The following is a 72,089-nucleotide window of genomic DNA, read 5'->3' as shown; positions in this document are numbered from 1 at the left end:
CTATAATAATAATAACAATATACAGCAGCATGTCCAAACCTCAAAAAATGACTTCAGAAGTATGCTAACAAAAATCTACATTTACATAATACATTTAGCCGCTATGTGGTCATGAGAAATCATCCTCACCATTGTAGTAGTCTTCATTGTTATCACTTTCTTGCTCATATATTTCATACTTTCCATCACTAAAGTCGGAACCATAGCCCAAATCATTCTGCTGGGTGTCCTTGGCATCTTTGTTGAATGGAAAGCAGCGCAGAAGCTCCTGAAGGTAATCATTGGGAATGCTTTCTTGAAGATTGTCTAATAACATGTATAGGAAAACAATTATAATTTTCTATTAGAAGGGAATTAGAATTAATCCACAGGACGATACCTTGGCACATCATTCAAAGAGGAGGAGAAAAACTGCACTGAATATTGGAACAATATAACCTCATTAAAAGAGCATTAGTAAAAATATAACAATAATAAATTAGAGCGGTTTGATACAGCTTGATGTAGAAAAGATCAACAGTAAATTAGCACAAGCTTCATAAACAATCATAGCCAATCTGAAATTGCAACTTTCTTTCTAACTAGAAAACTATAAGGAAAACTACTTTGCAATCTAAACCACACTGAAGAACGCATTCTATACTGTTTGATGCTTGCAACAGCAAGAAAGTAGTCCATCAAGTTCACATATTACTGAAATTCTAAGAGCTGTTGCATGGAAAACTAATGAAATTATGGATGCAAGGCACTCTCCCAATCTATCTTCTGAAGACCTTGCTTTATTATATACATGATCACGAGTTGATAAAAGTCTATAGGTTGCCAGGGAAGTAATGATTGCTAGCCCACAAGTGATCTCAGATATGAAAACATTATTTTTGCACAATCCGACAAACTAATCACACCTTGATAGCACTAGCAAAATCAGATATCATCAATTCAATGTGCATCAATCATAATTAAATACAGAAATTTTCTATCAAAATTAGTAATAGGAAAAGAAAGGAAGATGCTGCAATCATGCTAGATCTCTAAGTTGTAAAATTCTTTATATTTATCGCTTATCCTACATTCTGTTATACGGGGATCTGCTGTCATTGAGAAAGAGGCATGCTGAAGCTTAAGATCTCGAGAAAAAATAACTACTTGGAAGCTCACTAAACACAGGCAACTCAGAGCCACTTTGTAGTGTCAGAATATACTTCTGGAGGATCTTGAACAGATTGTTGAATTTATTTCATTTGCACTATGCACAAATAGCTTTTCATCTACACGGTCATACAAATTTTCTGTCTACTATATGAATTGAGTGGAAATAATTGAAATAAAAAGAGATTGGACCAAACATTGTCGAAGGGATAAAACAGCCAGATTTTATATTGAACCAAGACAGATAAGTAGAGAAAAGTATAAAAAAATCTTGGTATGCACAACGAAATGAAATTTGGTGTAAGTGATGAAACAAAAGAAAAGAGATATCATATGACTTGTTCTACAAGTCTTAAGGATACAAGAGTTGCCATCGACAGGGAAATTACCACCTTCCTGTGCCTATGAAAAGGAAAAGTAGATTATTACTGGGAATGGTCTAAAGGATGTATATTTACTAGAGAAATGAAAGAAAGTCGTATTATAAATTACCATTGCATCAAATTCATATCCATCGACTTCCTCTTCCTCCTCTTCTTCCTCTTCAATTTCACAATCATTAGGACCATGTGGCTCTTCATGTTCATTAGATTCAGAGCATGGCAGCTCATTAGAACAATTACTATCTGCAGGTGAAAGAAAAGGGTACAGTGTGCAACTGAACGACCATTTAATTCACAGAAATGATTGGGAGAAAAGATTCGATGGTAGATATGAATAGATATGGACGGTGAACACTATAGCCATGGATTAAATCACTTTTGTCTAAAACTCAGAGTAAACCTCCGTTCACATGTTCGTTCTTCTTTTCTAGTCTCTGAAATTTGCTGCTGCAAGCCTCCTCTTTCTTGGACCTTTCGAGCAGTCCCCGTGCAGACCTCAAATAGTCTTCTGCAGCTTCATTAGAATATAGAGACAGGAATCTTATACTCACATGCAACCTCAAGGTTCTGAGCATCGGCCTAGAAAACCAACCTGTTGCATGCTACAAACTAATTAGTCAGGTTAACAGTACGTGGTATAAGAAAATCCTGTGCAACATGATCTATGCCTGAGATAATTCAGACATAAATCTCAATATAAAAAACAAAATAAAATATTGCCACACAGCATGAGGAACCTCTTTTTCGCATGTAAAGCAGAAAAGCAATTACACAAATTATCACACAATCCCACAAATTGCACTGTGGAAACAGGGAAAACAGAACAAATACTGTCATAGAAACTCCATGTGTTAAACTTGAGTATAAAATTAAATTGAATTCAGTCTATTATTTAAGGCTCTATTTTCTTTACTCATGTCAATTTGTAGAGATTAAATTACTAGCCTAAGATCACAACTTGATTACAAGACTAGAAATTACCATAGATCTATTATCCTTCTAAATCCATCTATGTCTAATGTCTGCAGCAACTCAACTCTGCAGCATGATGTTATCAATCCCTCTTTTCTACCATGAGTTAAGCCATCAATTATATAGCAATTATAATGTGCTCAAAATATTAAAGAAGGAAATTGAAAACAAAGCCTACAATACAGAAATGGTTATCATCAGCACAAACATGGAAAATCAGATGTTTTATGCCAATATTAGTTCCTTTCTTTTCTTTTTATTATTGATATGTCAGATTCATAAACCCTTATTACCAACTAACGTTGGCCACATTTATGGAGACTTTCTTTCAATCAAGTCTTGAATCGGAAAATATTCTCTGTCCAAGTCTCTTCTCATCAGTTCTAGCATATCAATTTTGGTCTTCTTTCCTATCCACAATTTCTTGAACTTGAGCAAATCACCCCTCGCCAGAGAGCATGTGATCTCTTTTGGAGATGTTAAAACCATCTCAAGCAAGGATTTCCTTTCCATTGGCACAGGAGTTATTGTTTTATTTCAGTTCTATGGTTGTTTTGCTTTGTCAAATGGAACAACAATCAAGGATTAACAAGTGGTCGCCAGTAGGTGTCTTGGCAGCAGATTTGCCAAGATGAACAGTTCGTTTCACCAACAGTTTTTCAAAAGCATCATATGAGGCTGCACAGAGGTCACATAGGTAATGGCGGTGGCGGTGGCGGTGGCGGTGGCGGTGGCAGTGGCAGTGGGTAAAACACCTCACATGTGCATATGAAGTCAGACTGCATATATGGCAGTATGGCACATGTGTCCCACAAATATAGCATATTGACCGCATATGCATTGTGCAAGCAATGGAAAGGCATACACCTATAAATGCATATGAGAACTAATAGGTTGTATTTTTGATATATCTATTATATTCTTTATTTCAAATATTTTATTGGTAGATGATTATGAACATATCATATTTGTTAGAAATACTCATTTCTTCATTATCTTTGGTAATCTCTCAAGGACTTATTTTAACTGAATACTAAATTATGGGCAAAAGTTACAGACCTTAAATCCGTACGAACTTGAGATAGTTCTCAAATTACTCAGATAGCTCTTAGCAAACTTTTGCGAGGTCTAAAAATGAGGCAATACATTACCTCCATGGTCTCCTGAGGAGTTGTTTAATGAAAAAGTACATACTAAATGATCGGCAAAATTACAAACCTCAAGTGGGTGTACAAACTTAAAACAATTCATGGCGAGCTTGGGTCGCTATGAGTGAATTTCTTGAGGTCAATAAAATAAGGTTATACATTGCCTCCATTCTCCCGGAGTTGTCTAAGTGAGTATTGAATTATGGTCAAAAATATAAAAACCTCAAGTGCGCACACTAACCTGAAGTAGTTCATTGCGATCTGCAAATCATGTTAATATTCATGGATAAGATTTTAATGAGGATGATTCTACATATATCATTTAGCTACTTTATTCATTTATTAGTTTATTAACAATAAAAGAATTGTCTTCTATTTATGTTTGTTTATTTTAATTATTTGATGCATATGAACCCGCTTATGCACCTACATAGCGCATATGCCTATATAGTGCATTGACAGCCTGCGGATGTTTTTCACAACATTGGTGCTTCCCAGCATAGTCATCATGATGATGACAATAGAACAGATAGAGAGAGCCCGGGGATGTGAAGGAAGGTGGAGGAGCGAGGTTCGTATTTGGGTCGAGTGGGCAAGAAGGAAACGGGAATGGTCTGGATCGAGTTGACCTGGCTCAATCTGCACCAAAACTTATTTAAATTAACTGGATTTCGATGTGTTGTGGTAGCATATTGTAGTATTGTAGCAGCACTTGAATTTAGGAACACTATGCATGTGTTTTCTCTTATCACCTATTATATGTGATAGTAGTGCATCACTTGGGAAACTGTGTAGAGACATGAACAGTGTATTGCAAGGCGGCTGTAAGTGGCAGGCAGTCATCCTACCGCCTAGTGCCTAGGCGGAAGGCGAGCACCAAAGCAGTCTAGTATTTTTAATATATAGAAAGTACTAAATAATTATATATGATATATATACTATATACTAAACTAGTTAGACAAAGAAGCTTGTTAAAAATGACAAGGATCACAACTGATTACATAATAAATATCTAAAAGAATGTATAAAGCACACTTACTGAGCAAGTTGTCTGTGATGAAGGTTTTCTGATTTCTTCTTGAATAAAATCATCAACCAGTTCAAATAATTGCAGGCAGACAAAAGTCTTAGAGGGTATAACTTGAAATCGGCATATATCTTTCAATCTTTGCTTTGACCTACAAAAGACAATATCAACTATGAAGCATGGAAATAGATACAAAATATGGGGATACGATGATACAGATACGAGGTTTTAGCAATTTCTTAAAAACATGATACAGATACGACAAGAATACGTTAATAAATTAATTAATAAAAAATCTATTATCAACATCAAAGCATTTGCAGACTAAAATATTCTTCTACAGGCCTATACTAATATATTTCTAAAATCAAAACATTTTATACAGACCTTATGACCTATTCTAACATATTTTCAACATCAAAACATTTTATACAAACCCTATGGCCTATTCTAACATATTTCTCTTACTGCAGCCAACTTTAAGGAGGAAAAAAAGAAGAAAACATAAAAGAAACAAAAACTTTTCTGTCTTGCCAAAATGAAAGCGGAAAAGAAAGAAACAAAAAAGAAAAAGAAAGGAAAACAGATGTCAACACATCCTCGGGAAGGAAATGAGGGTTGTTGTCGCCCATCGTCATCATTATTAGAGAGAGGAAAGAGTCATGTCGTCGACGTCGTCATTGATAGAGGAAGGCACCCGATGTTGAGAGAGGAAAAAACATGTTGCCGAGACAGGGATGAGGGGAATAGGCTTTGATAACACTTTCCTCCCACTTAAGCTTAACGAGTAATGGGTTAATAGCTTCTTTTCACCCGATATAATCGATAACCAAATACAAATTATATCCATTGCGTATCTAGACATATCCAAGCCGTATCTAGCAATTAAATGTTCTTTTAATCCAAATATGCCCGATATGTACCAGATATGTGTCTAGGCATATCCGACCCGTAACCATATCCGATAAGTATCAAATGCGGATACTCCACCTGTTTTGGAGTATCCATGCTTTATAGTAGATCAGAAATAAAATCCGAAGCAAGTGTTCCATTTTAATAAAGAATAATGACAGAATAATAACATATGCTTTACAATGTACACTTGATGTGAACTATCAAAAATAACAGGTCTTTATGGCTTTCATCTTCTGCAACTAGTCAATTCACAACTCTCATATCCACTAGGAATACTATTTCTGCGTACAGCATTAGTCTTTCGTTCTTTCTAATCTCAAGATATCAAATAAGCTTGAGAAATAAATGGCAAAATTTTCACCATCTCTTTTAAGTTTCAATCTTGAATCTCTTATGTTGAGAACAAGAGAATGGAATTCTAGGCCCCTGTAATCTCACTAATGGCCCATGCACCTTCAGCCCCCGTTCATTTCAACTAATGGCCCTGTAATCACATTTTTCTTATTCTATAATACAACTCTTTAGTCTAGAATAATAGCTAAACATCATAATAACCCTATTCTAGAATACAAACACTATTCATCAAAAATACATTTTATACTATATATCAACTAAATTACTAATTTACCCTTAATATCTATCCAATCAATCTACTTTATATCAAATCAAAAGATATTTAAATCCCTGTGGTTTGCAACTTATCTAAAATGACTCCCTGTGGTTTCACAGTTATAACAGATTCCTGCTTTGCGCCTTCTAATGAACATCCATGTGATTCTATTTCTATCATAAATATTACTCACAGTTAGCAATCTGCGAATTTAATTCCATCAATGCTTTAGTGAACAATAATCTATTAGATAAAATGAAACAAAAGGGAGTACTTCTAAAAGTTGGAAACTAGAAGGCCTGATTTAGTATGCTTTTCCCAACATCAAATAAACCTTCATAAAATTCAAACCCATAAGGCTAGTGCATTGCAAATGTTGATCCATATGAGCCAAAAAGGATAACCCATCAAGACATACATGAATTGGTAATTTGCCATAAAATGAAATAGCTTGACCATAACATTCAGAAAGAGTTTAGCAAAGAGGTACTTCCAACTAATGGGAAAAGGAAAATGATCTATAGTACTTGTAGTAACACAAAATCTTAGTGAAACATATTGACACTCACTGAGAATTGCCACTCATGTCACCAAGATTTCTCAACTCGGGTGGCACTCGAAAATCAACCTTTTGGAATCTGGAAAGAGCCAAAGTATGAAGAGTTAAAAGCTACTATTCAGACTTCCAACTAATTAAGTACATGCCATCAAGTATATATGTTTAAAAACCAAATAATGGATGTGACACATCACTATATATCAAATACTGGCAGTATTGAACTGTGAAGGTTAAAAGAAACAAAAGCTCATATTACTTGTGCGTGTGTCTTATTAATTATTAGTTGTTAATTACCGCATCTCTTGTATGAAACCCTCTTATATATCCATCTACGGTATATGTATAAATCTTGATAACTATGACACAAATTACATAATTGAAGATATTACACCATTTGCACGTATCATTAGGTAGTCAAGTCCTGACTGGGCAGTGTCTTCCACTCGCACAGCCTTGAGTTAAGGGTGAGGTGTATTATATAGTACTTATTATTAGCGATCTACGTTTGAAGCCGTTAGCCTGTGTGGCATTAAGACAATTACACTGCCTCATTAGAGACTAGATTATAATGATAGTTGTGACGTAGAGTTATAGCTCTAACATTACCTGATAATACAAAGTCCAGGCATCTATCGATGAGCTATATGCTCTTGATTATTCTGTTGTGTGACATGATGATTTTGAAGATGAGGATATAGGCTCACGACTTGGGTCCTTAGTCTGATAACAATAAACAACCAGTCATAAGAACCATCACCGAGCATGTACAAGTGACATTACTGCTAGATGACTGTCCCTCCTCGTTTTTACACTTGTATGTAAATTATAGATTTGTGTGAGCATGTTAGAATCTAATCGTTTAAGACTTTGTGTGAGCATGTTAGAATCTAATCATTTAAGACTTTGTGTGAGCATGTCATAATCTAATCATTTAAAACTTTGTGTGAGCATGTTAGAATCTAATTATTTAAAACTCTATGTGAGCATGTTAGAATCTAATCATTTAAGATTCTATGTGAACATGTTGAAATCTAATTATTTAAGATTCTATGTGAGCATGTTCGAATCTATTCGTCTAAGATTTTGTGTGTGCACATTTGAATTTAATCATCTAAGATTTTGTGTGAACATGTTGAACTCTAACCACTCAAAGACTCTATGTGAGCAAACTATCATATTCCATGATCTTATAATCTTGATAAAATAGGAAGTTGGCTTAGACAACGATATGATTATGCATTCCTTGTATTTTGTAATAATATGGGAATTTATTGCAAATTATTTCAAATATGCTTATTTTGTTCGTTGGTAATTATCAGTATGCATTGGAACATTTATTATGCATTTACATTGTTTATAGATTATTTAGATTATACTCGTTGGTCTGTGTGCTCACCACCTCTTAGTGAAAACATTACAGAGTTAGAGGAGACGAATACAATAGCGAGGAAATAACTGATTTTACTTCCTATTAGAGTTTATTTACTTTATCATCTAGTTGAACTTAGCCCCTACGAGAATTTAATTATTTAAGTTTTGTATTTTGAACATTTATCTTTGAGGCTTGTTGAGGCCTGTGGAAATTGTATCTGGATTTATTTTGCTTGGTATTATCTATGGTTTTGAAACCTTTCCTATATACTTGTGAAAGCATTTACCGACAAGTCATATGAAGTACCACGTGGAGATTTAACCACGTGATAAGCACGTGTAGTTGAAGATGGGTGTTTCACTTCCATGACTTATTCTCATGTTATAGGTTCTATAAGTAAGTATTCTGTGAATCCTTCAAGAAACAAATTTGCCAACTAGGTATTGTCCAGCTCTTATTTTATACGTCTTCTACAAGCACATCGAAGTTATGCCAAATTCCTGATCTGGCTTGCAAGCTAATCTCCTTGAACAATAACTTTTAGAAGCATGCTTCACCTCCACTAATTTATTATGCCTTCCAAAGGTTCTCTTTCTTGTTCTTCATGCATCTATTGCAATTTGGAATCAGCATAAACAATTTTGTTTTTCCAAAACAAGAAAAGGTATGAACATTAATTCAGACAAATTAGTTCATCAATATCACATATAAATAACTCTACAAGCTACCTAGATATGGCAACAAAAAATAGCAGACTACATTTTTTTCTTAAGTTGTTCTCCTCATAGGCTCATACAATAACTTTTAGGACATATGTTGCATCCTTCAGCTATTCTCCATCATGCATTTATAGAAAATTGAAATCAGCATAATTCAGAAATTACTACTCAATGTTTTGTGGAAATATAGCTAGTCAGATTCGCTGATAAGAATCACAAAATCATGGCACAACTTATATTTTCTACAATAAGCCGCAGATTGTGGATTATCCTCCATTAATATGTAATCTATATGACTATATGTATTGATTGTTCCGGATAAGAAAAAAATATTACTTTTTGTAATAGCAAATCAAACATTCAAATAACAGTAGGAAGGAGAAAAGAAAGCAGACTAGCTGACAGCGTCTGCATACTCAATGGAACAATAAAAAAATTTGTTTAATTAATGTCAAACAATATCCTTACATTCGTGACTCAGGATCAGTACGAGGATCATATCCTTTTCTAATCCAAAATCGACCAAATGGTCCAGTAGAGAAGTAATAGCCAGATCTAAAAAGAAGCCTGCGAAATCAGGAGAAAAAAAGTTATGAATAAGGTTGCTTCAAAGCCAGATGCTCATGATGGAAAAGAGAACATAACATGAACAAGTTAAAGCATTAGAATATAACATGGAAGACCCAACAGAAAGTGCAAGCAATAAATCATGGGAAAACATTTTCTGGCCTTTCCAGCAACTGATTATGAAAGATATAGAGAAAGGTGACAGAAAAACCTTTTCAGCTGGTTTTCGGAGACCTGCATCCCATCATCAAGCATGCGCTCATGAAGTGACCATCTAGGCCATATAGGACGTTCCTCAAATAGTTTGGATACAGCCACCTGCCACTCCCACTCAGTTGTTCCCTTTGAAATGTTATCTTCCCAGTTGATCTTCTTGGGAATGCTTATGAATCATAAGTTAAGCAAACTGTGAGATATTGCAGCTAGTACCAAGATAATTTATAATATATCATAGCTTAGATATATTATATAGCTTACAGTAACTGACATTTAAGATTCAAAACATGACAAGACAGTTCACAGTACATGCTCCACCTGAAGCGAGATTTAAATTATCTTTGACAGTACATGCTCCACCAAAAATTTGTTGAGCTAGACTTGGGAAAGATAAATTTGATAGAATTCAGCTGGAGATACAAAGGGCAAATAAACATCTGCAATTGAAACTCTTATTTTTTATTTTTTATTTTTTATTTTTACAAGAACTGCAATTGGGAAGATTTTTGAGCTCTTTTCTAATCTTAGAATACTCCAATCAAAGTGCAAAGTACCAACTTCTTTGGACAATATTTGCACAGAAATGGGACAGTAAACAAAGACCGCAATATATGGTTCGGAATCATGCCAACAGCTCATGGTCAGCACAAGCTTTCACACTTAAATCTGTAGCAAATCAGATAACTCATCTGGATCGTGTATAAACTATCCTGGATAGAAATACGAAAGAAGCTGATTTATAAAGGATATTTTTTATGTTGAAAGCGATCGCAAGGCATTGATCAATATCCATCTGAAAACATAAAATGATCCTAGGTCAGTCATCACAACCCACTAGTAGCTAGATAATTATAACCACTTAAAATAAAAGAAGTATCATTTGCATCAAAATTACAAGAGCTAAAAAGGCCACATAAAATGGAAAAGTTATAAAGAAATTGCTAAAGGAACAAAAATGAAAAGTTCACAGTGAACTACCTAGAGCATTCATAAGAAAGTCCACAAAGACAGTCATAACTGAAATCTTCAAATGGTTTTATATCATAGGTTCAAAACTATGAATGATAATTCAAGAAGAAATCATGTTCATCAGATCGCAAAAATATAAAATACTCCACATCATTTAACATATAATTATTCTCCAGAAAATTTTATTAAAAACACCCTACCTTTTGCTTTTATTATCAATCACGACCTACCATACAAATATTTACTATTGGACCCCCTACATTTTGCTTATTATGCCTCGAGCCTGTGAAGATACGAGCAAATACCAACCACAAGAAAGAGCAACAAGCTCCAGCTAGTATAAGATTTTTTATTTTAGCAAATAGGAACCATAAGAGCAACTAGCTGATGCTCTGATCCACTTGGGATAACACACAAGCCTGGGAACGTACGAGCAATTGTTTAGGATTAAAAGGCAACATAGCCAAATGAACTCCAATTCTCAGTCTTGATTCTTGAACTCCAATTCCTAAACCTTGCTTTAGGCAAGGTTTGAAGTTGCAATTGATGCAGATTGAGATTACCTCATTTAAGGGTGGAACTCTGTTACCATACATGATAACCCGGTACAAACCAGAAGGTTTTTAATGAATTTAATTTTAGTATAATCAAGTTCAAGTCATAAATGGGTTGACCTGCCTAACCAAATTATTAAACAAGTCATGTTTGTGTTTATTACCTCAACCTGCTTATCGCATTTAATTTCAAACCATTTATAACTTGATAATCTGTTTATAACCCAGTGACTCTATTCTGATACAAAAATCTATTTATCATCTGAATAACCCATTTATAATCCGAACAAACATGTTATAACAAGAATAGCACATCTAACTCATTTATGTGACATAGGTGACCCATATAACAAGTTTAATAAACGGGTCATGTTTGTTTTTAATATTCCAACTCATTCAATAACGGATCATGTTTGTGCCGCCTTGAACTTAACCCAACCTAACTCAATTGCTACCCCTACCTCATTCTGTGTTTGGCCAAGCAAACTAACATGTGAAATCATCAAAAACCAACCAAAAGTAACCAAACTTAGCAAAGACATTCTAAATTGTAAATGCATTGCATTCTTGTAGTATTTATTGTCCCAACACTTTTATCTCTTACAAAAACATTACTCATGTAATTTGTCAAACAATTTTCAAAAAGATCAACAAACTTAAATTTATACTGTTTCTAACAACTGGGAGAATTTCTTAATATTTGTAATTTAAAGTATGTGCTTGTGCAAGAAAATAGTAGTTCTAACTTCTAAGCTATTCAATAAAGAAAAATTGTAGGTCCTTCTTAACAAATATAAAATCTTCTTAAAGAATATAATGAAAATCTTGTTGAGTTTCTTTCCCTTTTAAAATTGTACAAAATGTACATATATTCTTTTCTGGGGGCACCTACTTCTCATTACAAGGTGCTTGTATAAGTACAAAATAAAATCAAATATTAATTTTAATCATGGTTCGCATGACCTGCTGATTCCAATCCAAGCCTGATCCGAACTCTCTATCTCTCTTTCTCTCTTTCACTCATTCCTCTCTCTCTCTCTCTTTCATTCTTTCTTTCTCATTTTCTCTTCTTACTATATAGCTATTATTTTTCTTACAGAGATATCTAACTCCGACGAACTTTGGCGACACAAATCTAACTCTGGCGAACTCTACTACGTAATTTTTAAAATTATTTCTTTATTTCTCTCTCAATATTTTCATTTCTTTCACTCTCTATCTCATTTTCTTCTCTTTTCTTCTTCTTCACTGCACCATAATTTTTCTTTCTTTTGTTTGGTTTTCTTTCACTCGTTCTCTCTAATATCTTATTCTTTTTAGTTCTAACTGCATCATAGTTTTTCTTCTTTATTTTTTTTATCATTTTTTTTAACTTATAAAAAATTTCTGCATTTTTAAAAAATATTTAGAATTTATATAATTAAAAAAAATCTGATCCAATCCAAGCGACCAATACAGCCAATACGTATCTTTTTTTCAAAAGACCGATCTGGATCCCTATTTTTCGAACCTTGATTTTAATATAGTCAAAACAATAATGCCTTTAAATTTGGAATACCTAATATCTAGGCCCCCGTTTGTTTTGGGTTTAGGGAAGGTCTAACCAAACACTAAAATAACTTTATTTTCCTTAATCAAGTTCAGTCCTCAATAAATAATTAAATAACATTATATAATTTTTATTATTCTTTTAATTTGATTTTAATTTTACCATTGACGTGACTTACATCTATCAGTATAATGTCTTGTCAATCTTATCTCTTCTCTCTTTTCTCTTCTCTCTTTTCTCCTCTCTCTTTTCTCCTCTCTTTCAAAATACACAAATATTTATATTGTAAATATTATGTCCTATTACATGAGAACCCTAGAAATAAAATAAAAATTACAGAAAAATAGTGTGAATAATTTGAGTAGATAAAATATAATTATTTTTAAAATATTTTTACTAAAAATATCGTTTAATGTAGGTTTAATAAAAAATTATATAAAATAAAAGTAACTCGTTGGTTATTAAAAAGGGTGTAAAAACATTGTTTTATAGGCTTAAAAATATATTTGCGGGCTTAAGGTTAACTAAATTGGCCAATTTACAAGCTTAGAAGGCAGCAAGACTAGTTAACTAGCTTACAAAAAAAGCCATTGCAGGCTTAAAAATAAAATTGTAGACGTACGAAAAAAATTGTTATTATAAATTAACTATACACATCCAACGATTGTTAATAAATATTACGTGATGTTTATTTAAAGAAATTAAAAAAATCATGATGAGTCACTACTCTGACATTTGCAGGCTTATATGTTATATATTTGCCGGCTTAGTCGGATTATTTGCTGACTTAGAATGTAAAGTATGCAAATAAGAAGAATAAGTCCATATACTGAGACTTATCAAATCATGTCTAATCTCATCATCACTGTCCTCTCTCTTCTCTCCTCTTTCTCAGCGAGGAAAATGGAGAGAGAATAATTCTGTTTGCGGGCTTAATCGCAAGACATGTTCAGTTTGCAGACTGGATTTGCGGGCTTAATCGCAAGACATGTTTAGTTTGCAGACTGAATTTGTGGGCTTAATTGCTCCTAGGGTGTTCAGTTTGAAGACGCAAGGCAGCAAATATATCTCTCATATTCATTTAAGCCAACAAATTGTTATCATAGACACCATATAATTCTGCAAATAATTTAAAAATTACACTTACGTCCGCAGATGACTATTATAGACAACACATATTCATTTTAAGCCTGCAAATATATCTCTCATATTTATTTAAGCTTGCAAATATATCTCCAATATTCATTTAAGCCTACAAATTACACTTTAGCCCGCAAATGACTATTATAGACACCACATATTATTCATAAATTATAATAATGACTATCATCATTACATGAGAAGTGTAATTTTGTCCATTAAATTTATATCTCATCCATTTCCCTCCAAAACCAACACTTTTTCACCTTTTCACATCACATCATAAATAATAAATACACTCTTAAACTAGTTCAGAACTAAATACCAAATTATCTTAAACTAGTTTACGGTACCCAAATCAACACTAAGAAATGAGACTAACTAATCGAGTTTGAGGCTTAGTCTCGAACCAAACGGGGCCTAGTTAACAACACATGTATTAGGTTGCATGAATTTATCAAATCATTGTAATGTCTATGGTTTAGGAGGCCAACTTAAGCTACCTAACCATCTTTCCTTATGATATTTCTAATGTCAACGATATTTCATTTTGTACATTAAACAATGGAGCATCATTTGTCATATAATAATGCAAGCAGAATTATCTTAACATTTTGTAAACTCGCATACGAATATAATAAATTGATACTTTGCTCAACTATGTAAGAACTAGGAACCAACATACTTGTTACCAACATGGAATATGAAAGACAAATTGAGATCCCATTACAATCCATTTTTGTTACTTGTGTTTAAAATAATAGTGCTCACCTATCTAGCTTCTAGTTTCCCTCAAAAGATTTATAACATATTTTTATTAATGAATGACAATAATTTCACCATGAAAATGGCAAAACTACAGAAATGTAGGGTGCACTCACAAGATTTCTCTAAATTGATAACACTTTAAGCTTCCAACAATGTTTAATATCCTTCTTGCATTTCTCAAAAATCCAATCTCTAAACTTGTATGTACTTCTTTTATTGGAACCTCATTAGTGTAGATGAAAACTCATAAACCCACCAAACAATCAGCTTCAAAAAAAAAAAAGCAGGGGAAGAGAGAGAAGTGGAAACCTTACATTAACACTATGACAAGAGCTTGAACTTCTCCTTATGGATATTAATTATTTCATAAGAGGACTTTAATCACTTGATATAATTTGCATGTAAATTTGAGCATTCATATGAAAAGTGTGTCATGCTAGTCAATTAGTTTCAGTAGGAACTAGGCAAATTTTTTCTTTTATAGTAGGCATGTCAATTAAAAGTTTAAATTTTAGTTACATAGGAAGTAAAAAGTCAAGTTTCTAGTACTGCCTAATCCTCATTATTCTCATATGACACTTTTCTATGCAACTTACTGGTATCAAACTAGTCAAGCCATAGTTGCATCAATATAAGCATCTTGTTAAGTTTCAGAAGCAAGGTAAACAAAAAATGCAAAAGAAATAAGTACATGCATATGAACATATGTATCAATGTATGAAGCATCCCAAGATACAAGATAGATCAATATACCTCCCACCGGTGCTCCACAACAGCCCTTTGAATGTTTTTTGAAAACAAGTTGACTGATGGTTTAAGCCTATAAAAATTTGAATAATAATTGGTAATAATTAGGACCATCATTGAGAAAATGGCATAAGCAAAGTAATCAAAACAAAAGTATTCAATAGAAGCAAAGAAATACTATCAATGTCCAGAAGTTGGAGGCCAACTATATACCATATGGCTGCATTATTCAAACTTATCAAAGCAAAAAGACAGGTTTATTTTACTTTCTTATGAAGTAAATAATTTAAATTATATGATATCTAATCTAATATCTTATAATATGTAAGTAGTATTTACATTATCTTACCATTTTATAATTTGTTTTGTATTCTAATCTATAGTTATAAATATATCTATTATCATAATCATTTGTTGGTATAACTCATATCAGGTGCAATCATGCATATCATAGCAATGCATGTGATCAACCAAACCCAAAAACAGGCCTGCATGCAGTCCTATTCCAACTAATTTCACTTAATGCATGCAAGAAACAGCCCTAATTGAAATTTAGAATTTCTGATTTATCTGAAAGATAAATTAGATACACCTTTTTGTACTATTGTACATATAATGACAATGAAATGGAAAATTTAAACCTATACAATTTAATGAAATCATCAAACTGAAAGACAAAGATGTATCCAATTTACTATCATAATCAATCGTGTTGTTGGAATAGCTAAAGAAAGATGTATCCAATTTACTATCATAATCAAGCATGTTGTTGGAATAACTTCTCAAAATCTAATGTTGCTGGAGTAACTTTTTTGGAACCTAATAACAAAAAGTAAACCATGCCCTGATCAACAGTAGATAGTTGTTCACTAAGAAAGAATTGAGGCATTTTTGCAACTTATATATCTTCTTGTCAATTATAACGGTCTATACTTGCTCTAGAGATTATTCTTGTTGTTAAGGGCAAGGACAGGAACAAAATAATGATCCTAGAGCAGGATGCTAATAAAGGTACTTAGTCATACTAAGACAAGAAGTTGAAAAGTGAATATAAATGTATCCTGACTTTCTAATCTGCTTTTATTGAGGTAAGAAGGTCAAGAGAGGAAGATTGAAGGAGAATTAAATCAACAACAGAAAGATCAATTAAAAAGGACATAATGCACAATAACATGGAATGATAATCCCATCACAGTGTACTAAAAGTAAAAGCCTGAGCAAGATACTGGCATCCATATCGGTTATTTGTTGATAAAAGATAGTTTTCCTACTGGTTATGCAACAACACTCCCACATGGAATGAAGACCAACTCAATACTCATTAACAATGTATAGAAAGACCTAAAAGGCTAAAACTACAGAAACTCACACTATTTTCTCTGGCTTGTCCTTGATCGAGAAGAGCGGTGGAACTAGCATCATCACATCTGAGTTATCCATGTCCAGGCTTTCGCCTTTTTCTGCAATTAAGTAGACAAAGACAACCACAAATACTGAGCAATCAAAACATAGCCGCCACCTCTGCTTGATAAGGTGCTTGATAAGTACCTAACTGCGATGAGTCATCTGAACCCCAAGGCCGCTTCTTTCTTCTCGCCTCGGCAGCTTGAACCCCAAGAACATGTTGATAGTCCACCATGCCTTGCATTAAACCAACTTCACAGATAAGCAGAAAGGACAAAAAAGGACCTAAATGACATTCTATTGTAACTTCCTCCTCACCCAGCCGCCCAATACTCTCAGTGCTCTTACTCCTATCTCATGTCTGTCTGAATGTATTACGTCTAACGTAGCAATTTTTCTTCATTAAGGCAGTTAGATCTTACGTTTCGAAAAGGTGAGGAGGGGATACGGTCTTCTTAAGAAGGATGTAATGTACTATTGTATCATAGTTCAGTAGGTCAAAATGTAATCGACCAGTAAAACTAGAAGAGAAGAAAATCGGAACCTTTTATCGAACGGGTAATGGGGAGGACAAAACAGTTCTCACCTTCAAAATGATACGCTTGATTCACGCGTGCCACAACCTCCGCCGAGAGCTGCTCCTTCCCAGACGATGCCTCCCCCTCCTTGCAACTTTCATCCTTGGTTTTCGTGATCTTGAGGAGGAGACTTGCGGCGGGGCGGAGCACTCCATAGGCCGGGTGGGAGTAGGGGTCTTCCGGGCGGAATCGGAGCTCCATGAAGCCGGATTCCGAGCTCCGCAACTAAAAATTACAGAAGAAGCTAGTTGAATAAATAAAAAAATAAACCAAGTTGGAGAAAGAGGTTAGGGCAAGAAAAGTGCATAAAGGCATTACCTTTGCGATCTCAGAGAGACCACCGAGAGTCTCCACGGCGCGGGAAGGGGAGGAGGGGTAGCCAGGGTAGTGGACTGCGAAGGCCTCAGCCGCCGGGAGGACGCCGGATACGGCGCCGTCTTTGATCAAAGAGGAGGTCGAGGCTTTTGCAGCGCCGTCGCTTTGGGATTCCATTGTCGCGGAGAGAGGAGGGAAGAGGGAGGATGAAGGAGAGACTCGTCTGCAGTAGACCTGATCATTGGGCCCGGCCCGACTTGGCCCGGTTTGGACCGGGCTAAGCCCGGCCCGGGCTCGAACTACCAATGGGCGGCACGGGCCAATCTTTGCCCGCCCGGCCCGGCCCGAAATCCCGCCCGTTCGGCCCGCCCGTTCGGCCCGCCCGTTAGGCCCGCCCGTTCGGCCCTCTCGTACAGTAAAATATAACGGGAAATATTGTACACTGTATCATTTTATAATTTTTTTAGCCCATTCTCCCATCACAATTCAGCCCAAGTACAAGTATTCTTTAAATTTTTTAGCCCATCTCCCATCACACATCAGCCCATGTAATATTTAATTTTTTTAATATACCTTTTTTTTAACAAAGAAGAACAAAATTATATTTAAAATATATATATAACGAACTAACGGTAAAAAATACTATAAAAATAGCTAAAAAATTCAGAAAATTAGCAAAATAGGACCTCTACCTTTTTTTACCATTTTACCCTTTTAACATAAATAAACAACTAGTTTATAGGGGTATTTTGGTAATTTTAACTTATCTCATGCTTATAAATAGATGATAAATTTTCTAAATTCATCACACATTCTCAAATCCTCTAATCTCTTAAGTTCTTTCCAAATTAAAGGTTTGAAGATTTTTAGTATTTAAATTAGCAAATTCTCTCCAATATGGATTCCTTTGATGATCATATAGAATCTCAATCTCAACCTCAACCTGATTTGGAAACTCTGGCTTCGGCTTCATCATCAGGCAGTTCTAAGAGATTAAAGTCCGAAGTTTGGAAGTATTTCAAATTGATTGAAACAAAAGATAGGTCAAGGTAATGTTATAGATTGTAGAGCTAAATATCTTCAATGTAATCATAATTTTTCTGCATTAACTAAGAATAGCACTACTCACATAATGAGGCATATTAAAGATAAGTATAAAAAAGGTCAACTTGATATTAGTCAAATGTTGCTTAATCAAGGTGCTTCCAAAAATATTTCTAATTTTCAATGGAATTATAAAAATGCTTGTAAAGAAATAGTTAAATATATTATTTGTAGAAATAAACCTTTTACTAAACTTAAAGGTTGTTTACAAAGGGGTTTTAATCTGGATTTTAAAAGAATTTCTCGTCATACAATTAGAAGAGATATTTTAAAATATTTTGCTGAAGAAAAAGAAAATTTAATTTTAGATTTTGAAAATTTAAAACCTAGAATTTTTTTTACTAGTGATATTTGGACTTCATGCCAACATTGGTCTTTTATGTATATAATCGGACATTTTATTGATGATAATTGGAAAATGCAAAAACGAATAATTTCTTTTCGAAAACTTGATGAGAGTCATACTTGTAAATATCTTTCTCGTATTAACAAGTTATAATATCCAAAATAAGATTTTTTTTCTCTCACTCTTGATAATCTAATAATGATTCCATAATTTCTAATCTTCGATGTTTTCTTCCTTTACTTTGTAACCGTGAATTATTACATAATAGATGCATGTGTCATATTATAAATTTAATTGTACAAAGTGGTCTAAAATAAATTGATGAGCTAATTCATAAAATTAGAGAAATTATACATCATATTATTTTTAATGATAAAAGAGCTAGAACATTTGCAAATATGTGTAAAAAGTGTGGATTAAAAGCTAAAAAATTTCAATTGGATGTACAATATAGATGGAACTCTACTTATGAAATGTTAGAATTAGTACTTGAATATCAAAAAGCTATAATTTCTTATGTTTTTTTAGATATTAATAACGAACTAGAATGTCATACTGATTTAGAAAGGGAAAATGCAGAAAAAATAAAAGATTTTTTTAAAAAAAATTTTGATGCTACTGATATGTTATCAAGCTCTTATTCTCCTACAATTACAATTGCTAGTATGCAATTTACTAATATTGTTCAACTTTTTATTGCTTTTAAAAATGATCGCACTTTACATAATATCTTACAAAAAATGGAAACTAAATATGATAAATATTTTGAACATTTTCCTTTACTTATTGGTTTTGGCATTTTATTATAACTTCAACTTAAAGAGACCGGCCTTTTCGATATTTTTAATGGTTTAGATGAAGATAAACAAGATGACTGTGTTTCTCGTGCGATAACTATTAAAAGTTATTTTAAAAGGCTTTTTAATGATTATTCTATTATATATGGTTCTTCTTCCTTTACGTCTTCATCTTCTGTTATTCCTCCTGAAAGTGATAGTACTAAGAAGTCATTGCTTGCCCAACTTAAAATGATGAGAATTTCATCAACGTCGGGGGATCACTGAGCTTCAAGCATATTACAATCATTTTATAAGTGATGATGAAATAGATACTTTAATATGATGGAAGGCAAATGAGATGAGATTTCCAATTGTTGCTGCCATGACCCGTGATATATTGACCATTCCTATGTCTACTGTAACTTCAGAATCTGCTTTCAGTATAAGTGGACGATTAATTGATCAACGTCGATCATGTTTGGAAAAAGAAACAATTGAAGCGCTGATGTGCCTACAAGATTGGTATGCTGCCGAATCTAGATCGCAAATGGACGACCATTTTGCAATAGAAAATATAGAATTTGAATTTTTAAATCTCAATGACTAATGTAATTTTATTTTACTTTTTACAATTAATGGATAGATTATGCAAATGATAGATAGGTGGGTAGGTGCCAACCTAGTTGGGATGTGCTCATTCTATAGTGATGCAAAAAAAATCCTCCTAATTTTGGTGTAATTATTTGTTTAATTATAAAAATATTTCTATTTACTCATTTGTTTAACTATTTATTTTTTATATCTGCTCATTTATTTTAATTTATTTTAATTCTAATTTTCATTTACTTTATTTACGTGTTCTTTGTATGTGCGAACGCCTATTTTTCGTGTTCGAACGCGGTGTGAACACGGTACTGTGTAAATTTAGGTGAATAATAATATGGAGTATTTTATATAAAACTCTAAAAAATCCTGCTAAGTGACAACCCGAGTAAAAAAAAAAATTGGTCAAATGGGTAGTGGCCAACTGGCAACAGCTGGCCACCACCCACAATGGCACAACTATCAACTATGGCATAATGACAAGACTCCACAAAACCAAACTCTCTCACTCTCTCTATCTCTCCAATCTGACAATCTTCATTTGCCATTTTGCCCATTTACCCAAGGTCCAATCGTCCAAGCTACGGAGGGGGCGAGTCCGGCTAGATCTCGTGGCTGAAAGCGGTAGCTTATACCTCAATACCTTGGACCCTTGTGTTTATCACACTTGGATCCATTCTTGTCGTTAGCGAACCGCCGCCGCTCGGCGCGCTCAGCCGCAGCGAAGAACTCCTCGATCTCGGCCTCAGGCGGCGCCATCCCGGCGTCGATTTCAAATCGGTCTATTTGTCCCTTAGAGCACTCGTCGGCGTCATCTCTTCCGGTTGATATACCATAATGGAGGCTATTCTGTGGCACCTCGCAGGGAGGCATTACTTGAGCAGCATGAGATCCACTCGAGATCTACGGTGGAGCGTCGTCGACTGTCGGAATTCTACTCCGTTCTCGGCGTCCGCGGCTTCATCAGGACATTACGGCTCCGGAGGTAGGAGATCTGGAGCTCTACTGTTGACCCCGCCTTTCAGCCACGAGATTTCGCCCCTTCCGCCGCGGCGCCGCTGCCAAAGCTAGCGTCTTGGCTCTTGTGATCTTGTCCAATATCTCACGAGCCGGGTTCGCTAAAAATCTTAATTGGTAGAGCCCGGCCCGGCCAACCCAATATCTCACGGGCCAACGGGTAGTAACGGGCTAGACTATTCTAGCCCGACCCGAACCCGGCCCAGCCCGAGTGATTGGTGGGTCGGGCCGTGGACAAATGTTTAAGCCCGGTTAGCCTGACCCCGCCCGATGATCACGTCTAGTCTGCAGAAATCCAAACTTGGCCAAACCGCTTCGGGTAAAGGCAGTATCCGGACGGACCGGACCCCCTTCGGGAACTCGCTCGAGACCCAACTATTAGTAGACTAACCACATTTTGGTGGCTATTTGCGAAGAGTTTTTGACCAAATTATGCATGTGTCTTAAGCTACAGTGGCATTTGTTTCATGCCTAAAGTTACTTATTCATAAATTAGATTTCTTTTAATTATATTTTACAATCAAACACTCACTTATCTATATCTTAATTAAGCATCTACATAAAGTAAGTCATGTTATAAATTATGCACAAAATTATATCATCTATAGAGCAGTCCAATAAAGTTATATATATTTTCTAAATAAGATTTTTATTATAGGTAATATACTTATTCATAATTTAATATATAAATATATTTTACAACTAAATAAAAAATATAAGTAAAATTATAAATATATCTAACTTATATTTAACATGTGCACATAAAGATATTCTTAAATAATCTTATGCACGAACCAAACGATGTTATATATATATTTAACATGTGCGCTAAATTTCTCTTTCTCATTCCTTGATCTCTACTTCCCTTCTATCGGCATCTCTCATCTTTTTGTTTCTCTTCATTTGAAGATGCTCACATTGTGCGCGCATCATTAGAGCCTCACCACAGTAAGCCAACCTCGCTCTCCGCTGGTAAATCATTGTTCTTTCATCTTTTCGCCGAACCCAATAGTACCTTTTATAGTAGTTTTCGTTGCTTATTTTCAAGAGTAGGATAACTTTATTGTCATTAACTATGGAATTTGATCTCTACTTTTCTTCCTCCATGGACGGAAAAGCAACACATTGGGTGTTGAGCCACTTTGATCTAACCCAAAACAATACTAATGTTAAGCCAAACTCGGTTGATTGCTTTCTCTATGGTTAAATGTAATTAGCATTAGAATATTTTCTCTTAGCATTCTATTTGGACCTAATCATATATCTTATGTCAAAATAATTCACAATAAGTATTTAATTTTATGTTGGGTGATCACTAGATTAACTTAAAGTATTATAATATTTATAAATATATATTTTGCAATATCTAAATGTTAACCCAGTCTTATTCTATTATACTACCAAATTATTGTATTCTTATTATAAATATTAAATACTTAGTTATATTCTATTCTCGCCGATCACTATGTTCACAAAATTATTTTATGTTAGTGTTATATATCTTAACCATATCAATTTATACAAAATTATTTTATGTTAGTGTTATATATCTTAACCTTATCAATTTATATGAGTAAATGTATTCAAATTGTGTTTATTTTATCTTAATCCTAAACTTATTATAATAGTAATAAGTAAGTGTCAACCATATTTTACTTAATTATCATATTTTTATAAAAAATATATATAATAATATAAATTAACTTAATTGAATGATTTCAACCAATCTTTTCTTTTTATTTAAATATAAAAAAATATTTTTATCTTACTGTCAGCTAATCACATGCATACATATATATCAATTTAATATATCTAACTAAAATCTAAATATGTATAGCAACAACTCTCTCTTTTTTTCAAATCATAACACCACCAAATATTGGGTATAGAACTCTTACTTTGTTATCATCAAATTTAAATAATATTTAGTTACACCTCGAATTCACTATATTCTTAAATATAATATTTTATTAATGATTTATGTAATTCTTTCCTTCTTTTTATTTTTTTTAAGCTTTCCTTTAGGATTATTAGACTATATTTTTCCTCTTACAGACTGTTATAGCAGCCCAACCTAGAAACCCGTAATAATAGCTAGTAGGTTCAATTAATTATTTGGGTTACCATTTCACTTCATATGCATAATTACTTCTATAAATCTCATAGATTTGATACCGTGTGAGTAGGATCTCAAGATATTATAGGAGCTATATTTGAGGAGAGTTTTATCATAATTCAGATACATTTTAAGCGAGTTAGATCTTATATTAATTTATGAGTACTATAAATATTTGATAATGTGATTTCCATGTCTTTATTAAAAATATTACTTGTATATGTATTTTACTGCTAATTCATTATTAATTACTACTTTTATTTTGCATGAGATACCCTTATCTATTCATTTGTGATATATGTGTAAATTTTGATGACTGACATAAATCATATGATAGAAGAGATTGCACAATTTGCATGTATCATCATTAGTCAAGTCATGACTAGACAGTGCCCTCAACTCACTCAACCTAAGTTTAAGGGTGGAGTGTATTATATAATATTATTATATCATCGATCTATATCTGAGGTTGTTAGCTTGTATAGCATTTAAGTGATCACACTGCTGTGTTTTGAGACTAGACTATGATGATAGTAGATAAATAATTGTAAGGTAGGGTAATAGCTCTAATTTTGTTATATGTTATGATTCTGCTATAAGTAATAATTATATTGTATGTGAAGATTTACTAGAACGGTGATGATGATGAAGATAAAATAGAAGCTTATGACTGTGGTTCTTAGTTTGATGATCACAGACAATTGGTCAAATACAATGTTGCTAGGCATGTATAAGCGACTAGATGATTATTTCTTCTCGTTTGTATGTTCGCTATATGAATTATGTGGATTATGACTTTACATGGGTATGTTGAGATATAATCATCTATGACTATATGTGAGCTTATCCTTGAGAAATGAAGAGTTGATTTAAGTTATGATACTAATATGTATTTTGTATCTTATGATTATGTGAATTTATTGCAAATTATACTGGACATGTTTATTCTAATATGTTGATAATTATGAGTATGCTTTTGAATATTCATCATATATTTATATTATTCATAGACTATTATTGGATTATATTTGCTATGCTATGTGCTCACCATATTTTAGTAAAAATATTTTAGAGTTAGAAGAGAAGGATGAGGATATCAAGGATTAACTAATTTATTTCTCTTCTAGAGTTTATATGTTCTATTTTTCCTAATTAGACTTAGCCACTTCAATGACTTCTATGTTTTGAGTTCTGTATATGGATATATATCTCTCGAGGCTTGTTGAGGTATATGGTACTATGTATTTTAGATTATATCTACTTGGAATATTATAGTATTTTAGACCTTTTTTGAATATTTTGTGAGAACATTATACTAACAAGTCATGTGAGAGTCACATGGGTTATTCCAAATGGAAGACACGTGATTTTAGAGATGAGTATTTTATTTATCCTACATATATGTATTATGAGTCATCAATTGAATTATTATATGATTTATTAATTTTATAATTATTCTTTGTTTTTCTTATATGATATTTATTGCGATCTAAAGTAGAAAATGTTAAAGCTTAATATAGGCAAACTCTTAATTATTTTGGACCTAATTTGATATTAAAGATAGACCTAGAAGCAACTCCTTATATTTTAGAGTAAATTATATTTTAGTAGTTTCTGGTCTTATTTGAAATTAGTAAGGTTTTATTTTTCTCTATCATCTATTTTTAAAAGTACTTAAGGACACATGGTGCGATGGCAACTAGACCAATGAAAGAAGAAATTTAGCTGGTATTGCTAACTGGTGTTGCTACTTTGTTTGTCATTGATGCTCTCCACACTAAAGCCAAAACTCTAGAGCTAGCTCTCTAGCAGATGTCATGCTCACAAGCTTACCAACCTTGAAGTGTAGTCCAATTGCGCTTATCCATACTAATGAGATATTCAAATTGTCCCCACTAATTTGAATATCATCAATATTTCTTATGTACTTTAGGAAGTAGTGTGTCCCTTGTGATAGTATAAATATCTTTTGTATTGATACCAACCATCGTAAACAGTACGGTGGTGTCCTACTTTTTTATAGTAATATAGTTTACCTTTTCTACTATAAAGATTATGTTAGTACCCTAATATTTTTTGTAGTTATAGTTTACATTTCCTACTACAAAAACTAAAAAATTCCTTAAAGCAATTTCATTGGCTATGAGATTTAACAAATAACTAAAATATGCTTTGAAATTCTTAATCGCAGGATCTTGATTCGATGTGATAATTTCATGTTCTGCCTAATAAATATGTAATTAAAAAATATACAATGGTCTATTGTTAATTAACATTTGAATATAGAAAGTTATCTATGTATCCTCAATAAAACCTTAGAGAATTTCATATTTCTCTCTTTTGCCTTACAAACTTTATTTATGTTGTATTGTCGAATGAGAAATAGATGGAAATTCCTTATTTATTTACAAGAAAAGATAGAAATTCAATATTATCTCTTTATCCCTACCGTTCATCATATTAGAGATAAATTAAGATTTTTGACCCAGTTAATTGATAATGATTATCTAAATGAATCTTTATCAAATTTATATTTTTATATGAATCACATCAAATAGGATAATAATTATTAATTCTAAACTTAATACCAATAATCTCCTATTTGGTCCATATAATAATTTTATATTATAATTTGATATAAGGAACATAAGACATGCAATTATATTAAAAGAGTCATCCTGATGGCTTACCTTGATTAAATAAACCACTAATGAGAGTCATGGTGGTTCCATATTAATCAAGAGCATGGTTCCTTCCATTTAATAAGGTTTGTAAAATGAGTTATCGCTAATGGTAAGATAATGTTTTATCGAAAAACTATTTCTATCACATTAATTAATTCACATACATGTAAATAAATATTGCAAGACAAAAATATATTAACCTAAATAAATATCAAAATATAGTGTCAAATAAGCTAGCATTAAGCAATCTACAACTAAATTAGTCTATTGGCTACATTGAGGCCAATTCTTTTAGTATGCTTCATAAATAACTTTCATGATAACTTTTTCATGAGTGAATATGCTATGTTAATTTATATTAATGTGTTCAATTGACACTTGTTCTTTCTAAACTTTTTCGTTAACTAATTGATATTTTTAATTTAATATATTTGGTTGCTTTAATATACTTGTCATTATTTGGAAACAAAACTGCTACAAGATTGTCATAGTAAGACCTTGTTTGGATACTCAAAATATTATAGTATTTAGGTGATTTTATAGTATTTTAAACTACATGGTAAAAATATACTATATGAATATTTCACATTACCTTTTGCAGTAAAATAATATTGCAGTATTAAGCTAAAACATAGTAACACTGGAGTAAAAAAAAATTCACTCATAGTTCTGTATTTTTCTAAACTGAGATCATCAGGCTCCCTTTTCTTTTATCTATTTTGTTCTCATATCTTTCTTTTATCTCTATATCTTCTTCCTTCTAATAGACCCGAAATTGGAGATGAAGAGGTCTTCGCTAAAGGGGGAAAACACCATCTTGCACTGGTGAAAAAGATTAGCCTTCCCTTATTCTCCTTCTTTCTCTAATGGAGAAAACACCATCTGCATCGGTGATAAAGGTTAGCCTTCCCTTATTCTAGAAAACCCTAGTTTTTTAAAAAAAATCCCCAAAAAAATCTAGACATCCATCAGTTTGCCAAAGCAACTATCTTAGTTTGCCAAAGATGACAACTAGGCCATTGCTCAGTTTTGCTTGTAGGCCAACACATCCACAAAGAAGGGGAGTAATAGATAAGAGGAGTAGAAGATGGAGTTGGGTGTCAACTTAAAAGTCATTGATACCATGCTAAACTCAAATAGCATTTATAAGTAATAGTGGATTTAATGGTGGATTTGATCCATTGAAATTAGTTAAATTTATGCCTATAAATGGTTCACTTTTTCCTTGCGTATGTAATAGTTATTAATCTCTTGCTAATGGTTAAAAATGTTAGAATAGATTTATAAATTCTTTTGCTCTATTACTATTGCTAATAGTTGGATGATTCAATTTTATAGTTTTTCTTTTTGTAATAGTACCTATACAAGGTCAAATCAAACGATATTAATCTATGTCATGTACTAAATCTTAAAAGTATTGGAAATAGAGATGCTTGCATAAATTCTCTTCATAATGCTATGTAATTGACATTGAATTCTATAATTAGATTTTTTCTCATCTCTTTCTGACTTTATTCAACATTATTTTTATTTAAAAGTTTATAATATTAAAATCATAGTGGCATGATCAAATGTATTGGATTGATGATGTAGGTGAAGGATCAAAGAAGAATAAAAAGAGAGCAAAATGGTACAATATCCAAAAGACGCATTTGTAAAATTACTAACATATTACAATATACCAAGATATTGAGCACAAAATGCATAGAGGGGTGAAGAATATTGAATGAGTTGAACGATAAGTTTTCTGAAGCAAATCTAACTATGAATAAAAGCAAAGATTATGAGTAGCAATTGAAGAAGAATTTCAAAATCCTAAAATAATTATCTGAACTTAGTGGATTTGGATGGGACTACAACAACCACATGGTAACTATCCCTGATGAAGTTTGGAGGTCGCTACTACACCCAATGTATTTTCTTTAGTAATAGACTTCATGCATATTATGTATGCATATTAACTTTTTAACATGCTATAAAATAAATATTTGTAGCGAGATATGCTGAAAGTAAATGATCTCAAGGACTTAAGGACTATGGAGTTAGAGCTAGTATGCATTCACAAGGATAAACAACATCTTATTCAGTTACTCCTACATGTCATTTATCATTTTGATTTTGATTGGGAAGAGCAATGCGGAGAAGCTAATGCTACAACTATGGACCCGCCATCCACTCAAATATCTTATACTAAAATTCCTTTATCTCAAATGAAATACCCAAATAATAGAAGATATGCAAGAGCTACTGTTGTTGGTTTTGGATCAGTAAAGAGATCTAAAACTAACAAAAGTTTTAAATCTTATTCTATTCAAGATTATATAGTTACGATAAAAGAATAGACAATTCGTTATATTGAAGCCCAGAATTTGTAGAGACTTGTTGAAGAAAATTCAACATTCTCTATCACTAAATGTATTTAAGTTTTTCAATGAAAAGGAAGAATTTGCATCTAATGAAGATATGTTGAAGCAACTATAATGTTTAAAGATAAGGATAATCATGAAACGTTCACAGCTCTCAAAGGTAACATAATGATGACTTGGCTTAGGGCTCAGTTGCGTTAGCTACCTTAGGAGTTATAGGATGCGTCATTTTTATTTCTAATTTTGATGACTATTTTGGACCTTTAATAGGTTGATGTTTATCTTTTTTTTCGATGATATCTTTTAAACTGACAACTACGAAGATAAATTTTCTTTAATTTCATTTTATGAAAAAAAAATCATGCAAATCTTACATATATGAGTAACCAAATTATGCATACAAAAAATTTTGTTGAAGTACAAAAAGCTAAGCACAAGCAAGTGTACATGTGATTATATTACTTATGTCATAATATGAGCTCTTCCTATGTTGCAGTAATCATCCCACATTTGATGAGCTATTTTAGCTTTTTTGATTGGACCTACAGTATGTTGATTGTTCATGCTATCAATATCTTCTCCATTAGTTTTCATCATCTTCTAGATCATCAATGATCTCGTGTTCATCAATTTGAGTAATAGAATTATTTAACTATTTCATATACTCATTATAAATTCTAATAAAATTATTTAGCACACAAGCTGTAGTAATAATATATCTTTGTGAATCAATTAGGTGAAAATTAACCACCTTTAGTATTAGGAAGCGCATCTTTAAGATGCCAATAATGCGTTCAATATGGTTACAGAGAGATGCATGTCGAAGGTTGAATAATTTTTTGTAGTCTCTAGGTCTTGCTTGAGTTCTTCCATATTCTTGCAAATGATAGCTCACTCTTCTGTATAGAGCAATAAAACTTAGTGTATTAGCATAACCTATATCAACTAGATAATATTTTTTTCATGGAACACTAAAATCTTGATCTAATAAAGATTGCAGAATTTTAGCATCAAATGCAGAATTCTCCCTTCCAGCGACTAAAATCACATGCTATAATTATATTTTGTGATAATGTTTCTTTACGATTATGATAAGGTTCTTAGTCTTCTAGTGATATTGATATAGGGACATTTAGCACCAATACAATCCTACAATAAAAATAAAAGAATTAACATTTTCTAATGTATTCAAAAGAATAAAGATTTGTCTAAGTAGTCCTTACTTTAAAGTATGGAAAATATTTGCTATTGTTTCTTATTTCTAGTAGTGTAATGGTTGTTAGCTTGTGCATATAATATTGTGTCATTTCAGTAATTGTCTCTAATACTTGTTTGAGATGTCGAGATGCTATTTCACTACTATGTTGAGATCTTTCTTGTACATCACGATTACTTACATTTCGAGATAACGTATACAAAAATATTGCAATTTGCTCTTTAACTACAACACCTCTGGTATTACGAAGAAGATTTCTCTCTTTTAGAAAATTCATAAGTGCATGAAAGATATGAGCATTCATTTGAAGCTGACTTTTGTAATGACTTTCATGACCTTCAAAATTTTCTTGAACATATGCTGCACATGTTAGAATCAAGACTGTCTTTCTGATTGATTATCAAATAAATTTAGAAAAATAACGAACATTATATCATCATCCTCCTAATTTATTCGCCTCTAATGATCCAAATCCATAAATATGTAGAGTAGAAATAAAAAAAATATTAAAAAATAAGTAGATGCTCTTATTTAAGAAAAGCTTGGTCATATTTATAGAATTCATTGTTATACTTATAAAAACTAGTGAAGGTAAAATTGAAATTTTTTTTTGCAACCGCTAGTTTTGCAACGTCTAGTTTGCCAACGGCTAGTTTTTTAAAAGCTAGCTCATCCAAACATCATATAGTTTTAAAACTCCGTAGTATTTTGATTTCATAGTAATAAAATATGCATCATTCTTTTACCATGGTACTAAAACTCTATAGAAAAATTTTACATTATATGCAAACAAGGCCTAAATCTTTAGTATCTTGGAGATCATATCCATAATTCCTAGCACTAAAATCGAATTTATTAGCCACAATCCATGATTTGTAGCTTCAAAGCAAGCTATGAACTTGGCCTCCACAGTGAACGAACTAATGACACTTTGCTTGGCAGTCTTCTAAGAAAAAGCTTATTCTGGTATAAGAAACATATAATCAGAATTACTCTTTCTAGTATTGAAACAACCTCCATAATATATGTTTGAATAACCAAGCCTCAAGGTAGGGGTGGCAATCGAGTTAAGTTAAGTTGGTTTAGTGTTACGAATAAAATCTAGACCGATCTAAATGTGAGAGATTTTTATAGATGGTATCCTCATGAGTTATGGATCTAGGGTTTTGGTGCTTTGAGTAGATCTAGGGCTATCATCTACTCTTATGAAGATAATGACGATCCAATAGCTACGATAAAAGATAAATACAAATAAGAAAACTAGCTAAACTCAATATTCATTCCATGATATAATTAACTCATTATTACTCATATTTATAGGAGCAGAGTTCTAGTGAATTAGATCCACATGCAGATTATCCACTTTAAGTAAAATTAAAAGATAATAAGTAAATTAAACTAACTAGACTCGACTCGACCGATTCAACTTGCTCAACCCACGTGGTCGGATCATAACATTTAGGTCAGATCATATTTGGGTCAAGTCAACTTTACCTTAACTCAAACACAACTCGATTATTAAACGAATCAAATTTAATATACACGAACACAACGCAATTATTAAACGAGTAACATGACATGACCCATAAACATGTTTAATAAATGAGTCATTTACACAGTAACATGATAACATGACATAATTAACATGATTAAAAAAATAATATAACACAAAAATGAAATAATTCAAAATAACACTAAGTAATTAAATAGATATTGTGCAAATTTCAAAAGCATTAACCAACACCATTAAGCAATTGAATTTAAATTATTAATCATAGTTCTGTCTTTTAAACCTAACAATAACCCCCATCACAAATACAACATAATTTTAATCCACAATCTATCATAAACTTCAAATAGATTGAACAAAAGCAAACAACCTCGCTCTAAGCCCCCAATTGTTTAAAGATCATAACCCTGCAATAAAATCTAAAAAAGAATGTAATAGGGACAACATAAGAGATCAACAAAATGCTCATATACATAAATATATAATAATACTCAGTTTTGGAAGTACATCACTATATAATAGAATAAGAAAGTGTTCTTCAATTTCGTAAATACAGATAATTGATCAAATACCCTAACAAAAAAATGGATAAAAATATAAAAATACTAAGATTGGGTTTGTCAACTTCTCAAAAGTAATTAGAAAATATTCAAATTATTCTTGTCTATCTTGAATAATCTTAGAAAGAAGAAAATAGGACACACTACCAACCTAGTGAGGAAATCAATGCTACCGTAATTAGACTTCAGAACTATGATATATAAATTTATATGCTTTAGACAGATTACAGCTTCTCGCACCCTTGAACAAAATTATTATATGGATTCAAGAATTTTCAAGCTACAGATTCATCAATTCTAAGTTCTAACCCAATTACAACTCCAAATATAAAACATAACTTTCTAATTGATGTCATGCAAAAAGAATATAATTCTTTGGAACTAAACGAAATTTACTAAGATCCACCTTCTCCCATCACTCCTAACTGATATAACTTTACACAAACAAAAGAAATAAAAAAGTATCAAGTCCACCCAAAGATCCACTACAAGAAAAATAACATAAATGTATCAAAATAACAAAGATCAAACCTCGACAAGAATCCAGCAATGTAAAGAATAACACTCACCCCTACTCTTTTTTGTGGCAAATCATTAGAAAGTTCAATGCTTGGGGCAATAGTAGAGTCCACCCATCATGCTTCACACCTTGCTTCAAAAGTTCGGTGCATTGCCATGGCTAACATGCCAAAGTAATCTCCTCTAGTACCTCTGGTTCTTACCTCTTTTTGCCTCTCTCTCTCTCTCTCTCTCTCTCTCTCTCTCTCTCTTAATATATCCTCACTATTCTAGACTACAGGTGAAAGGCATACACTGCCAATATGTGAGGGCTCCTCGTAGCCACTCCTCCTCCATTATCCCTAGTATGAGATCTGGGAAGAAAGAGAGGTTTAGAAATTAGGAAGACGTTAACAAGGGTAATAAGAGATTCCTCTAATCTAATGAGAGTGAGTTAGAGTTAGAAATCTAATATATATATATATGGCTATTAGAAAAGTCTTAAGCTCAGCTTGTTTATAGCTCGGCTTGAGCTGGGTTTCTAGTTCAAAAAACTAATTGAGCTTAGGTCGGCCCGAATTAGCTCAATTTTTTTAATATAATATAATATATATTATCTATTTAAAAATTATAGTAATGTGTTGTTGTATAGTTAGTATTGCGCTTCAATCTCAAAAATAGTATGGATTAAAATTCTAGATTTTACAGGTAAAAAATTATTTTAAATAAGTTGGATGACATTTAGTCCCACATCCCACTTTTAGTCCCATATTTTTTTATGTACCCAACTCTTAAAAGTTGTATTATTGTAGTTGTAAAGTAAATGTGTAATAAATAATTTGCAAAATTGAGCTAGCTCTATAATCTTATAATCGAGTCGAGCCTATATTATTTGGTTCATCTCGAGTTTGAGCCGAGCCAATGTAAAGTTTAATCAATTTTGAGCCAAACCGAGCTAGACTCAACTCACTCAAGTATATATCAAGTATATATATATATATATATATATATCGGGTTATTGCAGTTGTATGTTAACCCAAGCCAACAACATGCCCAATATAATTAAATGAGTCATATCAGGTCAAATAAGTTAGCGTTATAAATCTGAACACAACCCAATTAGTAACCGAGTTAGGTGAGTTAACCCATTTAATTATGTTGGGTTATCACATCGGGTTATCAAATCGGGTCAATTTTTGCTCCCAACTCAAGGTGATTAGTCCTTCTAAATGTGAGCATGTAATCATTTATCCCTTTCAAGTATCTTAAAACTTTCTTTACATGTTTTTAATAATTGAGTTCCAGGTTTCTTTGGTATCTACCCAACATCCTAATAACAAAACTAATATCTTCTGGTCGGGTGCAAACTTGTTCATACATTAAATTTTCAGTAATAGAAGCATAAGGAATATCTTTCAAGCTTTCACATTTCAATTCATTTCGAGACATTGACTAAGATGAACTTATCTTCATTTTGAATTAGAACAATAGTAAACCTATAATTTTGCATATTAAATCTTTCTAAAACTTTGTTAATTTAAGCTTTCTTCCATTTTGAATTAGAACAATAGTGGAGCTATAATTTTGCACATTAAATCTTTCTAAAACTTTGTTAATTTAAGCTTTCTAAGACAATCTCAATATTCCACTTGATTATCTCGAAATATTTCTATCCCTATCATAAATGATATCTTTCTTATATTTTCATTTCAAAGTTCATTGAAATAAAATTCTTAGCTTCTCATAATAAACTAAAGTTATTGTTGGCTATAATAGTACTAGAAATAAAGACTTGCTCACACCAATCTATATATATACACCGATCGAGTGTCATCTACCTTGACTTCTTGAATAACCGCATGGCCATGTGAGAAGAAAACATGAACATAACTTTTCATCTATTTCTCAATTAAGGTGTGTAGAGTAAAAGAGAAATATAAAATTCCCTAATGTTTTGCTAAGGAGATGGAGATAGCTTTCCCTAATGAAAAGTTATGTTCATGTTTTCTTCTCACATGGCCATGACGAGTTTTATCTTGCATTATTTCATCCTTTTTGCTACCTTACTCGTCGATAATCGAGGATGAGAGGTATGATACTTTGGCATTATGAATTTGGATCTTAGTGCATACTTTCTTAATTATTGTAATTATTATGTATTTGGAAAATGATGAAGAATTTGTTTTCATGTACATGGTTCTTTGGGATTAATGTTGTTTTTGTTGTATTTGGGCATCTCATCTTATGTAAGGATAGGACTCAATTATTATAGTTAAGAGAGAGTGGAAAAATAGAAGAGAATTTTTTTTTTTGAAAGAAAAAGAAAGTTTTTCTTAGAGAGCTTCTGAAATATATCTCAAGAAAAAAAAGGTGAAGATTTTGTTCTAAGACATTTTCAAGATAGAAAGGTATCTTGTCATTTTTTGTAAGACTTTTCTTATTATTTTGTGAAGCATTATTTATTTTATTACGCTGTTTATTTTGGTTGTGATCTAAGAAAGTAATTTGTATGATCCTCTAGCTTTGCCTAAAGAAAAACTTGTAAGCTCATTATTATTAATTATAATTAAAATTTGAAGTTGATTTAGTTCCCCTGATCTTTCTCTCACATTGACGATCAAGTGAGTTATTTCTAATAATTCAAGAGAGTGGGTCAATGTGAAAATAGGTATTGGTCTTAAATTTTTTTTAATCTTGACTCAAATTAACCTAATCACATTTAAGCCATATACTGGCCTACCTCACTCACCAAATAAAAAATATTTAATATGTAATCGCCCTACTTTACTCCACGAAAGAAAATATTTAAATTATTTTTAGTATTCTAATAGAATATACCTTGATTGATATTCTTTTATTTAAAAATATTTAGATTTAGTTAACTCAAGATTTCATATGAAAATTATAAAGAAAAAGAGGGCTCAAATTATAAAATCTTTAAAGATAATCTGTTAATTAAAAAATAATAAAAATATAGGGTGTCATTAAAAACTTCCCTTATTTCTAAGATCTTAGTATTTTGTGTTAACCACGAGTTACCTTTCTAGGTAATGGTATAAAAATCTATTATATTTAAACTATTTGCGCATATTCTACATATTTTGTAAAACTTCTTATTGTTGTTTTATTTGTTAATTGGTGTAATCACATAGATGGTTAAGACTAAAACGATACTTTTAATAAATAGGACTCTAATACTTTATTAACATTTTTATTAGTGATACAATAATTTAATAAGTTTATCATTGTAATTTTTTTTTGTATTGCTTAGATTGCAAATGGATTAAATAAACAAAAGGCTGATGGAAAATAAAGATAGCTTGAGCCATGAGTACAAAGAAATGATATATTTCACTCTCTTAGCAGATTCTATAAAACTCTCACTCGCAACTAGTGTAATTCTACTATATATCTATCGAGCGATAAGATTGTTATATTACATACATTACTTAGACCAACCGGTTATTTAGTCCTAAAACTTAAAGGCCTTGTTTGGTTTAAGGCTAAGCCCAAAATTTGATTATTTAGTTTTATTTTTTAGAGAATAAACTTGATTAGATATAAAAATAAAAAAATAAAAGATATTTAATTACTGAATCAGTTTAGAGTTTTTGAACCATTTCAGAAAAGATCCCTAAACTCAAAGCAAATATTAGTGAGAGTTTCATTTGATATATACTAGAAATTGCATATTTTGTTGGAGAGAGAGGAAATTGGCTTATACAATAAAAAATTTGTATTATTTATAGACCATTTAAGGAGGAGAATAAAATAAAGAAACTAATTTACCATCGAAAAGTGAAAGAGTGACTGATGCCCTATTCAATATTATAGAATATTATATAATTGTAGCCGGACAAGAGAGAAAAATTAGAGGTAAGTAATAATTTTGTCGAATATGGATATCTAAACCCGTATATATGTATCTAATCCGCATACGAAACCGTTTGAGTTGACTTGGTCCATTGCTAACTAATATAAAACATGGGGTTGTACTTTTTCCCCGCTTCTTCCCACCACTCACCTGTCTCTCCTCTCTCTCTCTCTCTCACCCGTTGTCCTCAAAAGCCAACAGATCTTGTTTGGGACCTAGAACTGGGGACAAGAGCTTCCCCATTGTTCACCTTCCTCTCTATTTTATTCATCCCTTTTGCATCTGATGTTGCCTTAGAGCAAGAAGGAAATAGAATCATGTATTGATTACTCCAAACAAAAGGTATCTTAGATTGCCCATTGTCCACCTTCCTCTGTATTTTCTTATCCCTTTTGCATCTGATGTTGCCTTAGAGCAAGAAGGAAATAGAATCATGCATTGATTACTCCAAACAAAAGGTATATTAGATTGCATGCCGACTTTCTCCTCCTCTCTTTTGTCGTATTTCTTTTGGATCTTGTTACGATTTTGCAGACTAACAACATGTTATTTGATGTGAAAATTTTATTTATCATGCTCTTTTTGGATTCTCCTTGGGTGACTAAGCTTCATTTTTAACCACATTTTACATCAGAGGCAAAGATTAGTGAATTCCTAGATCAAAAGTTATGATCTTTCTTCTCCTTTATAGTGTTGAGGAAAACTTTCTGGATAGACTACTATTACATTAAATGAGCTTAACTTTTAATTAGGAGTGGAGTTTGTTCTATTCACCGGTTAATCTTATAGCCTTTGTAACAATCAGTATACCTTTTTCTTGCTACTTTGTGTGCTTAATTTATGATATAGTTTGCCATGCGGAAGTTAAGTACATAGATAATTAAATTAAATTACCAAAGTACTTACAAACTTATAAGAAGTGCTCATTTTAATATCTTAATCACTTTCATCGTTTCTTTAGCTGCACTAAGTTGTATATTCTTTCCAGAATATACCCAATTTCTTGCTTATTTCCTTCAAAATTTAGCTCATGGCTACATCAAGACCAAAGGAAGGTCCTCCTCGCCTGAGAGAGAAGGTCTCTTCTTCAACTCTCGCTAGCGCCGACACCCACCACGGCCGACGACTACCGAAACCGTTGAGCTTGCCGGATCGCATCGCTCCTTCGCTCTCTAGTAAACCATCAACATCCTTCTGCAGAACAACAGCTAGCTCAAGCTTGTCAAACGCTTCAACACATGGCAAGATCCACCATCCTCCAGGAAGAAAACTAGCAGATAAATCTCCGTCGACACGCACTAGAACTGCTCCTGCAAATGAGAGAGGACTTAAAACTCCCAAGGAAACAATCTCTCTAAAAACAAAAACATATAAGCCATCAAATGCTATTAGCAGAAGTGGAAGAACTCATGCCCTAGTAAGGGCGCAGAGTCCTGGTACTACGACGAAGAGAATAGAAGCCAACGCTCCCATTTCAACAAGAGGTAATGCTCATGAGCTTACACAAACACCTACCATCATATCTGAACTAGAGGAGATCAAGCACAGTATGCTCGACGAGCTCCCCGACCCGATCCTTAACGAGCTAGAGAATTCGGAACCTACTTGTGTTTCTCCTCCTCAAGATGTGGAACACGAGACAAGTTCTCTCGGAGAAGTGTCTGAGGCCTCTACAGTCATCGAAGTGGAAGGAATTGAGATCGATGAAAGCAAGGATGAAGAGAAGCCTAAGGAACGCCTTGAAGAGCCAAAGGGAGAAGAAGGCGATGGTGAAAAGCTGGAAGTTGGTACAGAGAATACCCCATTGGAGCAATCAAACGTCGTCTTTGTCGAGCCAACGAAGAAGCAGATGGCACCGGTGGTGGTGGTGGTGAAGAAGCAGGAGACTATGCAGGGGATGAAGAAGGAGGCACCAAAGAATAATGATGTGATAGAGGAGACAAGGAGCAAGCTCATGGAGAAGAGGAAGAGCAAGGTGAAGGCTTTGGTGGGGGCCTTTGAGACTGTTATGTCATTGCAAGAGCCTGAGGGTCAAACCGTGGAGAAAAGTGGGGAGGAGCATTCACAACAATCAACCTAGTTGTTCTATACTATCTAAATATCATTTGGGTTCTCTATGAGGGAGGAAAGATGTTGGATTTTTGTCATAAATTTTCTTCTTTTTTTCCTCGTTCTTGATGCTGTAAACATGTGGGTTTATTGTTGAGATATAAATCTATCTACATGACATGAGATAGTGATATTTGATCTTAAAAATTTAGACGTATGATATGGATATAATTTAGATACTTCTGCTTTATAGAGAAATACTACCTTATCTTCTAGATCTCCAAAGAATATTTCTGTAACATCCTGTTAAAAAAATAAAAATAAATAAATAATAGCATGCGCACGTGCTGGTTCATCTCTCCCTCTCCTATTATGCTTTTGGTTTTTTCTTTTAGTCCACCGCTGTCCATGGTTTTGAGGGCTCTATCGCCTTGCCAAAGGACACCGACCATGTGGATTGACTCATTAGAGCTTTCTTTTAGTCTAGGCATGCTTAATTTCGGTTTAATTAAGTAATTATTATTTTTTCTTTCCTCTCGCTTTCATTGAAAAATCAATCGGCCAACGACCATGTGCCTCCCCATAGCGGTCCCAAATGTTTCCCCTTGTCGGCTTTCGATCCATTTATTTGGCTATCATTGTCAGTGTCTTCTCCCTTTGGCCATTTGGGAAGCTTTCCCTTTGCAAGGGGAAGTCGATAACATCTTACTTCGAGGCTTTCGTAGCTCGATGATAATGTGGGCCAACTCCATGGCCGCCAACCACGAATAAGCCTTCCCTATCCTAGTTGGCCACTCGTGCACTGTGCACGCTCCTCTCAACCTCCTCATCCTTCTAGCATAGTTTTTGCATCATTCTCCTAGTAGCTCACTAGTCCACTCCTCTCATCTCTATTGAGAGGAAATCATGCTTCATCTCCGGTCGGCACCGTGTGCCTTTTCCCCAGCTAGAGAGAAGAGGTGTGGCATTGGTCGATGGTCATTGGTGGTGTTCACCCCAGGCACTCTCCTTCTTCTCGACATGCTTTGGGAGAGGAAAGAGGGGGATGTAGTTTGGTTGGGCTAGGTGCAGCCTAGCCTAGCTTGGGCTTGGATTGCAGGCAACCTAGCCCAAGTCTATGGTGGGTTTGGGCTACTACCCACCCAATAATTATGATGGGTTGGGCTATAACCCAGCCCAAGTAGCTATCTTGTATAGTTTTGGTTTTAGGCCCAAACTTTGTAGGTTAGTGTTATAATCTTTGGGTTTGTTGTAACACAGCTCATTGTTTTGAGCTTTGGGTTAGCCCAATTGGTTTAATTGTTCATTAGATTATGGTAATTTATTTTAGCATTTTTTTTAATTACTGTTGTCAAACATGAGTCTTAATTATTAATTATCTATGGATGATAGTTTAATTAGCTATAATAATTATTATAAATTAATTTTAATAAAAGAGGCAGCAGTATGAGAGTTCTTCTACTAATTTGCTCATAATGAGAAATTAGCTCTAATTGAGATTGATAATCATATTAAATGTGCTTTAATATTTGATAAAGTAACTTGTGGAATGGTAAATATAATCATAATTGCATTAGTAACTCTTAATAATGCGTTAGACCATTGTAATTAATATCTTAGCTCTACTTGATTTAATAAATATTAGAATTACTAGATGGACCTACCCAAACCTATAATGGTGGTCGATATAATTATTTAATTAATTAGTGGTAGGTGTGATACTTTTATTGTCGAGGTAGATTCAATATCGTGCAAGAATGATCCCATGACGTAGTTAGATTGGTTAACTTTGAAATAATGTTAGACAAGTGAATCCTCTACATGTTAGGAATATTGTAGTATCAAAATATTGTTTTACTTTATGGGTTCATTGCATTCATATCATACATATATAAATATTTATTACTATTCAACATAATTATATTTATTCTACTATTTTATAGTTATTTATAGATTATTGGTGCATATTTAAATATAATAACTTTGATGTGTATGTTACATGATTGATGCTTTTAATCACTGTACCCTTGCACGTATCACCATATAGTTAAGTGTCATTTTAGTAGTGCTCATTCACCTGCTACGCCCAGGGTTAGGGGTATAGTGCATATAATACGTTATTTGTATCGATAATGCCTAAGGTTGTGAGATTAGGATGAGAATATTAAACACGGCGTGCATCAATTTGAGTAAGTATAACACTGCTGATTACGTAGATTAGACACTGGGTGATATGAAATTATAGTTGAAAGATAGTGTTATAGATAAAACAATACCCGATGATGGAGGGTCATAATGCCCATTGAGATATGTTCTCATATTCTCATTATATATAATGGTTTAGATGTGTGCAATAATTCTGCTTCAAGTAATGATTTTATTGTGTGTGATGATATACTAGAACGATGATGATGGAGATGAGATATGAGCTTACGGCTAGGGTCCTTAATCTAATAGCCACAAACAACTCGTCATATGTAGTATCGCTAAACACGTATGAGCGACATTACCGTTAAATATTTATCCTACCTCAATGTGTGAGATGATGTGCGAGCATATGTTTCATATGTTTCGTATCTAATTAATAGCTCTTTGGGCATATATTGATAATTCATGGCTATGACTATGAGATTGGGATAAAGGATTTGATAATTTTAAATAATGCATATTATGTGTTCTTTTATTAATATATGTGAGTTGTAGATATAGATATGATAGGCATATTGCATGGGCAATCATGTTGCATGGACATATTATTATGATCATGTTGATATATATATGTATAAAAGAGAAGGAGAAGAAGGGGAGACTGACCTTTATCACCGTTGTAAGTAGTATTTTCAACTCCGATGAGGTCTCCAGCATGGTCTTCTCCATTTCTAATTAGTTTTCTATTAGGAAGAAAGATGTAGCAAAGGATGTCGAACAAAATAGATGAAAAAATGAGAACCAGATATTCTCAGGTTTAGAAAAATACTGAACTTCTGAGTGGATTGTTTTTGCTTTAGTATTACCATAGCTTAATACTGTGGTATTATTTTATTGCAAAACGTCCTGCCAAATACTTCTATAGTATATTTTACCATGTAGTTTAAAATACTATCAAATTATCTAAATACTAGGTATTTTTTAGTATCCAACTACGCCGATGGAATAATAGCCAGAAAATTGGGTTAGGTCGGTTTTGTGGACCCGACGTGCAGAGTATTCGTACAAGTTCCCAAACCTTCTCTCTGGCCTGTTTTTTGATACATGAGTAGTAAGAGCATCTTTAGCTTTCTCTCTGATCTCTCTCTAATAAAAACTGCATCGGTCATCCCTGGGGTCTCGCGGTCGGAGAAACAAAAGATATCTCGCCAGAAGGGGAGGAGAGGGATATATTTTAGGGTTTTGTGTGGTGTTTCTTGGATTTTCGTCCATGTCGGCCGAGAAGATCCCCGTGGAGAGCAACAAGGGCGCCTCTAATGGCGATAAGGTCGCCAATAGAGACCTCAAAAATCCTCCTTCCGAGGTTCGTTTCCACATCTTTTCTTTTTTCTTTTCTTTTGGAGGCTTTTCCTTATCTTGTGGGAAACTGTAATTAAGTAATCTCCCTTATCTCATGAGTTGCTTTGAATGTAAATGTTCTTCATCCCTATAGAATCTTGCATAAGAACACACTATTTCATATGTTGCAGCAACTTGAGCATTTGAGAAGGCGTCAAAATGCACTAACGGGGGAAGTGGTACGCAACTCTGTGCTGATTTGATCTTTTGATCTTTCTCCTTTTAAGTTTCAAAGAAATTTCGCCACTGAAGCAGATATTAAAGATTGCTAGTTTAACTGCTGTAGAATTTTGTACAAGAGGATGATATAAGGCTGGAGACTACACGTGCGAGATGTAAGACTTCTCTCTTCTCTTATATATCATAGCATACGTAAAAACTTCATGAAGAAAAAGCACCTCGACTTATTATTTTGATATGGTTTTGAAGCTCAAGAAATCATTTCTTTTGCTGATTGCAGTATTAAATGTTCTTAAAAGGCATGAAGATTTGAAGGAGCGGCTTTCAAGGTAATCTGTTTGTGAGATGTGGGAAGTTGATTGCATTATGTGGGGAACTTTTGCATTGCAAATTTATATTTGATTAGTTTTTCTCTGGGTGGTAATTTTTTCTTGCATATTTTTTTACTAAAAAGAAGCACAACTTGAGATTTGTAACTTTTCTTAATAGTAACTTAAATATTCTGGCTGTTTTTGTTACTGGAAGATGGCAACATGCAATGAGCAAGAATCTTTCATCCTGGATTACATCTCAACATTTGTCAAATACCTTTTCACCATTTAGTTCTCTCTGCCTTCTATGGTCCTGTGGCATGGTTTTTATTGCTTTGTGAGTGAAACAGAATATAAGTTCATGGTTTAACTTTTGAACTGTTGTCTGATGTTGAAGCAATGAGACACATTGCTTAACGGTGTAGGTTTATTGTGGTGTATAGTTGTGCAAATCAGGGCATCACCACTATAAACATTTGAGAGAACGAATTTTTTTGTACTATGCTAGATCATCATTTTCAACCATGAGGATTACTTGTGTTCACGTGGTTTATTGGCTTATTAAGTTGATAGGTGATATTTTAAGAGCTTGTGTTGAATCAAGACACTAACCATGCATCTGGGAGCCACTGAATTACATGAGCCCTACTGATTGCCATGTATTGGCCTAATGCTTTTTGTGATATTGTGCTCAAATACTTGACTTCCATTTGTCATTACATTTCGTGCTTGGATTCTTCAGTAACATCGATTTGGTTCTTACTTCCTAGCCTTCTGTATTGTTTAAGTTTCTTTCTTTCTTTCTTGGCTTTTGGCTAAAACCTCTTTTCTATGTAACCTGATATCTGTTTCTTGACACTTTCTTCCAGCATATCTATGTCACTACAGTGTGGTCTAAATCCACAATAAACTACATATCTTGCAATATATTGGAAATCATGAAGAGTGATGCAACTTGTAGTTGTTAGTTCAATAATTATCCTCCTAATGCCTAAGTACCTAACATTCATGTTATCCATTCTATTTCACATCTATGTCTAGAGCATATTTGGAGAATTGAGTTAAGAGCGTGTATTGCTGAAGCATGTAGGTGTTGGATGCTAGTCTATAGAATTGCAATCTTTAAATTCTAGTGTTTTGAAACACTTCAACATGATTGGGCTGGGTTACCTTCTGTGCGGACCTTGTCTTTTGACCAGGATTCTTATTGCAGTGCTAATACTTGCTCAAGCCCAAAATTTTTACAGCTGCTTTGATGTTTAACAATATGCGGTATTTTATGGGTTTGGGGAAGTGTATGCACTTTCCAATTTAAGCACCAGACATCAGGTTTTCACTTCTTTCATGGCTGACTGGCCATATTAATATACAACGTTAAATATTAGCCTAAAACTGGGGAAGATAAAAGTAAACAATGGACCTTTTTTGCAAGTGATTACAATGCGTCCAAATGGTTGCACTTCAACTCACTTTCCAATCTCAACAACCTTGAAACTTCATCTATGAGATTTTGTTACGTTCTTGGATTAAAGAGGGGATTAGGTTGGGTATTTGAATTGAAGGTAGCTCTTTGATGATGGTGGAAGGAGGTGAAGGTGGTGGGGTGAACGTAGAGATGGAGATGCGTGCGAGTTAGAGGAGAGATATGATGAAGAGAGAGAGAGAGTCGCTGAAGTAAGGCGGTGACAATCGAGGGGAAGGAGTCTAGCCAGTGTCAGCTAGGGTTGACGGGAAGGTTAGGGTATGAGGCTGTTTGAACGCGCAAAACACATTCTTTGTATTTGCGAACGCGTGCAGACGTTCGAATGGTGCATTTGAATAGGCCCGTGACCATTTAAATGCGCAAAACTTGTTCTCTGTATGTGTGAACGCGTGTAGACGTTCGAACGCGAGTCTCTGGCATTTGAAGGCACCCCAACAACAAGCTTTATTCTTAAAACAAAAATTTATTCCTTCCGATACAACTTGGCCCAGCCCTAGTTGTATTAGATTTCCACTTTTCCATGCAATAATAATTCGATAATTATGTTGAAAACTAGGGATCTTTGGTTGCTAATCAGTGATAATTCTCAGTGGAGCTTTGAGAAACTATGTATTGTACCTAATGTTCTAACATGTCTTTACATCTTTCTAAATTTTGAGACCTTTTCCTTGGTGAATTTACTTTGCTTAATGCCTTTATGGGTTCTTTTGAATACAACACACATACAGTTTCACAGGACTTGTTAGCATCTCATCCTATTGATCTCCTTTCATTTCTTGGTTTTATTTCAATTTGAATTAATATTTAGGTTAATTGTATTTTATTCCCCTTGTGACAGCTCAATTGCACAAAATCTCTCTATAAGCACTTAGCCTCTTTATGGCCTGCACTAAGGTGCAACTATTACTTTTTCCATCATAATTGATCAAATCATAAGTTAAATTTGAAGATACTTATTAGAGATAAAGTTATAGAGGATTGAATAAGTGTTTTCATCGCATCTAAAATAATATTGTAAATGACAAAAATATAACAAAAACATACATCTGTTCAATATATTTGTCATAACTCTGTTATCTGAAATTCGAGCGATATTATTTTAGATGTGATGAAAAACTTATTTAATCTTTTACACCTTTACCTCCTAATGAGGATATTCAAATTTGACCTGTGGTTTGGTCAAATATGATGGAAAAAATAGTGATTGCACGCTAGTCCATATTACATAGGAGTTTAAAGTACTTAGGTTAAAAGTGCGTGAATGTTTCGTTCAATTGAGCCAAACCACAGAGGGGTAGTGTAATTTTTTGAAATATTTATTATCTTCTTGAATTTGAGATGCATACTCTGCTGTTTAGGAAGGACTAGGTTCTTGAATAATGGTCTCTGTTCTCTTTTGTCTTTTCTTTTATATGAGTTATTCACCCTTCCTTCTATCACAGGGATTCAGACAAGTTGGTTTTTGAGCGTTTGCAGAAAGAATTTGATGCTGCCCGAGCTGCTCAAACTGAGGGTACTTTTTCTATTATTGTTCCTATGGTATCTTATAACATTTATTCTTTTGAATTTGTGGAGCTATGACAAAATTATAGTTAATAATATGCATATGGTTATCATGGCTACTATTTATCTTTTTTTTTTGGATCTTTTTAGTTCTTTCATTGAGACCTCAGTCAAACATGTAACTTTTGAAGTCAGTTGTGCAGATATTTTAAATGTCAGACAACCTGTATTAACTGTCATGTTGTCTTGTATTTCATAATTTTCCAACTTCTACAAATATAGCCATAAGAGTTCCTATGGTTACTAGATGCACTTTACATACACCTGATTTGTTCGTGCAAATTAAGGTGTAATCATTCCTAATTTTCACTGATTGTTAACATGGATAATCGTCTTTTAGAAGAAATTTCTTTATAAACTACGTATAATAAAGTTGTGTTATTTTCAGAGAGATCTTTGGATGGCGAACAGTGGAATGATGGGCTATTAGCCACTATACGTGAGAAGGTACTAATCTTTTCAATACTCTGTATGTTCTACTATGTTTCTTTTCTAAACCATAACTAGCATCAAATATAATATTCCAAATGTTTATTTGAGTTGCTAATGAGTCAGTTTGATTTCATAGACCAGGTTCACATGGAAGCTGATAGAAAGGCAATGTCAAGCCAAACAAACATTCCATTGGATCCTCACTTTCATGCAAAAGTTACTTACAGGATTCAAAATAAGGTGATATGGATTTTCATTGAGGCATTTTGTTTTGATTGAGAACCATCAGTTCCTGATAGTAAGGCATGTGGTCGCATACTTCTACATATGATTAGGAGAAGATGATAGGTGGACAATAGCAATGCAGATTTCTGTTTAGAGGAATATGTACCATTGTTCTTAGTTGACCTTGGACCTTGTTTACCTCTTTAACAGGTCATATGTTGTCTAGAAGGTGCAAGGATTGGCATTCAGTATGAGACATCATTTGCTGGTAATTATGCTATCATTATTCTTAGTTATTTATTTTAGAAAGTCCTATTCACTCCCAGGAGTTTTGTCTCACTTGGTTTGCTTGATGATGCAATACATCATGCAAATTGGGGTAAACATGGAAAATCATTGCATCAGGAAAAGAAACAATTTCTGTCAAATGCACTTTGAAAGCTGAAATTATCATGCTTCCGTGCTGGTAGTTTGCAATTTGACTTTTCTATGAACATGATTATTGTAGGATAATATTCCTCTCTACCATTTATAAATCATTGATATTGTTGCTGTATAATTGTTGTTGCTGCTGCTATTTAGTATTTATGAATACAAATTTAATGAAGGGTAAATATCTGCTTTGTGCATCTGATTCTTGTGGTGGACTTGCTGCAAAATTTTTCTGGTTTGAGGGGTAATTTGACTATTTGCTTTCAGGCATCATGGAAAGAAAACCTTTTTAACTAAGAATGTCCATTCTGATGGCTGAGTAAATTTGTTGAATTTACCCTTTGCAGTATAGGGATCACGAAACATAAACTAGCCAGTCCACATATACCTACTTGAGACCAAGTATTCAGTTTAAGGAAATAGTTATCGTGGCTATGGCTCAAATGACTTGTGTAAATATGGTGGTATCACCTGTGCAACTTACTTTTTTAAGTTATTAGCTATTAATTCCCTTCTGTTGGGAAGCTTTGGCAATGCAATAGGAAGGTACAACATGATGGGCAAACTAATGCACCTTTACTAGGGACAATGTGCTGTACCTGAAATTCTCATCGTCCTAAAGATAATTGCTTGATATCTTCTTGGATTTTGTCAGTTTATTGTTGGAAAATTTATTTACCTTGTAATCTTACTGAAAGTTGACTATGACATGTATAATATTGTGTAGTAGTCCTGCAATTTTAATTAGGTACTCAATGGTTAAACTTAATTATCTTTTCTGTACATATTTTTTAATCACAGACTGCATAAAGACCCTCATACAGATGCACCTATGGAACTGTTCCTGTTCTTAGAACTTTGATGTAGGAGAAGAATAAGCCCAGGATCAACCAAATTGTGTTATAGGTGAATAAGATAAACTGGTAAACAAGTAAAGTACTATATTCTAGCATCCAGTCTAATAGGATGTTTTACCGCATCATTTTAAGTGAACAGAACATAATTTAATATTGTGCCAATTTTCGGTTTTGTAGGTTCTTCATAAATTTCTACCCATAAATTATTGGAAAATGTGCACAGTTGTGGACTTCCATGTATAGGATTTCCAATGTGATTACAAAGTAAAAGCAGGCAGATGCAACAATGGCCATGCCGACATAGTACCGGCATGTGGATGAGGGGTGCCGCATGACCTCTCTTCTCACCTCCTATGAATTGCTGCGAAGCAGCTCCTAGAGGCAATTAACAGTGGAGACCTTCACTGCGAAGCCGTCGCTGTCACTCTTGCCATCCCTCATGCCTTGCCCTCCACTGTTTTTGCCGTGCCCTAGCTGTGAGGAAGAAGTCGAGAGGAATAAGATGACCCAAAACAGGTCGAATAAAAACTTAAGTTAACCGTTTAAACTGTTAACAAGTTTTTTTCGATCCGTTAATCGATAACTTAAGTTAGATCCGCTAACTTAATATTTTTCCACCCATTCTAGGTCATCTTCTTCCTCTTGACTTCTTCCTTGCGGCTAGGGCATGGTGAAGACAGTGGAGTGCGAAGGTGAGGCATCGAGGGCGGCATGACATGTCTTCCTCTCCTCTCTCCTTCTCTTTTTCTCTCCCTCTGGGCCAGTTGTCGAGCCTCTTTTCTCATGCCGGCCATGCCATAGCCATGACCATCTTTGGGTGGATGTATGTCTTGGCTTGGTTAAGGGAAATCTTCTCATTGATTATCTACTTATCTTCGTTTGGTTGGTGCAATCGTTGGATGGCATGATACTATAGTTAATATGTGATGCCTGCCACCCTTACGAGCTAAATTATACTAAGGATAAAATGTTCGAGGGACTTACAGGTGACTAGATAGTTCTCAATACCTTAGAAAAAAGCATATTGACCTTTTGATAAGTGGTCTTATTAATTTTAGAATTATACATTTAGAAGTATATAGCAAATGCATCTTTCAAATCTCAAATGTCAAAAACTAATTCTTATATACTGCATGATTATCTGGTGACTATGCTGTTATCCTATTTCTGACCTACAGTTATTAATATGTACTATTTTGCAGGCGAATCTTGTGAAATTTACCACTGTGTACTTGAAAGCAAATCATTTCTTGAAAAGATGACTGTAATTGAACATACTGTTCCTTTCTTTCTCCCAATACGGGAAGCAGAAAGTGACCTCCTATCATCTAATGCAATTGTAAGTTTGGTTCTAACATATATCTGTATTTCCCTTCTTCATAATAATCTCTTCCTGCTAACATATGTTCTTTAATCTTCAGAAGTTCATTGATTATGTCGGAGAAATACTGCAGTCTTATGTGGACAGGAGAGAGCAGGTAAGTTATTGGTTGACTCTCAGTTATATTTTGCTGGAACATGTCAGCTTTCTGCATTGCTGTTTTCTTCCGGCCTCTCCCGCTTCTTTTAGGACAATATAGGTTGGAAACTGCTTTCGATTTCTTACATTGCATAATTAACTTGAAAATATGATCATAGCTAGTCTGCTGTCAGGTCTGTGAAGAACAATTCTTAATTATTAAAGTTATCCTGCTGTATTTATATTAGATATTGACAAATATGGCACTTGACACATATGCAAGATTTGAATACTAATTGAGGTTATTGCATCTGGTGCCTTTTACCCCCTTGTTAAGAGGTTGTCAGCCTTTGTTACTATGTGTGATACAATTATTCATGTCTTCAATATGAAAATAATCTTTTGCCTAATATTTGCACATGCCATTTTGGCATAATGTCTATATGACTAGCAAAAAATATTTGCTGCCAGGATTGTAAAGAATGATACCAGATGTCAAAGTTTTCCCGCTGTACCTAATATATATATTTTATATATATCTGATAATCATGGTTCTTAAATGTAGCGAGTTGAACACTAAGGAATGTGAATATGTTGTAAGGTTCTTCTGATGCTTGATAACAAGTATCATGAGGTTGTTCTGTTGGCTTTGTAAACTGTGAGAAATAGCTTTTGAATCAGTCTATTTGGTAAATGGTAATAATAATAATTTTTTGGAATAAGTACTGCAAAAACCAGCTCATTAATCTTTTATTAAAGCGCCTGAAAGCTTGTTAGGATGAAGTACAAAAATTATTTACAGTAGTTAGGGAATATTTTGGGCTGGAGAAAACCAGAGTAAAAGGCCAATTCCGGGCTTATTTCACTGCAGTCCTGGAATTCTTTGAGTATGACAGATCTCAACAACTTAAGATTGACCAAACAACACACTTTATCAACATTTGATCAGGTTCAGCGAGTCCAAATATTATCCAGGGTGGATATGATATGTAGGTTTGAGTCTAAATTAAACTCAACTTTTGAATATTTAAGAGTCTTGCTTTGATTATGTTGTTGTTAAGGTATCACTAACCGTAGATTATATACTCTTTATATTAGTCCGTAATTGGAGTATTTGTTATATTTACCTAAAGCGCATGTTTTGTTTTCGAGAAGTGAGGATAGTGTAGTGATCATGGGAACTGAAAGTTTCTAGGTAACATCCAAATAAAATATTATCACTTTCTAATATTTTGTCAAGGGACTCAAGAAAGAGTGAGATGGGAACTTTGAGTTTTACTTTTTATTATTCGGTTAAAGGAATTGAAAAATAGAAGTTCAAACTTCAAAGACAATAAATGAAATTTTCACATCTATACCCCTCCAAAGTTCCTTGTTTTTATATTTACCATTTTAAATTTTATATTTGTGTGCACATTCTTTAAAGCCATAGTTTTTGCATGGATACCCTTTAGTTACTTTTTGACAATTATAAGTTAAAATCTTTAGTACTTATACTGTAGATTGATGCAATTTTAAGGTTAGCTTTGAGGTGGGGGGGTTACCAATATAAAATAGGTTTTGAAAGATATCCATGTAAAAACCAAGGGTTTTAAAGGAGATACACGTAAATATTAATTTTTAAGGAGTATACATATAAATAAGAGATTTTAGATGGGTATACATGTAGACAAAGAACTCAAAATAAAATATTATGGGTTGATATCTATGAAGCACAGACACAACACGATATATACACAATGACAAATCTTGAAAAACTAGGATACAAACGCATCTAATGTATGACGATAAATAAATTATATATATGTAAAAAATTATAAATTGCCAATCTATAATAGAAATATGAAAATGCATACTCTATTCATATGACAACCAATAGGCGCACAAAACTATAAAAATATCATAACATCACAAAATATGTAAAAGTATATAACAACTAACAAAGAGTTCCACATTTCCATCATAAAGTGATAAAAGAGTTCAATAGGTAACAATACATATCCATCACAAAAAAAATCATCTTTTATTCTTCAGCCGATGTCTCCTCGTTTTGATTTTCGTCATATGTAAACATTATAGTCTCTAAATCTGGCTCATGAAGAGAGATTGGTCCTAATATTCCTACACCATCAAAATCGATGTTTAAAAAAACATCCTTGGCAAGGCGGCCGTTATGGTGGAGCAGCATATTGGTCACCCACAAAGTAGCTTTGCAACCTACTAAAGGTGGGCGGGCTGCATTGGTGCTCGGGGTAGGCCGCTTTGGCAGCTGGCGGCTCAAGCGGCCCATTATGGCTTTAAAATGGGTGGGGTTGGGCTAATGAATGCAGGTAAGAAACTTTTAAAAAAAAATCCCAAGCTTTTCTCTCTCACTCGATCTGCCCTAATCCCTTTTCGAACCAGTCATTGCTCTTCCTCTCTCTTGATCCTCCTCTCTCGAGTGGTGGTAGCAAGCGATGACAACAACCAATAGGTAAGCTTTTCTTCTCTATCTTCTTTATCTTCTTCTCTTCCCATTCAACTCTTGGCACTGGCAAGTGATACAACCTCTTCTTCCATTTCTTCTTCTCTTCTTCCCTTTCTCTTTCTTCCCTGCGCAGCTGCTCTCTCTAGTCTCTATAGTAGTATTTTCAATTTTGTGTGATCTCTACTACAGTAATATAGGTAATTAGTTTGCTAATTATTTATTATTTTATTAATGTTAATCTGTTATGCAATAAGAACTAAAGAAGAAAAAGATCACTGTTGTGACTGTCCTGAAAATTAGTTTATTAATGCTAAGTAGTTTGTTAATTGTTAATTGTTTATTAATGTTAGTTTGTTATTTATTAATGCGAAATTTCTTTCACTTCCCTTAAAATTTTGTTAGTTAGTTTGCTAATTAATGCTAATTTATTATGCACTTATGCTAGAACTCAGAGGAATTAATTGCTAATTAGATTGTGAAGAAGATTATAACTTAGAAGAGGGCATTTATGTTATGCTTGTGAACATAAAATATTGATCTTGTTATTTGTTATGGTTGTGAACTTAATAATTTTGGTCATGTTATTTGTTATGGTTGTGATAATTTTGAATCTTTAATCATGTTATTTGTTTTAGTTTTAAATTTGTTATTATGATTATGATAATATTGATCATGTTATTTGTTATGGTGTGAACTTGTTATTATCATTGTGACTTGTGAATTGTAATCATGTTAGTTAGTAATTAGTATATTGGTGTAATGTACTATTAAATATTTATATATGCTCTATTTAGTAATTTAGTAAATCTTATTATCTTATATATTACCAATGTTTTAAAAGACTAACGCGGCAGATGGGCAGCCAATGGTTCATGTATCGCTAGGCGCTAAGCAGGAGTCTGTTACCATTAGCGTTGTCTTCTTTATCCTTTTCTCCAGCAGAAATTATCCTATCCCAATTATAAAAGCTCACAAGATGTTGACAACAGCTTAGCAATGCCAAATAATCATTTCTGGAGAACTATAGCACAGATCAAAAGCCTCAACATAGGAATTTATGCATATACATAAGAAAAAAATCATTAACACATCTCTGCCAAATGATATGGTTATGGAACTTTATGCAAAATTTTAGAGTGTTGGCCTGTGGGAAGGTAATGAAGAAACAAATAAAGCAACACAAGCTAAACACCACAAACTCATAACATCCTTATTTATAAAAATCTAAAAAAGTAGAAGACAGAATAATTATCACTCTAAGCCTGAAGCTTCAGGTTGATTAATATGAAGCTCTTCATTGGATCTTATCTTGTCATAAGAACCATCATCATTTAATTCTAGATTCACTTCAACTTTCTCATACGTGTCATCCTCAGAGTCTAAATGTGCTTCATCAATATCATCCAACCTTCTATAACTAGAAGCACCTGATGTTGCAAATCTAGAACTCTTTCTTGAAGCCATTACTTCTATTGCACCGGAGGCATCTTCAATGATACTCCATGTTAACCTAGAGCGGAGGAATATTCTCTGTATTCTTTGATGCTATAGGATCTTTTTCGAACCTTCCTTGCAAATTCTTGCTTTGGCATTGAATTGGCATTGTACTCTCGCTTTGGCATTGATTGGCGGCGGCATTCCACAGCGTGAACGCCACTACCGCTGATTGCAGTGACGGACGCCGCTGCCCACAGCGATGATGCCGGAAGAAAAAGATGAGAGGGAGAAGAGGGTGTTGGGGGGGTGGGGGATAGTGAGCTTAGTTGTGTACCTTTCTGGTTGTGTTGTTCTGGTTCTATTGCCGCCTTGCTCCAGATGGGAGAGAGCTCTCTCTTGGTGGTGATTGAAATTATATTGCTGTGGTTAGGTGGGGAAAAGGGAAACACGTGTTGAATTTAGACTAGTATATTACTTTAAAGAATTTGGATCTTTTAAAACCAGATCCATAAGTCATATGACTTATAACCAAAACCCAAACTACAGTGATGTGTTTTGACCGATTAAATGCTAATTGCTGTCTTATTCCATCCCATTTTAAACATGCGCTTCTCTCCAACATGAATCGCCCATTCACCTAGGCACCCCGTCTCATGAGTTTTTTTTAAAACATTGTATATTACATATGATTATTTTTAATTGTTATATATTAAACATTGTATATTACATATTAAATATGATACGTTGATCAAAATTATCAAAGGCATCTCTCTTATTTCCCACATCTTGATTTTTTTCCCCTTCCAAATATTATGGAGGCTTTCTTAATAAAATCCGAAGATTAATATGTATACTAAATCTTCAACTCATTTTGGAGTTATCTTATTTCTTTTTGTTGATTGGATGAATGAATACGTGCTTCAATTTCTCTCATAGCACAAAGATAGGCAAGGTTGTCCAATTAATTTAAGTGCTAAACTTTAAAGGATAGGTGCACAGGCACCATGAGAATCCCACACCTTTGGATTGAAAGAATTTCTGTTTTCAATGAATTCATAATCAACAAATCCTTTAACACATGTATACTATCAAACTAGAGTTGAGAAGTGCCACTCTTCTTCGGAGATAAATGGATTAGGCCTATACTATCAAACTAGAGTTGGGAAGTGCCACTCTTCTTTGGAGAGAAATGGATTAGGCCAAAAATAGAAATTTTTGATAATTTAGAGGAAGTAAGAAAAATCACTTTCCAACGTATTTCTTACAACTAAATAATAAAAAGTGAGTTGGTTGCTAAAATTAACCACTTCACTTCATCTCCCAGCAACGAAACACTTCCAAAGAGAAAAGGAAATTTGAACAGGTTATAATAGCGCATAATCTATAATGGTGGCCGCGATGATCTGACAGCCACTTTTTAGAACAATGGGCCTTACTATTCAGGGAAGAACATGGGAAACGAAGAAGCAGCCTCAGCCTTTTCTTGTTAAAAATAGACAACATACTATTGTTAGGAGGTGACATCCACTTCCTTTTTGTTATATTCAGCGAAAGCGAACTTGCAATTTTAGTTTGAATAGGTCAACATATCAACATAGATGTACCATGAAAATCTATTCATCTAGTAATTAATTGACCTTGGACATCTTAATCATGCATTTATCAGGCTCAAAAACAAAAGTTACGAAAATACATTGAAATGACTCAAAGGAACTATAAAAAGACAATTAAACACAATCTTTAGTTCTTTACTAGCTTGACTCAAACGTGATTGTACAGAGGTTTTTAGCTCCTGGATCACAGTGTTGTTGCATCTTTTTGCATCATCTTAGATCTTTTCTGGAGATCCTAATAACATAGCTTTGTCTGGATGGCATTCTCTTGCGAGCTTGCTTTCAGTCATTCCACAGCATTCCACTATCAAATACTTAGGGAAAGGTAATTCTAATACAATTCTGAAAGCTTATGAGGACATAATAAATTTTATATATGATTATTTCTCATTCAGTTCTTGTTATGAGGTATCCCAACTAATGATGTTCTCCTATGATGGTTTCCTTTTTCTGTTGTTTGGATAATTATGAAAAACAGTCCTATTAGCTTGTATGGAAAATTTTCTGTACCATCTTGTAAACAGTTCACTCATTTATATCTTTTTCTTTTGTTTCTGGGTATTAGGTCCGCCTTATCAAGGAGCTCTATGGTAATCAAATTGGAGAGCTATTTCATAGTCTTCCATACAATTTGATTGAATTTGTATTGGAAGATTTTGACTGGTACGTTCAGCTTTAGGTGCTTTTATAACTAGAATTTGACTGAAAAGGGGCATGCTATGTAATTACTGCTATTCTACAAGTCTACAGTTACTGTCTTGGATGTTAACATTTACCTTAATCTTACATATCATTATTATTTGCATATTCAAATGGGGATTGTTTTAGAGTGACCTACTTTGATTATTCTGCATCTTAAACTTTTCCCATGTCTACAGAGCTCTGGTTTCTTATGTGCAATGCATATGCTCTAAGACAGTTGCTTGATAGTAGGCATCTTTCTTTTAATTTTCTTTAAAGGTCATAATTTCATATGATGTTTTTGGCAGCCTGGCATAAACCACATCCATATTGGGCCTAGGCAGAGTTAAGCCATATAATGTGGACATAATCTAGACAGTTATTGCCACAGATGTTAGGTTGATATGAGCTACTTGAGCAAATCTCAGACCAGCTATTTAAGCACTTGGAAATCAATCTATATTTCGCTGATATCTGACTTATTTTTATTTTCTTGTAGATATAGTTTGGATATATATTTCAAATGTACTTCAATATACTTATTTGTAGATTGCATGTACTTCTGTATATGCAACCCCATACTGCATATGCACTACTAACAAAAATAAAAAATGAAAAAAATAAAAAAAGCTGCTAAGTAGGCATGCTAAGTTCCTCCTTATCAAGAAGACACTGTTCCCTGATTGGATGCAATCAAGTAGATCAAAGAACAAAAATGAGTATTAAAGAGAAACTTTTTTCTCAGAAAATAGGGACCTTTATGGCGTATAATACAAATTATATGAATCATGGTCAAGTTATGAGGATATGAATTTTTGTGGCGATGCTTATTCATTATTACTTCCCAAATACACATTTTTTTACTATCAGCGATACTCCTATGTTACTGTTTCAGGTTCCATGACAGAGTATATCCGTCAGTCCTTTGTCCCATAGGCCATAAGGGTGTGCCGCCATTCTTAAGCAGCCACCTATGTTCTGTAGAAATGGCTTTGCTATTTTAGAAGACAAAACTTGTCATTTTGTCGTACTTATGTTTTGTTAGATATCTTGAATGTGAGATGAAAGCATTCCATGCTGAATTATATTGTGCTTATTTTTCATTGTCTTGCTCTGTTTTACTATGAACAGTTTTATACTCAGTAAAATGATATTCTAGGCTTTATTGAATTTTGAATTTTCTCTTTCCTTCTGCTGCAGCAAGGTGACTGTCAGTCTCAGATATGCTGATCTTGTTTCAACTCTTCCAAGTCGAATCAGGGTTTTGGCATGGCCCATTCACCCCTCGAAGAAAATTTTAGTGGAGGCCAAAGGAAGCGAAACAGCAGTAGCTCAGTCTGTTCCATCTCGTCTTCCATATGCAGAGGATGCATTGCGAACAATGAGTTTGCCAGAAGGTCTGATTTCAAGATTAATTTCCCTTATGCAAGAAAGTAGATTGCCTTGAGTTATTGACCTTCTCAAATTCTCTGCTTTTCTTGTTTTTTTTCTCTTTTCAGCATATGCGGAGATCGTGTTGAACCTGCCCCATGTGCTGCAACAAGTGTTCCCTCGTCTGGGAAGTGCTTCGAGAACATCATCCTAAGATGATGTTATTCCAACTATATGCATCATCATCTCTATAAGATGGAGGTGTTCTTTTACTGGCTAATTGTTACTAGTGTTATGTGAGTTCTATGTAAGACTTTTTGATTCGATAGGGAACTTATTGTTGAAATGACTTGTCAAAATATACAGGTGTTGATCATTCCACCCCCATGGTACTCAAGGCTGTTTTACCGACTAATATCTTACCCCTGGTTGCTGATTCAAACTTTTAGCTTAGTTGACAGAGCCTGAATTGGTTTTGTGGGCTTTCCCATGAACAATTTCCAGTTTTTATGAGCGTAACCGCAATGCTACTTAAGTCTTATAGTTTATACCTCGAAAATTCTTGTATTGCTTTTAGGATTTAATTCATAATTTTACAAACTATATCTTTTTATTCAAGGAACCGCAAAACTTACTGAGATGAATAGTTTCTTGGATAGTATACCTTTTCAATCTATACACTAATCAACCTCAGATATTTATTTCTTTTTGATTCTGTGAGAATAAATGTCTGGCACAGATAAAAGTGAACGTGTACAATACATTTCTAACAATCTGAGCACTATACGATTATCTATTCAAAGAGAAATTAAAGGGCAAAAAGGTTCAAAGTTGATAATTTTGTACAAACCTGTGCTCAGTCTTAAAAGAGTTAGAACTTGACCAATGAATAGGGATGAGCAGAGCTGAGCCACTCGGTTGGTATTAATCAGTACCTTAAAATAGGATATTTCTCATTTTTATATGTGTGTGAAGATGTTTACGAATATATTTTATAGTTAGGCTAAATTCAAGAAGTATCTTCCTATGGCCGATAAATGTCAAGCAGGAATGAGAGCCGATGCTTTGTCGTCCGCTCTTAAGTGAGTTAAGTCAGCTGGATATGAGCCTTGACGATCCTTGTTTCGAGTGAGACCTCTCTTTCTATTTCTATTTTTTGCCATTTTGACAACTTTGAAGGCGTCTTAAGGTGCTTCAATGTCTGTTCGTCAGGTCGAGTCCGATCTCCCTTCGCTCAAACAAAGGGACTCGCTGCAGCTCAAACACCTGCACTTGACTCGCTCGGTCGAGTCCGATCTCCCTTCGCTCAAACACTTGACTCGCTTCGGTCTGGGCCTACCTCCGCTCAAACAGCATTCCCTGACTCGCTGTCGCTCAAACACTTGACTCGCTCGGGTCGAGTCCGGTCTCCCTCTCGCTCAAACAATTTGCCCTCCCTCACCGGTCGGGATTTTACATCTCCTAACCTCAGAAAATTAAGTATAAAAGTTCCTCGTGTCACTTAGCCTCCTTGTATTCTAACCTATGTGAAATCTTTATTTTCTTCGTCCAAAACTAAAGACAATTTTCTTTAAAAACTATTAAACTTTTAATCAATTTGCACTTTATATTATCATTTTAAGATATGTGTAATGTTCAAAATGTAAAAGTGATAAAAGAGATAAAGCAAACATAAGATAAAAGTATTTTTAAAAAATAATTTTCTAATTAGTTACTATACCCTCTTTTGATCTTTTTTATATTAAAATTAACATTTGTTAGGTAATTGTATAAACGATTAATTACAAACAAAATTTCAAAAAGAAACTTTAATTTTTGGCTTGATACTGCACCCTTTATGGTTATATTTAAATTAAAACTATTACATTTTTCATTATTTTTTGACTAATCTATAAATCGAATTTGAAGATACTTATTAGAGACAAAATTGGAGATGATTTGATAATCTTTCTAATAGATCTAAAATAATACTGATCAAATTTCAGATGATAAATATATTGAATATATATTCTTATATTGTAGCACTTTCTTTGCATTTGCAATTGAGTACTCTAGCACCTATCTACGTGCACAAATGAAATCCTATCCTGACGTGCCAAGTCCTTCGTATATCATTTTTTAAAAGAAAAACTATAGTTATTATAATATCTCATAAAATAGAAAAAGAAGTGCATGTACTGGGCACAGTTGGAGCGTCGCTAGAGCTCGCTAACCCTATGATCCACGTCATAGGTGAGTCCTTTATTTTTCATTTTATTTAAGAATCTCCTCTCTCCCTCCCATTAGTTTTGGCCTTTTTCAGAGGTGTTGGCTAGCTTGCGACCTTGTGTCGGCACAATACCGTTTCGGGGGGCTTAACCTCATGAAGCTCTCTTAATTATCGCCCTTCGCAGGCTCTCCTCGCCCTTGCGAGAGGCCACACCAAGTGGCCTCTTCCCGTTGGCTTTCGAGGATGAACCCAACCACCATTGTCATTGTCTCCCCCTCATCAAGTTAGAAGCATTCCTTTTCTCAAGATGAAGCTTTTAGTGTTGTCTTTCAGTGCCCTCGTGGTCGGGTTCACAGGCAACTCTCTACCTAGTCATCAACTATGGTGTGGGGCTTGAACGCTTTTTATCGCCTTAGCCAGCCACGTGCCACCTCGTTGGACTGTTAGCATTGTGTGGGTGGGTTTGGTGTGGTCGGCTAGGAATGCTTATGGCTTAGGGCGCGCATGTGCGGGCCACATGTGCCCCTACTGTCTCTTTCCTTTCCCCCTCTTTCTTCTTCTCTCATCCTTATTCTTTTCTTCCTTCTTCTTGCTAGCTACCATTTTAGCCTTTTTTTGGGATGCCATCGCGCCGGAGCACTGTCGAGCCCTACTCACTCAGATCAAAATGCAGGAGCTCTCCCATTCTTCAGGTAAGTTAATTTACTTTTCCTCAGCCATTCTCCATTTTCTCAGTCTTGCTAGAAATTCGACCGGCCGACAACCTTGTGCCTCACCACGTTGGTCTGTTGAGCTTCCCTTTATCTTCTTCTTTCCAATGGTGCCCTTAGTGGGCCATTCTGGCTTGTGGTGGAGGTTACACATGATAGCCTCCCCCCGTTGGGTTTCGAGTAGATTTTTGGCCACCTTCATTGCCGGCTTGGTTACGCGACAAGCGAGTTAGCTTCCTCTTCGCGAGGAGTCATTGTGGGCCTCGGCATTTGGGCCTCATGGTCGTAGCTGCCGGGCAGCCCTCACCTAAGTCATTGAGCTTAGCGAGGTTTGTCCTTGCCATTGGTTGCCTTTGGCAAGGTGGGCTTCCCCTTGGCTAGCTTTGGCTTGCTAAGGGCAAGGTATTGGTGGGGTTGGTTGGGATTGCTGGCGGCTGGGGCCTTCTAGAGCTCCCTCACCCCACCGACGGATGGTTTGGCTGGTAGATGTTGGCCCCTTCATTGGCTAGTCGGCACCGTCAGTCCCTTCCACGACTAGCAGGGTGTCGGTCGACGTGCTAGCTAGGGTGTCGACAGTGGTGCTTGTTAGCATCCCCTTCCCTCCTCCTCGGCTAGGCTGAATTGAGAAGGGAGAAAATGGGGGCTAGTTGGGTCATGCCCAGCCTTGAGTTGCTTGGCCATGGGTTGCAACCCAGCCCTTGTAGGGCTTGGGTTGGGTTGAGCCCAACATAAGATAGGGGTGGGTTGGGCTGCAGCCTAACACAAGTGGTTGCCTGGGTTGGTTGCGGTCCAAGCCAAGTTGGTGGCGGGTTGGGCTGCTACCCACCCCATGTTGTTTGGAGGTTGGGCTGCGGCCTAGTCTTTGTCATAGCCCAACCTAAGTGGTTTTCAAATTAATTTAGGGCTTTAGACCAATTTTTAGTGAGTTTTGTTGTCTTTCGGTTAGTAGTGGTGGCTCGACCCATTTTGCTTTAGGCATTGGGTTGGCCCAATTATTATTATTGCCCTTTATTTAATTTGATTTACTTTAACCTTTTTATTTAGTTAATCATATCAACCTTGAGCTTAAATTAATCCTTTTAAATGATATCTTTGTTGGCTACATTAATTATTATAAATCTTTTGTTAACAAAACTGTCGCTGGTCTAAGTATATTCATAATAATTTCTCATATTTGCGGATTAATATAGATCAGTGTAGGTTAATGTATTAAGCAAATTACCTTACTTATCGAAGCTGATTTATTAAATATTGTCTTATGGTTTACTGTAATTAGATAATAATAATTTGGGCAATAATTTGAGGTAAAATGTTTTAACTATGTTTTATAATGCGTCAAGTCACGGAATAGCTTTGCTGGCCCTACTTGATTATTAAATGAAATGATTTCTTAATTGGACCTACCCAAGCATGTAGCGGACGTCAGTATGATTATTTAATTATTTAGTGATAGGAATGTGGCGTTTATGTTTTATTGTCTTCATATCAAGGTGGAGTCTGTACTATGCGAGAATGATCCTATGATGTAGTTACAATCCGTTGTCTGAAAATTGATGTCAAGCATGTGCATAGGTTTCCTTACGATTATTAATGCATGTTGCACATGCTAATTTTATTTTACTATTCGATAAGATTTTACGTATCATGATTTCTATGCATATATGTTGGGCATAATCATGTGTGATAGCACATAATACATGATAATAATTGTGTGTTCCAATATGCTTATTGTATTGTATAATATCATGCCCACTTGCACACATGCACAATCATAAAGAGGGTGACTTTTGCATCATGATAGTACTCGACATCTCCCTAGTAGGGGTGGGGGATATTATTATATTTATATATTATGGCTTATGCTCGAGGTCTTAATCTTTTGATTATAGACAATCAGGCAATCGTTTCTAGGCAATGAATGATTTTCTATCGATTGACAAGAGTCAAACACTTTAGGATATTGAGTTAGAAAGCGAAGGGTAGAATGATGTAGATATAGTGGTACGCAATGACGCAAACTGTGAGGGCATCCATGAGCGACGGCTCATGATTTTCGCATAGTGGTTCGATGTAGAGTTAAATGGTTAGATGATAGTAATGATGTGCAATACTAACCTATATGATGGGCTTATGACTGAGGTCTTTAGTCTGCGATGACTGACAATCAGTCATGCTATTCTGATAGGCTACGGAACGATCCCTTCAAGATTTGGATTGGTTGTAGGAAGCAGTCCGCGCAATCAAGAAAAATATTCACCAAATATTCTCCCGTAGTTAGAAAATTATGAAAAAGTTGGATCGATCCGTAACTTCCTGATCTACGTCTTTCGTATTTACATCCTTCACAGATTCTTATTGCAACTAGGACGAAAATAAGATATAGTGTGGATGATGGTGGTGGTGACGGGTGGAGTGGATGTTAGGGTTATGGATGATAATGGAGATGAGGGTGGATGGTTAATGTAGTTTAAGGAATAAAGACGAAGGGGAAGAAGTGGTCGAGATCCCAAGGAGGAGGGGGGACTCGACAGATGAGGGAGATTAGAAGTTAGGAGAGACCTTGCCAATGGTAGAGATGGCTGGTTGGTGAAGAGGGAGGAGGGAGATTATGGTAGAGAGACTAGAAAGAAGATAGAGAGGCAAGAAACTAATATTCCAATAGCATAATAATTTTGGCTGCCATCCACACCTTTATAGAGGCTAGCCAACAAGCCAAAATAATAATTATTAACCCTAATTCTATTGGACTCCCGCCGATCGCGTTCAAATACACAAAAGATGTTCACTATCGATGCGAACCTGATGCAGACGTTCGAATGCACATTTCACGTTCTCTGTTTTTACGAACCTGATGCAAGTGCTCACAAAGGCGTTTGAACATGACCCCTTTCGCGTTCGAACGCGACTTACATAAAATTTATTTTAATGAAAATAAATAACTAATGCAATAAGAAAAGACTCAAACAAGATGTATCATATTTGTCGAGTGATGAGCTAGCAAGTTACCGCTAGGATCTACCCTCCCTTGTAGGTATTGTGTGGTCAGATGTGAGTATTATTGTGGCCTATGAGTGTCACTTTCTATGAGCCTAAGTTGAAGGCTTGATAGTCTGAAAGGATGTATATATCCTGTTGTATGATGTTGACATGGACTATTGGGCAAAGCTAGTGTGAGCTCGAATTTGAGGACCTAGTAGTCTAGATTTGTTGCATATTTTATTATAAATTGTTAATGCATGTGCACATTAGATGAATATAATGAGTAGGTAGTGCTGATCAATTGATTTTTCATGATATGCATATTCATGTTTACTTACTATTGTATTCTTATTTACACTACTTTTAGATTATAGAAGTAGAAACTTGCTGGCTTTATGCTTATCACCTTTTGGTTGAAATATTTTGAACTTGTAGGTGGGTCCGAGTTCGTGGAGGAGTTGACAAAGATATGTTTCATATTTTTTAAATTATTTATTCTTGTAAATTTAAGCCTAATGGCTTGTGGCCCTTGCCTTAGCATTTGCCTCTATTTTTGGATATGAATTTTGGGGCTTGTTGTGGCCATTGGTGTTATGGACTTATATGGTTTGTATTATTTATTAAAATATGGGGTTTCTCTAGTTTACTACGTTGAAACATTGACCAACATGTCACGTGAGTTTCACCCACGTGAGGGGCACGTGTATTTGGTGGCGGGTGTTACACCGCTTTGTCCCTACTCTCCTCCGGCTCTCTTCACCCTATTTGCTGATATTACCTTTCCTAGATTCCTTTGCGCTCTCTTCTACCACTCCTTCACCGATTTTCCTCTACCCTAACCCATTCTCACCGTTTACAAATCCACCTTGCATCACCCTCCATTATCTATTCTTTGCATGCCTCGATCTTTGTGCTGCATGGTTTCTTTGCTTCTTTGCATGCCTTGGTCCTAGTGCTGCCTCTACTATCTTCTACTATGCCCTTCACTCTTTTTATTTATTTTAGGGTTTTTGCCATCTTATTCTTATATGGAGGAAATTGAGGTTGTGATACAAAAATTCACTGCTCTATTGTGATATAAATCGAGCGTCCGCTACTCGATCAGGCTTGGATGCAGAAAAATAGTCCGTACAGTCGAAGAAAAATAATTTTAAAATATTCTACCATAGACATAAAATTATAAAACCAGTGGTAGTCGATTCGTAACTTTTTGATCTACGTTTTTGGTATTCATGCCCTTTGTAGATTCTGATTGCACCTGGAATGAAAATACGTAAAAGGGGTGAAGGTGAAGGTGGTAGGTGATGGTGATGATGGGGTAAGAGGGATGATAATGGTGATGGATTGGGTGGCACGTGGTGTTGAGGAGATAAGGATGAGGGGGGAGAAGTTGGTTGAGATCCTAAGGAGGAGGGAAGACCTAATAGTCGAGGGGGATTAGAGGTAGTCGACGTCGAATGACACACGACTAGGGCTTGACCGAAGAGGGAGAAGAATTAGGCTAGAGAGGAAGGGAAGAGATAGAACATCAATATTTATTCATAATGATCCTTTGGGTTGCCGTCCACATCTTAAGAGGCTAATCTAACAAGCCAAAATGACAAATAATAACCATAGAAACAATGAATTTTTATCGATCGCATTTGAACATGTCGCAATTGGCATTCATTGTTGATACGAATGTATGCAGGTGTTTGCACATGGGCGTTTGAACGGGGTCGAGCGCGTTCTCTATCGATGCGAATACCTGCATGCATTCGCAAGGGGCGTTCAAACGCGACATACAAAATTCTTCTTTTTCTAAAGAAAATAACTAGAATAAAATAAGAATAGATCCCCCTAGGTTGTATCCATGCTCGAGATGACTCAATATGGTCCGAATCACACCATATTGTTGCTGCAAGATCCTCCTCTTGAGGTTGATCTCCTAAAGAAATGTATTCTATTGGATCAGAAGTCAGAACCTGCCTAGTGGGCAAGCTCATCCAAGTGAAAATGGCCAACCTACATGGCCTAATGTCTGCTATCTCTAATGCATGGGTGCTTGTGGGTAAGGTGATGTTTGAAGAGATGGACTCCAACATTTTCCTCATCACTCTTCCCATTGAGGAAGACAAATGGTGTATCTGGGCGGGTGGACCATGGTGTCCACGGATCCTAAGACAGACCCCCTAATGGTCGTCCACTAATCGGAGATATTTCGAGATCCCTAAATCCGATTCGCCTAAACATGATTTGTTGGAAAGCTCTTTTTCGGGGCTACAACATATCAAAATCTCACGTCCATCCGACGGGAGCATCGTTCGGGATCTATTTTCAAAGTTTCGTGTCAGATCCTATCCAAATCTAAAAATCGGAAGAGATCGAGCCTTGACCCAAAATGGGAGATCGTATCAAGCTGGTATCAGAGCCACCGTTCCTCGGACACGCACTTCCTATGATGACAACCAGAGCCATGGCTGCCCGACGAGATGATGAAGAAGAGATTCTCCCAATAGATGAGGGGGAAACAATTGCGGGGACTTCCACCCGCGGAACCACCCAATCAAATCGGAATACGGAAGAACCTAGTGTTCAAGCTGTGTTGGGGTCTCTTTATGAACAAATGGCCATCAACAACCAGATGATGATGGAGATGATGCGGGAATTACGGGCGACAAGGGAAGCCATGGCGAACGGGAATGCACCATCGACCCCATGATGCAAGTCCACTCCCATGAACCCGCCGCCACCGGTTCAGAATTTGCAACCACAAGAGCCGCTGCTGCCACCACCCTATGGGTAGAGGTAAGCAGGGATGGTTCCACCAGGCCCAATTGCAGGTGAATCCATTCGACGAGCGAACCACTATGGAGATCACCTTGGAGATCTGGATCCGTGGGCAGAGCAATACGAACCTGAACCATAGCGAGTTAATCAAAATCAAAGGAGGGATCATCAACCATTCATGATGCATCCTTCTCTAGTTAGACATGATCCGGATCGAGACAACGACATCCATGAGCAAATCGTGCATCTCGAATTCCCCAAGTTCAAAGGTGGTGATCCCATCGATTGGTTATAGAGCGGAGCAATTCTTCGAATATAATGTGACACTTGCGAGCTTCCACCTTGAAGATGCAACGCTTCATTGGTTTCGAGCAACAAATGCCAATGAGGCTATCGAAACTTGGGCTGACTTTTGCGTCAATATCATGCGGCAATTTGGAGCGTCGGGATATGAAGACTTCGATGCTCTCCTCTCAAAGACGGTGCAAAAGACTACCGTTGGGGCATACCAAGAAGAATTTGAGAGGATAAGTAGCCGATGCCAACCCCCATGGATGGATTAGTAACTTCGCAGCACCTTCATCTCTGGGCTGCGGGGAGACATCCAAGCCGATATGAGGGCTTTAAGGCCTAGAACCTTAAAGGAGGCCTTCGAAGATGTGGTGCTCATGGAAGACAAACATAGGGCCATGAAGTTACACCTGAAATAGAATTGGATGAGCCAAGGAAGCCGCAATCAAGCTCAACCAACCATAGAGGCAGAAAATGTTATTAGCGTACCAAGGACCGTTGCTGCAATAATGCCTCCTCGAGCACCCCTGAAGCCATCCCAAGATGTGAAGCATGCACCTAGAGGTCCGAGACGAGTACTCACACCTGCTCAAGTGGAGGAATGAAGAGCCAAAGACCTATTATGATGAGAAGTTTGTACCCGAACATCGCTGCGCTAAATCGATGGGATCGGTGATGCTAATAGATGGATTGGAGGATATGGAGGATGAGTTTGCAGCTGAAGATGAAGGTGTGGCTAGACATCAAGGAGAAGTAGCTGAGGAGCAACCCGTGGAGGACATGATAGACAAAATCTCCCTCCACGCCTTTTCAGGGACAACCGCGCCAAAGACCTTGCGGGTGAATGGTGTAGTCAAGAAAACCACAGTGAGAATCTTGATCAACACCGGGTCCACCCACAACTTCATTGATAGGAAGCTCTTTAGAAAGATTGGGCTCGAGTCGAAACCCACGGAAGGGTTCGATGTGACGATTGGAGATGGCACCATATTGCGAGCGAATTTTATTTGTGGAGGTGTGGAATTGAAGGTGCAAGGCCAAACTTTCACATTGGATCTTTATCCGTTGGCCTTGCAAGGTGCCGACATTGTCTTGGGACCCAATGGCTTTAAAGCTTTTGGCCCCTAATATTTGATTTTTCAAACCTCACACTGACATTTCGGAGGAATAGTCGAAGGGTGGTGCTGGATGGAAATCAACAGTGGCAAGGACTGACATTGCAACCACTTTTGGGCTTTCCTTGTGCAGGAAACCGAGCTGTACTATTCCAAATGGTTGTTGCTAAACTAGAAACATCTACCACCAAGGGAAATAGCCGCTGACATGCAAGAGCTGCTACAGGAATTCAAGGATCTCTTCGAGGAACCTCGAGAACTACTGTCGACCCGTTGGCACGACTATCGCATCTAGATCATTCCTGGGGCTGAACCTGCAAATGTCCGGCCCTATCGGTACCCGCATGTCCAGAAGGAAGAGATTAGCAAATTGGTGGTGGAAATGCTCGAGCAAGGGATTATTCAATCGAGTAGGAGTGCCTACTCGTCATCGGTGCTGCTGGTTCGGAAGAAAGACAGGAGTTGGCGATTTTGCGTTGACTACCGAGCCTTGAATGCGATCACCGTCAAAGATCGGTATCCAATACCAGTGATCGAGGACTTGCTGGATGAACTCACAGGGTCAGCTTACTTCAGCAAACTTGACTTAAGAGCGGGGTACCATCAAATCTGTGTCGACTCGGAAGATGTGCATAAAACGACATTCTGAACTCATGATGGCCACTATGAGTTCCGAGTCATGCCATTTGGGCTCACCAATGCACCGACCACCTTCCAAGGACTGATGAATGACCTTTTCTGCCCACTCTTGCATCGGTACGTGCTTGTCTTCTTTGACGATATTATAGTGTATAGCAGGAATTAGAGCGAGCACTTGCGAGATGTACGTGAGGTGTTGAATATCTTGCGACAAAACTAATTAAAAGTCAAGATGAGCAAGTGCCTTTGGGGAGAGCCACGAGTGGAGTACTTGGGACATATAATCTCAGCGAGAGGAGTGGAAGTTCATCCAAGCAAGATCAAGAATATGGTGGACCGGCCGATTCCCACTAATTAGGGGGAATTGAGGAGATTCCTTGGGTTGACTGGGTACTACCGACGATTCATTGCCAACTATGGCAAGATTGTTGCCTCGTTGACCTCCTTACTCAGAAAAGGAGGGTTTCAATGGACGGGCAAGGCGAAGGAGGCCTTCGAAGCATTGAAGACAGCCATTTCTACCGCACTAGTTCTAGCACTACCAGATTTCAGCAAACCCTTTGTGGTGGAATGCGACGCTTCGGGTGAGGGCATTGGAGCAGTATTGATGCAAGAAGGCAGATCTGTGACATATATGAGCAAGGCATTGTCAAACCAGTCGCGACAGCTATCCACCTACGAGCGCGAAATGCTAGCAATTCTACATGCCGTCACCAAATGGCGACCCTACTTGATTGGTCAACGGTTTACTATCCGCACGAACTAGCATAGCTTACCCTACTTCATGGAGCAACGTGTGCACACCCCAGCATAGCAACGGTGGGTCACGAAACTCCTTGGGTATGACTATGAACTAGTCTACAAAAAGGGGATCGAGAACCGAGCGGCCGATGCCCTTTCGCGCCAACCGGACACAAGTGAGCGCGCCTCTTTTTCAGCACCAATCTTTCATCTATTTTTAGATATGTGAGGAACCAATGCTGAGCATTCGAATGAGTTTGTGAACGCCTGCAGCAGGTTCGCAGATCTAGAGAGTGCAAATTGTGCGTTCGAACATGCTGCGAACGCCTGCATCACATTCGTAAATCCAGAGAAGTGAGAAATATGTGCGTTCGAACGCAATCGGGCACGTTCGAACGCGGTCGGCAAAAATGTACTATTTAGGGTTATTTTGAATTATTTGGTTAGCCTCTAAAGGTGTGGATGACAACCATGGAGTCATAATTGTTGAAATTGAGTTTTTGCCTTGTCTCCTTCGTCTTCTTTGCTCCCGTTCTCTCGATCCCCGGCGACGCCGCTTCTAGCCTCCCTCGACTAGCCAATCACCCTAGTCACTTAGGGGCGGCCCACTTCTCCCCCTTCTTCCAATCTATCCAACACTTGCCCTAACCCTTCCATCACCCATAACCCTTCTACCATCACTTATTCACTAGTGCCACCCCATTAACGCCAGTCCACTACCATCCACCATCATCTAGGATCTCGTGCCTCAATCCATAGATCCTAAGACTGACCCCCTGATATTCGTCTACTAATTGGACTATATCTCGAGATCCCTACATCCGATTCGCCTGAAACTTGATTTCTTGGAAAGCTATTTTCCGGGACATATCAAAATCTCACGTCAATCCAATGGCGACATCATTCAAGATCTATTTTCAATGTTTCGTGTCAGATCCTGTCCAGATTTGAAAATTGGAATAGATTGAGCCTTGGCCCAAAAGGGGAAATCGTATCACTTTGTACTTTTTGTGGAAATTGGGCATGCATTTTCAGATTGTAGTCATCGTCTCTCTCTCTTACTACCAAGATTCGATTGGTATATCCCCTTCTATTGATGCTTACTTTCTCTTCTCCAACCGAAGTGTAAAGATCTCTCAACTTCTCCACAAAGTACTAATATGGGATGACCGTCTGAATTGGAGAGAGGAGGTTCCACTCTTGCAAGCTCCCCTCCCTCAAACACCTCTCATTTGATATTAGTACCTATTGGGATTGCTGGCTCACATATCCATCTGGTTCCAACTTCATGCCTTCCTTCATCTAGTGGGGTGGATAATTTTGCTTCTAAGATTTTGAAGATTTTGAAGGAGCCCGAGAAGAGCATCCTTGTGTTGACTGGTGCAACACGGAATATAGTAGATCCTCCAATTGAAGATGCACCGCCGGCTGTATGGACCTTGGAACCATACACAAAGGCCTAATCTTCGCTCATCCTCTAGTCTATCAAGCAAACAGAAAGCTTCTTCTTCACCTATCAAATTGCGTCCTTCACCTATCAAGCCTATCAAGTCGATAGTGAAGTGCAACCGAGTTAAGAGTGTGGTAAGGAGAGGCCTGGCGCACGAGCAATTATGAAAATCATAGCTTAGAATTGTAGGGGTTGTGGAAGAACCCTAAAATTCATAATCTGTAGCAAATCCTCCGCAGTACACAATCTTCCATTGCTTTTATTTTCGAGACCCCTTGTAATTCCCCTAGGTCTTCTTCTATTATCTCCTCCCTTTCCCTCAAGCATTGTTTTATTGTTACGGCTACTAATAGTGTAGGCGGTTTTTGGCTCCTATGGGATGATTCTATCTCCCACTCACTCTAAAGTTGCTATAATGGAAGCTCTCGGCATCAAGTCTATGGTCTTCTATGCCCTCAATCCAAATTACAAGCTTTCCATTTCATTTTAGTAAGCGCAAGGACAAGTTAGCAATGTGGAAATCCACACTTCTTTGTCATGCTGGTCGCCTCATCCTTATAAAGTCGGTTTTGTCTTCAATCCACATATTTTACATGTCGATAGTTTCCTTCCCTAAATGCTTACTCACAAAGCTGGATAGTGTGCTTCAATTCTTCTAGTGGGGGCCTAGCAAAGATCAGCCTTTATGTTTACGTAGGTGGGAGGTCTTCTTTCATCCTAAAGACCATGGTGGTCTTGGCATTAGATCTTCTGCAACGAGTAAACAAGTCACTCATCCAATTGGCATGACGATTGATCTCTTCTGATGGTCTATGGATTGACATATTAAAAACTCGATACTTCCCGTGCTCCTCTTTCTGGGCGGTAGTCATAAAAAGTCTTGTTCTTGGGCTTGGAATAACATTTTTCAGGTCAAAGAAATGATTCAACCTTATATTTCTTGGGAAATTGGCTTACGAGCGAACATTTCTATTACTCAAGATAATTTGCTTCAAGGAGCTGATCTCTCGCACATTACACTACAGCCTTGTATATCTCATGTTAACCATCTACTTAGCACCTTGGTATGTGGAACAGATCCCTCATCTCCATGATTTTCCATCAAGATGTGGTTGAGCTCATTCTTCGGCTGTTGCCGTCATGTTCATCTTCAATCAATCGGTTAATCTAGCGTCTGACTCCTACGGGGTGTTTCTCTACCTGCTCGGCTTACCAGCTTGTGGCTTCTGGTACTTGGACCACTTCTACATATTCGGTGGCGCTAAAATTTATGTGGTGTGCCCTTTGGGAAACTAAGGATACCTTACCTAGAATCCTTGTCTTCATTTGGCGCTCTCTTTCAAGCATTGCCCACTAAAGAGGCTTTGTATGCTAGATGTCTATTCATTTAGGTTTGTTGTCACCACTCCTCCTCCTTGGAGGAAACGACAACCCATGCATTTTTTGATTGCCCGTATGCCAAAGTAGTTTGGTTTGGTTTTGGTTATCATTGGCAAAGCATCTCATCACTTTCTGATTGGTTGATAGCTCTTTCTTTCGATTGCGAACCCAAAGTCCTTTCTTCCATTTTCATTATCATGTGGTCTCTTTGGAAGGAACGAAATGAAGAGTTATTTAACAAATCTACTACACCTCTAGAGCTTCTAGTCAGATCCATTTTGTGCAGTATTTCTTTCCTGTTAGATCTATCTCTTTGTGTGGATCTGACACTTCTGACGGTTCTTGAAAATGACCGGCACGATAAGGTTAACTTCTCTTCTCTCTGCTAGGTGGATGCAAGCTGGCGACAAAAGGTAAATGTCGGCCTTGGTGTTTACCTTCAATTTAGAGCCTCGATTGCCTTCGCATGACTACTTATCTGTCGGCTTATGCATTTGCCTTGGACGGGGAGGCTCAGGCCCTCCTAGCTGGTCTCCGCCTCATCCATGAACATGTACAAAATGGGTGCGTTCTATTATTCTAGGATTGCAAGACAGTAGATGCTTTCAACTCTACTCCACTGAATGATATACCATAGACCATTCAGCCTTGACTTAGAGAGTGTTATAGTCTTCATATAGCACTTCCTTCTGTTACTGTCTTGTATTCTTGTATACTAGCTGGGTGAACAAGTCCTTATCTCATAATCTTGCCTGTCTAGCTCTTACTTCGCAGATATCTATAGTTGAGCTAACTTTTCCTTCGGGTGTCGGATGTACTGATAATTAAATGAATGAAACTGATGACTATGATCTTTCTCTCAAAAAAAGAAGGTAGCATTGACATAAAATTCCCTCGCAAAATTCCCTCACTACTTGTGGTTACAAAATTCTATTCAACCCTTAAAACGTCTTAAACGACATGAACTTTTTTGGGATAATTCCACTTAGACTCCTACTTGAACTTTCACTGTTTTACACATATATTTTCTGAACTTTTTTTTATTACTCATACATACCCTCTAAACTAAGAAAAATATCTATATATATCTTCTTGAACTAAGAAAAAAAAGTAATTATATGGACTCTAAACCAAATAGCTTTTTGGATCAAGGGGTGTATGCAGTAAAATCAGAAAGTGTATGCAGAAAATAGTGATAATTAAGAGGGTCTAAGTGAAATTATCTCTTTTTGTATTAACATGAATTAAACTAGTTAGTTACATTCCCCTTGTGCGAAAGGCGAGTGTTATTGAAAAGCAAAAGGGTATAAAACTCTTGAGGCATCTCAAAGATGGACTCAGTGAGACTAAATCCCATATTCGAGCT

At 35.5% G+C, this 72,089-nt stretch overlaps 3 protein-coding genes across 4 annotated transcripts in view; 2 read left to right on the top strand and 1 right to left on the bottom strand.

Annotated features, from left to right (window-relative positions):
• Positions 1-17,883, bottom strand: part of LOC140787491 (uncharacterized) — a 17,914-nt gene extending 31 nt beyond the window's left edge. Inside the window, exons 1-14 of the mRNA XM_073136432.1 lie at positions 17,665-17,883; positions 17,355-17,571; positions 16,913-17,005; positions 16,734-16,824; positions 15,371-15,437; positions 10,390-10,430; positions 9,633-9,806; positions 9,323-9,421; positions 6,774-6,842; positions 4,692-4,830; positions 1,933-2,134; positions 1,642-1,775; positions 1,512-1,551; positions 1-306 (exon numbers count right to left, since the gene is read on the bottom strand). The exon at positions 1-306 is cut by the window's left edge and continues 31 nt beyond it. Of these exons, the coding sequence (XP_072992533.1) occupies positions 110-306; positions 1,512-1,551; positions 1,642-1,775; positions 1,933-2,134; positions 4,692-4,830; positions 6,774-6,842; positions 9,323-9,421; positions 9,633-9,806; positions 10,390-10,430; positions 15,371-15,437; positions 16,734-16,824; positions 16,913-17,005; positions 17,355-17,571; positions 17,665-17,838 (1,737 nt within the window). The 5' untranslated portion in view covers positions 17,839-17,883 and the 3' untranslated portion in view covers positions 1-109. The remainder of the gene's footprint in view (positions 307-1,511; positions 1,552-1,641; positions 1,776-1,932; positions 2,135-4,691; positions 4,831-6,773; positions 6,843-9,322; positions 9,422-9,632; positions 9,807-10,389; positions 10,431-15,370; positions 15,438-16,733; positions 16,825-16,912; positions 17,006-17,354; positions 17,572-17,664) is intronic.
• An 18,871-nt stretch (positions 17,884-36,754) lies between these two features.
• Positions 36,755-38,556, top strand: LOC140787052 (uncharacterized). Its single transcript, XM_073135803.1, has 2 exons — positions 36,755-36,792; positions 37,362-38,556. The coding sequence occupies exon 2, from the start codon at positions 37,365-37,367 to the stop codon at positions 38,412-38,414; it is 1,050 nt and encodes a 349-aa protein (XP_072991904.1). The 5' UTR covers positions 36,755-36,792; positions 37,362-37,364; the 3' UTR covers positions 38,415-38,556.
• Positions 38,557-41,630: 3,074 nt separating this feature from the next.
• LOC140786880 (uncharacterized) lies at positions 41,631-56,937 on the top strand. Of its 2 annotated transcripts, XM_073135586.1 has the most exons (14): positions 41,659-41,894; positions 42,061-42,108; positions 42,216-42,264; positions 42,390-42,438; positions 45,346-45,416; positions 45,855-45,913; positions 46,040-46,138; positions 46,334-46,391; positions 48,615-48,751; positions 48,834-48,890; positions 54,954-55,051; positions 56,270-56,466; positions 56,569-56,701; positions 56,807-56,937. In XM_073135586.1, exons 1-13 carry the CDS (start codon positions 41,802-41,804, stop codon positions 56,652-56,654), a joined length of 1,101 nt encoding a protein of 366 aa, XP_072991687.1. In that variant the 5' UTR covers positions 41,659-41,801; the 3' UTR covers positions 56,655-56,701; positions 56,807-56,937. The 2 variants fall into 2 exon arrangements, with proteins under 2 accessions (XP_072991686.1, XP_072991687.1); XM_073135585.1 differs by having other exon boundaries at positions 41,631-41,894; positions 56,569-56,902.
• The last annotated feature ends 15,152 nt before the right edge of the window (positions 56,938-72,089 follow it).

Source organism: Typha latifolia, chromosome 4, assembly GCF_019914945.1.
Source record: "Typha latifolia isolate L0001 chromosome 4, TyphaL0001v2, whole genome shotgun sequence".
NCBI lineage: Eukaryota > Viridiplantae > Streptophyta > Magnoliopsida > Poales > Typhaceae > Typha > Typha latifolia.
The sequence above is the reverse complement of the archived record's forward strand: the minus strand, read 5'-3'. Positions and strand labels throughout refer to the sequence as shown.

Excerpts from the sequence above, each read along its gene's own strand:
- LOC140786880 (XM_073135586.1), top strand. The coding sequence starts at position 41,802 with ATGTCGGCCGAGAAGATCCCCGTGGAGAGCAACAAGGGCGCCTCTAAT. Across the intron at positions 45,417-45,854 it reads CCGAGCTGCTCAAACTGAGG|AGAGATCTTTGGATGGCGAA; the intron begins GTACTTTTTCTA and ends TGTTATTTTCAG. Across the intron at positions 46,392-48,614 it reads GTATGAGACATCATTTGCTG|GCGAATCTTGTGAAATTTAC; the intron begins GTAATTATGCTA and ends ACTATTTTGCAG.
- LOC140787052 (XM_073135803.1), top strand. The coding sequence starts at position 37,365 with ATGGCTACATCAAGACCAAAGGAAGGTCCTCCTCGCCTGAGAGAGAAG.